Here is a 72089-nt window from a genome sequence, read left to right as displayed (position 1 = left end):
GGGGATGACAGAGGATGAGATGGCTGGATGGCATCACTGACTTGATGCACATGAGTTTGGGTGAACACCGGGAACTGGTTTTGGACAGGGAGGCCTGGTGTGCTGCGATTCATGGGGTCACAAAGAGTTGGACACGAATGAGAGACTGAACTGAACTGAACTGAACCTAAAAAGTGGGCTTCCCTGGTTCAGTGGTAAAGAATCTGCCTGCAAAGAGGGAGACGCAAGTTTGACCCCTGTGTCAGGAAGATACCCTGCAGAAAAAAATGGCAACCCACTCCAGTGATCTTGCTTGGTAAATCCCATGGACAGAGGCTCCTGGCAGGCTGCAGTCCACAGAGTCACAAAAGAACTGGACATAACTCAGGGGCTAAACAACAACAGCAAGCTGGAAAGCCTGTCACCTGAAACAGCTATACACAACTTGATTGCCAACTTCAGCTCTTACATTCTGACAGTTACCTCAGCATAAAAAAAAATAAAATCAGTAACTATTTGGTATTTTTAAAGCCTTTCTACATTTTAAGCTAGCATAGAATAATGTTATTAATGGACTATATAAATATTTAAAGTTAAAATTGTAAGCATATCCTATTTTCTCCCTTGGATACCAAAAAAAAAAAAAGTAAAGAAAAGGAATAGTTTTGAGAAAGTCATGCTTGACTCTTACCCAGAAAATGCTGAATAGTACCTGCTTTTTATGTTCTAAAACTTATTTTCTTAGTATTCAGGATAGCAGAAATAAATGAAGGGTGAAAATTCAGAAATGGACAGTCGGTATTATATGACTATTCAAATTGGGTACAGAATTGGTTCCCCTTCTCAACGTAGGTTTCTCACAAACTAAAAGTGAATATTAGGATGGACTGATGAACAAAACACGATATCAAAGTTATTAACACATCATATAACACATTATAGTACAGCTCAAAGTACAAGAGTTGCCCATTATATGAAAATTGGGGAATGCAATTTGGATTCCACAGAAAAATGAAACTTTCTTCTCTTTTACCCTCTAACTCACATCCACTAAATCCAATGGAGTCTAAATTATAGAATTCTCTTTTACAAAAACTGAATCTGAGTTGCAGACATTTACCTGAATAGCTGCATGGGGGATTGTAACAGCTAACAATTCTTTCTGTAACAGGGCAGAAAGTATAAAAGAGGAAAAAAGGCCTGGCTGGGCCTGTCAGAATCCTGGCAGTTTGCATAGACTTAAATGCAGAGGATTTCTGGTAGACTGGAAGGTAAGAAACAGTCTGCTGTTTCTTTCTGCTTTTTAGATAGATTACAAATTCATTTGCAACAACATAGAACTAGAGAGGATTATGCTTAGTGTAATCAGTCAGAGAGAGATATATACTCTATGTTATAATGCATATGTGGAACCTAAAGAAAAAAACAAAGGAGAAACAAGACTCACAGATACAGAGAACAAACTAGAGGTTACCAGCAGGAAGAAGAAAGCAGGGCCGGTAGTGGGAGGGGTGGGAGGTGAGAGCCCATCAAGATCCTGGTATGGGATTAAGAGATACTAACTACTACAGATAAGATGGCCAAATTCAGACTTAAATTGAAGACAGTGGGGAAAACGACTAGATCATTCAATATGACCTAAATCAAATCCCTTATGATTGTACAGTGGAAGTGAGAAATAGATTTAAGGGACTAGATCTGATAGACAGAGTGCCCGATGAACTATGGGACAGAGGTTCCTGACACTGTACAGGAGACAGGGATCAAGACCATCCCCATGGAAAAGAAATGCAAAAAAGCAAAATGGCTATCTGGGGAGGCCTTACATATAGCTGTGAAAAGAAGAGAAGTGAAAAGCAAAGGAGAAAAGGAAAGATATAAGCATCTGAATGCAGAGTTCCAAAGAATAGCAAGAAGAGATAAGAAAGCCTTCCTCAGGGATCAATGCAAGGATATAGAGAAAAACAACAGAATGGGAAAGACTAGAGATCTCTTCAAGAAAATTAGATACCAAGGGAATATTTCATGCAAAGATGGGTTCAATAAAGGACAGAAATGGTATGGACCTAACAGAAGCAGAAGATACTAAGAAGAGGTGGCAAGAATACACAGAAGAACTGTACAAAAAATATCTTCACGACCCAGATAATCATTATGGTGTGATCACTGACCTAGAGCCAGACATCCTGGAATGTGAAGTAAAGTGGGCCTTAGAAAGCATCACTACGAATAAAGCTAGTGGAGGTGATGGAATTCCGGTTGAGCTATTTCAAATCCTGAAAGATGATGCTGTCAAAGTGCTGCACTCAATATGCCAGCAAATTTGGAAAATTCAGCAGTGGCCACAGGACTGGAACAGGTCAGTTTTCCTCCAATCCCAAAGAAAAGCAATGCCAAAGAATGCTCAAAATACCACAAAATTGCACTCATCTCACATGCTAGTAAAGTAATATTCAAAATTCTCCAAGCCAGGCTTCAGCAATACGTGAACCATGAACTTCCAGATGTTCAAGCTGGTTTTAGAAAAGGCAGAGGAACTAGAAATCAAATTGCCGACATCTGCTGGATCATCAAAAAAGCAAAAGAGTTCCAGAAAAACATCTATTTCTGCTTTATCGACTATGCCAAAGCCTTTGACTGTGTGGAACACAATAAACTAGAAAATTCTGAAAGAGATGGGAATACCAGACCACCTGATCTGCCTCTTGAGAAATCTCTATGCAGGTCAGGAAGCAACAGTTAGAACTGGACATGGAACAACAGACTGGTGCCAAATAGGAAAAGGAGTACGTCAAGGCTGTATATTGTCACCCTGCTTATTTAACTTCTATGCAGAGTACATCATGAGAAACACTGGGCTGGAAGAAGCACAAGCTGGAATCAAAATTGCCGGGAGAAATATCAATAACCTCAGATATGCAGATGACACCACCCTTATGGCAGAAAGTGAAGAAGAATATGCAGATGATACCGCACTAACGGCAGAAAGTGAAGAACTAAAGAGCCTCTTGATGAAAGTGAAAGAGGAGAGTGAAAAAGTTGGCTTAAAGCTCAACATTCAGAAAACGAAGATCATGGCATCTTGTCCCATCATTTCATGGCAAATAGATGCGGAAACATGGAAACAGTGGCTGACTTTATTTTGGGGGGCTCCAGAATCACTGTAGATGGTGATTTTGGCCATGAAATTAAAAGACTCTTACTCCTTGGAAGGAAAGTTATGACCAACCTAGATAGCATATTCAAAAGCAGAGACATTACTTTGCCAACAAACATCCGTTTAGTCAAGGCTATGTTTTTTCCAGTAGTCATTTTTGGATGTGAGAGTTGGACTATAAAGAAAGCTGATTGCCAAAGAATTGGTGCTTTTGAACTGTGGTGTTGAGTAAGATGTTTAAGAGTCCCTTGGTCTGCAAAGAGATCCAACCAGTCCATCCTAAAGGAGATCAGTCCTGGATGTTCATTGGAAGGACTGATGCTGAAGCTGAAATTCCAATAACTCTGGCCACCTGATGTGAAGAACTGACTGATTTGAAAAGACCCTGATGCTGGGAAAGATTAAAGGCAGGAAGAGAATGGGATGACAAAGGATGAGATGGCTGTATGGCATCGCTGACTCAACAGACATGAGTTTGGGTGGACTTCAGGAGTTGGTGATGGACAGGGAGGCCTAGCATAATGCAGTCCATGGAGTTGCAAAGAGTTGGACACGACTGAGCGACTGAACTGAATTAATATTAATTAAAATTCCTGTTTTTTGGAAAACCATAGAAAAAGAAACTGATATGAATCTGACCCCTATTGTCACATCAGGAGAAAAGACGATTGAGTTAACTGAACTGTTAGTGACATAGTGTGACCATCGTGGATGGTGTAAGGCATTTTGTTTTCAGAGATTCTTGGAAATTTAACCCCATTTTTTTCTGATGTTAGATTAGGTCCTGGAGAGTTAGAGGTGATCAATCATAGCCAAATTACTCTGTGCATGAATGCCACCATAAGCAACTTTTCCAAGGCAAATCCACCCTGAGGGTGAATGCCTAAACTCTGGTAATATTCTTCCCTGGAAGCAAGAGAATGGAATGGACTTCACGTTATAATTTGACCTTCTTTCTTTCCCCCAAAGTTCCCAGAAAGAGGGAACTATCTTAATATCCTGGTTTGAGTCACAGGTATATTAATGTATTTGTCTTTCTTTGTGTTTGTATTTGGTGGGTTTACCCATAATACTAATTTCTCTACTCAGAGTAAAAATGGTTCTCTTTTTACTGGCTGTATTATTCTAATATACAATATTATGCTCTGCAACTTAAGTTTTCCAAGTATCCTCTGGCCTTTTTCTGGGATTATTAGAACAATCAGTGTTAGATGAACATAGACACAACCTAGTGTCTGTATTTTCTTAACCATTTTCATTGGGGAAGAAGAAAGACTTCTTTCTGTGAGATAGGTATAGAAAAAAAAATTTAGGAATAAAAGGATGAATAATGGTACTTCATTCCTTCCCAACCATCTCAGTCTTTCTCACTCACTTTTACAATCTCCTTGGTCTCTTGACTATATCCCGATAGTTGTAGCTTCTGTGAGGCTCCATTGATCACCCTGGTCCCTCAAGTTCTTTCCAACTTCAAAGTGTCATTGTTTCTTCACTTTTCTCCCTCTCCTTTCCCCATGAAATCCAAGTCCTCACTCACCAATTAGGATGAACAGTTTTATGTTGATGAAGTTAGCTCAGTGTTAATTCAATAAAGAACCCCTAGTTTCTCTGCTATGCTTACATGGCTAAATGTTCTTTAGGAACATGTTCTTACCCACAGATTTGTGATACATTAACCAATCAAAACTATATCCATATTTATTTTTATTGACTATTGCTGTTTCTCAGACTTGATGAATACAAAGATATAACATTTATAATTTAAGTGTTCATTTAATCAATAATATTTTTTAGACATTTACTTTGTTGAGGTCATTCAGCTAAGTATTGGGTGTGACAATAGATGAAAACAAATGAAAGTATTTACTACCCTTCGGGAATGAATGATTAGTACTAATAATGAAGAAATACATGTTAATGTTATATTGTAATCATTTATTTAGATATTTATATATCTGTTTCCCTCCTTCCTTCCACTAAACTCTATGCACCTCTATCTAGCGTCATTTCTACCCAAGAATTTAATACAATACTTGGCAAATACCAAGCAAATGTTTGTTGAAAATATGTCTGAGTTGATTACTACCACTTTACATATGTATTAAAAATCACCTGAAATAGCACATCCTCAAATAAAGTAGTATTTGACATTCAGATACACTTGTGCACTTCCTTTTTTTACTCTCTTCAGTATAAAAAATGTATACACAAATATATAGCTAAATATAACACATAAATACGTGTGCATAAAAATATATGCATATACATTTGTAAAGTGATTTACTATTCTAAACCCAGAATCTATACTTGACAGAAGAATTATACTAATTGCCCTTGCAAAAATCAAGAATATTTACTCAAGTAATCTAAAGATATTTAAATACAGATTCTGAGAATTATAAAATTGGTATTCCTCTTGGGTATGCCTGAAAGTGGAGTGGAAATAAATTTTTGCTGCCACATTTAAGCTTAGTGATAGTTATTAATGCTGTTGCTCTTATCAATCTTTGAAAGAAAATATTCCCATAAATATGTATCTATATAGTTCATCTTTACTGAAAAGACTATAAACATAGAAAAAAATCATAGAATTAACAAGCAACATACACTGATTATCTAACATCTTTGAAAAATAGTTTCTACTATAACTATTCAAAATATCCAGTAGAAATGAAACATTCTTATATAGAGTTTAAAGTTTTACTTATTTTGAACATTGATGCTAACTTTTCATTTTATGTCCCATAAAATTATAAAATACACTATAAATAATATAGTTGGAGCAAATATAAAATTGTTTATTCCAGTCTGCCAAAAATGAATCCTCCTTATCATACTCCTGCTGTGTTTTATACAGCTTCTGCTTTAATAGTTAAGGTTGTTACCACCAAAAAAAAACAAACCACTTTTATTTTTAAATTCCTCTAATTTATGTAATTTTTCAAATTAAGCTAAAATATTCCTCATATAATTGTCACCAGTCCTTCCTATTCACACAGAGATTAAGTTGAAACTCACTTTCTCAAAACAATTAAAAGATTCTGCATGAATCTCCTATTTTCCAAACTGAGATTTTTTTTTGTTTTTCCAAATATATCTTATGATGTAAGAGCTTATATATCTTATGATTAGCACTACTATTTTTAGTTGCTCTAGTCTCAATAATAAATGTCATGAAAATTATTTAATATTTCTAAGAAGAAAAATAAAAGCAATTCCAACACTATTTACTGCTAAAGAAAGGGCAAATATCAACTACAATAATTAGACTGTTATTTCCAAGATGGTGCTTTTTGTAGTACTTATGAGTTTTGTCGGAGAAGGCAACGGCACCCCACTCCAGTACTCTTGCCTGGAAAATCCCATGGATGGAGGAACCTGGTGGGCTGCAGTCCATGGGGTCACTAAGAGTCGGACACAACTGAGCGACTTCCCTTTCACTTTTCACTTTCATGCATTGGAGAAGGAAATGGCAACCCAGTCCAGTGTTCTTGCCTGGAGAATCCCAAGGACAGGGGAGCTTAGTGGGCTTCCGTCTATGGGGTCGCACAGAGTTGGACACGATTGAATCGACTTAGCAGCAGCAGCAGCATGAGTTTTGTAAGAGCTTATAAAATATTATTACATAAAAAAACTAATATCACTTAGATAAGACATATTAATAAAATGTGGTTCACAGAGGAGGAAGGTAATTTAAGATTGTTAGCAAAGAGAAATATGTTAGGAACCACTAGAGAATATTTTTTGGGGGGAGTTAAATTACTGAAACAGTTTTACATCTTCACCACAAGTGGGGCTGCAACATACAGGATGAGACAAGTCTATAATCAAGAAATGCATTTGTGTGTGTGTGTGTGTGTGTGAAATAGAGAAGGCAATGGGACCTCACTCCAATACTCTTGCCTCGAAAATCCCATGCTCGGAGGAGCCTGGTAGGCTGCAGTCCATGGGGTCACTAGGAGTCGGACACGATTGAGTGACTTCCCTTTCACTTTTCACTTTCATGCATTGGAGAAGGAAATGGCAACCCACTCCAGTGTTCTTGCCTGGAGAATCCCAGGGACGGGGGAGCCTGGTGGGCTGCCGTGTCTGGGGTCGTGCAGAGTCGGACATGACTGAAGCGACTTAGCAGCAGCGGTGTGTGTGAAGTAGAAATAAACACCACTCACAATAAACACTCTTAATGACTTTAAAAGAATTAAAGTATCAAAACAACAAAATAAATACAAATAATCCATAAAGGAAGAGAAAATAAATTTTGGTTTACTAGGAGAAAACTAAGAGATTATAATGATTTCATAGACAAATTATATCATTGAAAGAATAGATGGAGAGTTGCTGACCAGATTTAAAAATGCATGTGACATGAAAAATTCAATAAAAAAACTCTAGTTCAGTAAAAGGTTGTCACAGCTTAGAATGACTGTCAACAGAAATTGCGTATCTAAGTCTTTGAACTACCCAGTCCCCTGTGGTGTAAGAAAGGCTGAATATTCACCCTGGCCTAATTTTCATTTTATATCTGGAGTGGGGATGTAGATAATATTGGCAAGATTGAAACTAAGAAAATAGTGAGCAAAACACACTAGGCTAGAAGAGAATGAGGTAGAGAGAGTGGAGCTGTTGGAGACTACTGCTATCTTCAGGGCATGGGTCAGCCTTCACTGGCTCAGCAGCGTGGAGGAAGACTTGAGTCAAGTAGACTGAGGGCAGAGGATTAAAGGCTACTGAGAGAAGAGTAGGCGAAGAGGTGGGTAAATTAAGTGGGTGTCTGTGTCAAAGCCCATTGACTAATGCTGGCTAAAATCTGAAGGAGAGCTGCCAGAGAGAACCAGGAACAGAGTGGAAACTATCACCCCACAACCTGTGCAGAAACAGCCTTCAGAAGGACATTTTGGCAGCAGCTGAGTAAAATGTTGACTCACCAATGAAGCCAAGAATAAAACTGACTAGAGTCAGGCTGTCAAGATTTGTAACCCCATGACCCTAGGCAATTATAATTTAAACTCTCTGTTCCTCATCATTGTTATCTTTAAATGGAGCTAACAATGGTTATCTACCACATGCTGTTTTGTAAAAACTAAATGGGATAATTCATATAACAGGCATGGTAAAACATGACTCATGGTAAGCACCTAGTAGGGGCTTCCCTGGTATATCACATGGTAAAGAATCTGCCTGCAATGTAGGACACCTGGATTTGATCCCAGAATTGGGAAGATCCCCTGAAGAAGGGAATGGCGACCCACTCCAGTATTCTTGCCAAGAAAATCCCATGACCAGAGGAGCTTTGGGGCTACAGTTCAAGGGATCACAGAGAGTCAGACAGGATTGAGCGACTAACACACATGCTAGCATTCAATAATTGTTGACTTCCATTATTATATCAGATAACTTTGCTTTCATAGTCTGATGATTTTCTTTTCACAAATGGAAAAAGTAAGTCCCAGAAAATTTATAAAGATGATTAGCATTAGCCTTACATGACCAGAGAAACAACCTGTTTTCTCAGATTGACCTAATAGTATTCCAGGTATGATTTTTGTATTTCCGGAATTTAGCCATTCTTCTTCAAAATCATTCTTTCCTTTCATCCTTTTTTCCTTTTGAATCATCTCTGAAATTTTTCTCAGCAGTAGCCTTCTTATGGTTATCTAAAATTAGCCTGCCTCCAAAAATTTCTCATTGCAAAGAAAAAATATAGTAACCATGTATGGTGATGGATGGTAACTAGATTTATTCTGGTGCTCACTCCTCAGTGAATATATACAGATTTCTAATCATTGTATTGTACACTTGAAACTAATACATGTCAATTATATCTCAATAAAAATAAATATAAATAAACAAGCAAACAAATAAGTAAAACCAGCTTGGACTCCAGGTAAAAACAAACTTGTATCTGTTCTGGGAACAGAACAGCTTAAGAGAATTTCAGCTATGTCAGTATGAAAATTCCAGAGGGTCAAGGAGATCCCTGAGGGCTTTATTAGCTCAAAGTCCCTGTCCATCAAAGTGGCACATCTTCCCAGAATCCCTACACACCTCACTCATGGCCTGGTGATGCATTTGTCTCCAGTGTCTCTTTGACATCCCATTAGGAACTTACACAATATAGTCTGGAAGATTGTTTAATTAGTTAGCTGACGAGAAAAGATGTATTAGCAAAATATAAGGAGAAGGTAAATTAAGAAATAGCAGGAATAAGGACACAGAGAATGCTGACAGGATGTTCTAAATGGCTACAAAAAGTACAAATTATTGTGATGAGGGAATACAGTACATGATAAGGGAAACTGAATATTGCTTGACGCTTTGTTTTTATTGTCTTTGAAATCCTTTTAATGCCTTTTAAGTTAGATTGATTGTTGTTTTAAAAAATTAGAGATGCACAGCATAGAGATTATTTTTAACGATAGTGTTTCACAAATTTCAAAGTTGCTAAGAGAATAGATCTTAACTGCTCTCATCACAAAAAGAAAAGGTAATCATGTGATGTGATAGAGGTATTAGCTACACTAAGGTGGTGATCATAATGAAGTATACAAATATATCAAATCAACATATTGTATATTGTAAATTCACACAATGTTATGTATCAGTTAGATCTTGTTACCAAATCCAGGGTTGGTCACTTGCTGCACGACAGGTCAGTAAGTCAAGTGACAAGGTGTTGAGGCAAGGAAAATGACTTTATTAAAGAAAGCCAAGCCAGCTAAATGAGAAGATGGTAGACTAGTGTCTTTAAGAATCACCTTAACATCTTGTTGCAGATAAAGTTTGGCTTTTGAGGGCTGGGGTTTGTTTTAAGGGTATGTGATCAGTGTGTGCATGCACAGTTCTCAGATTAGTTAACATCAAGGTGAAATTTCTAGAATCACAAATCTTATGGTTTCAACTGGTCTGGTGTCTGGGTACTTGAGGTCAGTAGTTTTCACCTGGAGGAGGGTCTGCTTCCTGCAAAAATAACTTAGGAATGTATGTCAGACTTTGATTTATATCTTTCAGGGAACTGGGAGTTTGGTGACTGCTCTGTGGCTGGTTTAGTCTAAACTGTTGCTAACAGCTATTGTATGTTTCTACATCTTCACATTTCTAATTATTAACTCTAGAGTCAGCCTTTTAAGACTCAAGGGAGACCTGGGAGACTATTAAAAAATAAAAGCCTTTGACTTCAAAGGACAGGGACTCAGGGGCTTGTATAACGTTTCAATCTCAATTAAAAGAAAAAAAAAAGACACAAGTATGTTTACAGAAACATCAAAAACTACATTTAAAGTTAATATAATTTATACAATGGAAAGAAATGAGTTTGGAAATCAAGAGACATAGATTAAAATCCTCACTTTCTTATATTTCAATTACTTGGACAACTTACTTATAGTTTCTGTATCTGATGTCCAGATCTAAAACAATGGTAAATGTAGCTCCCTTTTAGGACTGTTGTCAGAAATGAATAGGCAAAATATGTAAAACTGATAATAATACAATATTTTTAAAAAATAGGAATTGGTTGACCACTTATTCTATACTCATTTTATGTAGCAATATATAATGTCTAGAATATAGATGATGTACAAGAGACAGTTGCTCTTATTAGTTAAATACTAAACATTTTTATGAGTAATTTTAGGGAAAATCATAATTCAGATTATATACCAGTTCCACCTCTTGCATATGTAACAACTCTAAACTACTTAGTGTCTTAATTCAGGCCCTCATCAGTAATCATTCAGTTGACTATGTGACTGGCTCAGGTCTCTGTCCCTTTAGACTCTTGCTCTTCTCGTTCTTTACTTCTGGTGGAGCTGGGCCTTTAAGAATGAAAATATCTTATGTTACTTTAAAAATATTATGATATCAAGACTCAAACATCAGCATGAAGAAAAAAGTGTGGTTTGTAGTATATGCCCTCTTCTTGAAGAATATCAGGATCTAGGGTCAATAGTTTTTCCTGCCCTACACCACAAGAAATGATGCGGTATAAACCAGGGAATCTGAGGAAATAGAAAGGATGAGATATGGAATGAGAAGGAAATATAAATGAAAAAGGACTTCTGATTTGCCATCTGAGACTGACTCTATGTGTCTGAAGGTGATTATGATTAGCTGTAAACAAGGCTGAGTCCTTCCTAGTTAACGTCCTGGACTAGCACACAGTGGAAGACTGTGTAAGATACAATGGCCAATTTGCAAATGTGGTGTCTCTCCCTTGGGATTGGTGAACCCTGGTATGGTAACTGACTACCCTGAATCAAATTACAGTTGTTAGAAAGTGTTAGAAAAAATGGTGCATAGGATTAGTTGTAGACATAACCTGAGAAGACGTGATTCTATGACCCTCTTTAGGAGAGAGGATTCAAAGGAGACAGATATCTTAGTACTGAGACAGCTGTAGGATGAGTTAGACAGTGATCTTAGCACTAGGACAGCTGTCAAAGTGTAGGTTTTAGAAAGAGATTTTCTATCTAAAAAGTCAGCCAAGACTATGACTTTTTATAAAAGTTTATTAGGATGATGCATGCAGAGAATTTTCTGCATAAAATATTAGGAAAGGAAGCCAATGTGAAGAATGCCAAGATTCCACTAAAGATATTTCAGCATCTCATTCCTATAGAAAGAAACGGCACGTAGACCAAGGTAGACTTAATGAAAGGATCCTAGTCAATTGTGGATTGTGTGCTGCTCAGCAAGGAACCATTCAGTCTTAGAAAGGAAATAGAATAAGTAACCCAGACTCTCCTCAATGTTCTCAGATTGTAGAAGTCCAGGGCACACAGTAGCAGGTGCTTGACTTCAGAGACCAAAATGAAATGTTCCAGAGACTGAATTACAAGAAGATTATGGAGACTTTAAAGACTTTCTTTCAGATTGTCGTATTCAAGTTAAAGTACACACACATATACTTGTACTTAAAGTACAAGTATATGTGTGTGTGTGTGTGTGTGTGTATATATATATATTTAAATATATTTTTGATGGAGTCAAAAATGCCCCAAATATATTCTAAACCCAAGTTGTTTTCAATATTTTTGTGTCTAAAGCTAATTTGATAAGGACATTGGAAACAAAGGGGGCTAAGGTAACCCACTGAAACTTGCAAGACAGAGAATGGGCAAAAGAAAGAGGGACTAATGGCTGCATACCAGATAGCTTCCAGTCTTACTGATTGCACTTAGGTGCATCACCACTTGGCCAGTGGAGATGGAGAGGTGATACTGAGTGCAGTATGAGGATGCAGAAATATACCAGTGATCTTCCTCCAAAGTCGTGAGAATTGTGCTTCATACATGACAGAAACTATGCATAACTCATTCAATTACTTGCTTAATGTCAAGATCTGTGAAGACTTTGATATCTCCCCTGCTTTTTACTGCTAGATTAGTATTCTGTTTTCATGGATGCTGAAACAAGATATGAATCAGGCACAAAGAACTTAATCTCTGAGAGCAACAGCAGCAGCCAGCATATAATCATTTCTCCTATCAGTTCCCTAAGAACAATTCCCAAAGAGTCCTATGAAGAGAGTAAGGTGACCCCTTAATATTAAGTAGGTTGCATTAAAGGAACTTGGACTTAGGGAACAGAGATATTTTATAAGCTGTACCAAGAACGCCTGGTGTTTGCTTGGAGAGACACCAACTCTATCTTCCAAGGCAGTTAGTTCGCTATATAAACATCCTAGAAAGGACAGTCTGGAGAAATGGCAGTAGTGCCTCTTCTTGCAGTTTATGCAGAAACACAAAAGATGTGTGAAGAGTTGCTTCCCATCAAACAGAGTTTGAGTCCCTTGAGTCCCTTTTGGCCATGCTACTTCTTAGAGGATGCATTAACCAATCCAGCCTGGTGATGACATTAGGGGAAAGAAAAGACCATATGGTCAAGCATGGACAGGGTAGAATGCAGCTACTCATAATAAGTCTATGTAACCTAGCTTGGTCCTGATCATTACCTAGGAAGTTAACAAATGAGATCAGCACTTGCTGGGGACGGCCACATGCATTCAGTGATTAAACTCTCTGACTACAAGGTGTGAACCAACAGTGGCAGAGGAAGGTACAGTCAGAATCATTTTGAGTTGATTTTTGAGGATGTTCTAATCCTCCATGATGTCTGTAGATAGTGCAGAGTATGGAACATCAATTGAGTAACTTGATTATCAGTTTCTTGTTGAGTGGATTTTGTAATAAAGGTTTTCCATTATCAGACTGTTTAAGTATTCCTGGTTCAAGAAGCCCAAAATACAGTAGTTTAGCCTCAAAGATCACAGTGGTACAGACTGAACTTGAACAGCAGAACTCTAACCTGAATATGTGTCAGCGGTGGTGAGCCTGTACTGATTGATCCAAGAGGGTAACACGAGTGGAGGCTGGGAGTGGGCAGGACTCAATGTAATGCGACCTTTCTCCACTGCAGAAACACAGTCATGAAACATGGGACACAATGATGGACTCAGGGAGCAGTGACAGTTAAGTGCTGAACATTGATTTATCAGCTTGATTACTGTCAAACTCACAAGTGAATGACCTTTAACATGGGCATTTATATTAGGGACCCAGATGTTTTGATAAGGAGCAGCTATTTATATCCATAATTGTTGTATAGTCTCTAAGTGGTTTCTGACTCTTTGTGACCCCATGTTTTTAGCATGCCAGGTTCCTCAGCTCATGGGATTTCCCAGGCAAGAATACTGGAGTGGGTTGTCATTTCCTTCTCAAGGAGATCTCCCTGACCCAAGGATCAAATCACATCTCCTGCATTGGCAGGTGGATTTTTTGCCACTGAGCCACCATGCCCATAATACAGTACCCGAAAGAGGGTTGTTTGTAATTTACCAATTTGTAAGAATGTATGAACACCTAACACATAAATTCCTAGTATAAACTCAGTTGTAAAATCAATGAACAGTGCTTTGCTTTGTCCCAAAGGACTCACCCACCCACAAGGACCATTTATCTTCTCTTGCCCGCTGTGAACTGTGCCCAACCCCATTAGTTGGATTTGAGCACCCTCTTCCTTCCAAGAGTCTAGGTAGGATTGTGACTTGAACATCAGTGTCCAAAAAAGCCATTGAATTTTGATTCTTTCCCTTCCCTGAAATAACCCAGCAAGCTTGACACTGGTTTCCCTTCAGGCACCAGGAAACTTTGGCCAATCAATAATTATCTTTCTCATTGAAATGCCTGAGGTGGAAGTAAATATGGAGCAAAGGATTAGGCAATGAACACAAGGAAAACTGCTCCTTACCTTTAAAATTAGACTCACCTTTACCATCAGGTTTAAGTGGTACGATTTTAGCTTTGGATTTAAATAAATTAATTCCAATATTTTCAGTCTGCTCAAAAGTCTTTACCTATCAAGTGTTCTATTCCTAATAACTAGCACAATCTTGTTTAGCCTTGGAGAATACATTCAGTGGCCACAGCCAACGAACTTGCCTTTGGGGCTGTTGGGTTAGTGCACTTTAGCCAAGTTGGGCTTGACTTATAGGGCAGCAACTTTTTAAAAGCAGTTCACCTTAATATGAGGCATTTCCTGCTCCATTGTCATAAGATGAAAGTTAGTTTCATCTTGTTTTAATATAGGGGCTGGGGAATTTTTCCCTAATGGTAGGGGTTAGTTATTTTGGGAATTACAAAACTTTCTTTGGATTGGTAATTTATTTCCCCCGTGGGTCACTTTGCTCAAATCCAATCAGGACAGTAAAAGCATAAATACTAGTCACTTACTCATCTGTACATTTCCACAATAGTACTTCTATCTCAGGAAAATCTCCCTAAGTGGACCAAAGCTGTTTACTATCAATAATAGTTAGCACCCACTGAAAAACAAATCAATGAATAACTGGAGATCTTTTGCTTTTGTCTTCAAATGATTCTAAAGTTGACATGATAGACCATAGAAGCCCATAAAAACAGCTAAGCCAGGAGATGACACAGCTACTGCTGGTTTTTTGTTTTTTTTGTTTTTTTTTCCCCACAAGTCTTACATACTCTACCCCAGCATCATCTACCATAAGAAGTAACCAAAGTTGTATTGACTTGTCTTGTTAATGCTTATAGTGGTCATAAATTTCCTGCTTTTCACATTCAGTGAATGTACAAGTGTCTGCAATGATTGTCTGAAAGTGTTAAACCGTCTGCCTGTCCCGGATTAATCTTAGTTGTTTCAATGGGATGGACCTGAGACCAGAATAGTGAGAAAATTGCCTTCCCCTAAGCAGAGTTAAGGGCCATGATGCTGGGAAAGATTGAGAGCAGGAGGCCACAGAGGATGAGATGGTTGGATGGCATCACTGACTCAATGGACATGAGTTTGAGCAAACTCTGGGTGATAGTGAAGGACACGGAAGTTTGGCATGTGGCAGTTCATGGGATCTCAAAGAGTCAGACATAAACCTAATGACTGAACAACAACAACCAGGCTGCCATTTGGGCAGCTGACTTTGTATCTATTCCCCTAGCCTTAGCCTGAGACCACCTGATCCATTTCTCCTGATTAACAGGCAATAAACTGAGGAGCAATTTTTTGGCCACATAGATGATATTAATATTATTTGGTTTATATTTTTGCTACAGATAAATCCCATTTAGCTACCTGTGTGGCCATTAGCCTTCCTTTCCAGAGATCTATGTCTTTGTTAAGATCCCATTATTGCTATCGAAACTGTCAAGATCTATGAAGGTCTGAGATTTTACCCTACTTGTAGTCAAAGAAATTAGCTTACGACAGTTTTATGGATGCTCTGGATTAGAGACAAAGACTTCATTCCTCACAGTGACAGCAGTAGCCAATATTAACATATGCTTGTTAGTTTCCCCAAGCCCAAATTCCCACAGTTTGGTGTGTGAACATCCAGGTGACTCCTGCACCCACAGTGGGTTGTATAACAGGAGAGTAACCCAGTACTTACAAAATCTGAATCATTTGTAATGGGCAGAAAGTATGCCTGCTCTGTGCTCCAAAGAAAGTATCTATATCTTCTAAGTCTTTGCATAAACCTGCACTTTGCTTCAGAGAGAAACACAATATTTTCCAAGGCCATTTGCTATTTAAACATTGTTTAAACCTTAGTTCAAGACAAAGGCACTCAGTGCCTCCACTTATGGCCTTCCCAGGTGTTGCAGTAGAAAGACCCCACCTGGCAATGCAGGAGACGCAAGAGACACAGGTTTGAGCCCTGGGTGGGGAAGATCCCTTGACAAGGAAATGAAAACCACTCTAGTGTTCTTGCCTGGTAAATTCCATGAACAGAGGAGCCTGGCAAGCTATGGTCTATGGCGTCATAAAGAGTTGGACATGACTGAGTGACTGAGCATGCAGGCATACCTCTATAAGCTGTGTAGAAATGTAAATGATTTATAAAGAATTGTCTGTCAACATTCAAAATAGAAGTGTTGAGAACCCCATTGCATGGGAGCCCTTATTTAAGGCATTGAGAATATGGTGGTGACTCATTTAGACACAATTTTTGCTTTTGTGGAATTTTCACTTTAAAGATGTCGGTAGTGGTGGTGGCATAGCTTGTGTGTGAGTGTTGAGGATAGTGACCAATAATAAAAAATAACAAATGAGTCTGTATTTATATATGTGGCAATGGGATAAAGAGGTTTTCACATAGCAAGTAGTTCCTAAGCCTGTAATTGACTAGCACCTCCTGCAGTTGGACATAACAGCAAACATCAGAAGATGCAGTTACACACCAAGATAAGATATCAGGAACTGCTACCAGAAGAAAAGATTTTTTTCTTTAAAGACAGAATTATCAAACTATAGGAAAAAGACTTTATATCTAGAACAACTTTTCAGGTATTTGGAATTTGTCATTTGTAGCCAGAACATGGGACCATGCAGAAAATTTGTTGCTTCATAAAACTTTTCTAACTAATTACAGAAATGGTCCTGGCAGGAGAACAGCAGAGATAATTACACACCCTGAACTGGTATCAACCTGTTCACATTCTTTCATAAGGTTCGCCTTCAGAGAAAAGCATGAATGAGGAGAAATCATTAACACCTAAAGGATCAATTCCCAGTGACCCAGTCTTGAACCACTTTCTCTTCTGCATTGACTCCTGTGGATTGTAATGCAGAAACTTTGGAGGGTTAAGCCTGTGGAACCTGGGACACCATTTTCTAGATAGGAATTTGGCTGACTAATGCTAACGGCAGCAGTGTAGACAAGTAGAGACTAAAATGATGAGATGAGCAGAACATATTTCTATCCAAAGTAGACAAGAGATCCCCAGCTGGGTGTCAGGAAATCATCTCTGTATGAATGACCAGTAATGAGATGACATCTTCATGAAAGACATTAGATCTTCCCTGATTACAAGAATAAGGCAGTAGTCCCCATCCTTCTCTATTCATCAAGGTTAGAGCCAATAAGATTCGCTTACAGTAGTACATAGGTTCACCAAGAAAAGGATAGCTGGCCAAGAAGGGCATCTCAGACTTCTTCACTCCCTTAGTTCTTCCTTGCCTACCCGTGGTAGGGCTGAAGAGATTTGGGCATAATAGTACAACGGATTTGTGTTATGAAAGGTGATAATACGTGGTGATAGATGTGTCTGATTGCTAACAGAAAAACTGAAAATACAAGGTGAGCAGCTTTCTTAGCTTTGGCAACAGGATTAAACAGTAAGATGAAGTTGGAGCTCTGGAGCAAGGAGAAAGGGTACAAGTAAAGTAAGTATGACAAAGTGACAAAATGCAGAACCTTTGGGCAGCCATCTGAGGGCAGTCAGATTGGAACTTTAAAACAAATGCTTTTCAACATTGGTTGTATCTTAATCGCCATACCATCAATGCCTAAAACTATGTTACTAACAGTTGACTACACTACTGAGCAACTTTTAATTCACTTGACTACATCAAAGCAACCATTTCAGCAGACTTCAGGAACACTTTGGTCTCATTAGTATGAGAGATTTTATTTTATTCCATTCTATTCTATTTTTATTTTTTTGGCCATACAGCTTGCACGATCCCTCATGAAGGGCTGAACTTGGGCCACAGCAGTGAAAGTGCCAAGTCCTAATCACTGGACCACCAGGGAATTCCCCAAGAGATTTTTATTTTAAAGTCCATTTTAATACTCAGAATGGTTTGTGATTATGCATCTTTACATTATCCCTGCTTCATGTTTCCAGGACTCCATGTCTTTCACATTATCTTCACATTACAATTCTGAGAGGTAATATAAACACGTCATTTCTTAGATCAATTATTCCAATAGCTTTCCTTTAGAACAAATTCTGTAATACAGACTAGCATGTGAGGCAATCTGGTCTATCGCTCTTACTTTGTTCTCATCTCAATTCCTGCCACTTCCTTCTTCACACTTTGTATTCCAGCAATATCAAGTGGATACTGGTTGATGCCAGCATTTTAGTTGTGGTGGTTCTTGTTTAGTCGCTAAGTCATTTCCAACTCTTTGTGACTCTGTGGACTGTATCCTTTCAGGCTCCTCTGTCCTTGCCATTTTCCAGGCAAGAATACTGGAGTCAGTTGTCGTTCCCTTCTCCAGGTCTTCCCAACTCAGGGATCAAACCCATGCCTCCTGCATTGGTGGGCAGATTCTTTACTGCTGAGCCACCGGGAAGCCTGACACCAACATTATTTATACCTAAACTTCCCCATAGTTCACAAAAAGAGAGCTTGGTTTTCTTTAGTACCATCTTCTCTGCAAAATCTTTTTTTGGTTCTTATAGATAGACTTACTCATATATCTCCTTTGCTAAATTTCTATCTTATACATTCTTAGCTACTGAATTTACATTGTTTTAAAGTTGTTGCTTTAGTCTTTTTTTTTTTTTCTTTTTTCTAATAAGAGCCTTGAAACTTTCAGGTAAAGATGTTGTCTCTTATTCAGTTTAATTTCTATAATGCCTGTATTTTTACTGGAAAATATATTTTGGATTGATTTGAACTTTTGATCAAGAACTACTAGTAATCAAATATTATTTTTGTGACATTTCTATATGCCCTGAAAGAAGAAGTATCACTTTGATACATAAACCATATACCTCATTCTAAGGAAATTAACACTATCTTGGTAAAGAAAAAAATGAGAAAACAGTTACAACTGAAGAGAGACCATAATTGTCAAATAAAATTGAAACAATCTAAAACACACTATATTACACTTTGGAGTAAATACTGAACAAAATACTATCTAAATATATGAAAAACAAGCTTCATTTATGTTCTTGCTTTCTATTAAGATTATATGGAACATTTTGAACAAAAATAAGGAAAATTTTATCAATAGTTTGACTACATCAGAGCAATGATTCAAGTAGATGTCAGAAACTGATCTAATTAGTACAAGATATTTCTATTTTAAAATGCATTTTCATACTTAAAATAGCTGCTTACTCATTTCTTCATAATATGTACTGAGTTAAGCACTGACCTCCGTTAACATCAATATCAGTGAATTGAAACACTGACAAACATTTTTTCCTTCCATTTAAGCAAAACAGCATCTTATGTCCTCTAATTTGAATGCTGTAAGTCACCCACACAAAATATACTGGTACTCTGAATGGTGATTGAGCTAAATAACATAAGATGGGCAAACTTACAACGTATTTCAAAATGAGGCAAAACAGAGATTTCTGTGGTGGTCCAGTGATTAAGACTCCATGCTTCCACTGCAGAGGGTTCAGGTTCAGTTCCTGGTCTGGTAACTGAGATACTGTATGCCACACTGTGCAGTCAAAAAAAAAAAAAAAAAGAAGCAAATTATTGGCACTTAATGGAGATATTTTCAGAATATTTGAGGAATTAGGAAGACATGCAAGTTAGCAATATGCAAACCTGCAACAACTGGGTAAGGAAAGTATAAGGCAATTAACATTGGCAGTATCAATTGTAAGTCAAAGTCTATCAAAACCAATAAATTCATGCCAAAATTAAGTACAAATACATGATGCATATGTTAAATAAATTGTTTCCATAAAGGAAAAGTAATCAGTGTCAGCTGGACTACTGAGAGAAAAAAGTATTGATGAAAACAGGGCTCAAGGATAATAGAATTTAGATAATCATAGGGGAAGTATGTATTTAGAAGAATTAACTGTATGTACATATAAAAAATGATGAATTAGCCTGACAGAAGATGTATGTAGCTAGGATAGAATTGATACTGCACAGTTTTGGTAGTCATTTGTTATTTTTTACTGAAATCTTATGAAAGAATTGTTAGTAAGATTATGCTAGCAGCACAATGCACACTGCACTGCCATATAAATAGGCTGGCATATAAACAAAAGAAGATGAACGGATAAAACTTGTGCAATAATGCACAAGGAGATGAGGCAAGAGCAGTGGTAATGGGAATAGAAACAAAGGGCAAAGGGTAAAAGACATCCCAAATTAAGAAATTATTGAATCAACACAACTGACAAAATGATGAGATTTAGAGAATTAAAGAGAAGAAAGAATCATAGATGCTTAAAAAATGCTTACTTTGTTAAAACATAAAAAATGAAAGCAGTGTAATGAGTACTATAAATAAGAAGCATGATTGGTGGTCATTTAACAAATTGAAGTTTGTACCTTTCGCTTGTATGTTGATTAGAGACAAGAAATTGAAGACTAAATTTTAAGACTAAACCGGAAACTCTTCTTCACTTTTCACAAAATGTTTATGAAGATTACACTAAAGTAAAATGGAAAATAAATGAATTTTTGAAATATTCTGATATCTGCTATAGCTAAATTATTTAACGAAGAACTAATGTGATCTTAGGCACTTTTCCTAGAAATAAAAAGTCTTAGCAAATTCTCAGGAAATGTACACTTAGAAACTTTCTTTTTTTAACAGACCTGATAATACTGAATATGGTGACAACTTTTATTTACTTTGAACAATGCCAAATAGTGTCTGAATTTTTTAAGTATGTGCTGGTATCCACTGTTGGTATCTACCACCTATGTCAGTGGTCTTTTTTTTCCTTTTTAATTGCACCTAGAAGATATATGGTTGAAGAAAAGATTACTTTATTTGAACAATGATCCTACAAGAGCACACATATCAGAATAAATTTCACAAACAAAAAGCAGTAATCAGGGTTAATTTGGGAGTTATCATAGAATCATTATTCAACATTAGATAAGTTAAAAGCAATTTGGATTTTATAGTGAAAATCACCTTCCAATTTAGTTGTGTGTGTGTTTAATATATCACTGAGAATTTTGTCAGTATCATTATCTCTTGAAAGAAAAAAAATTTTTTTTCTAGCCCTTAGAGAAGACACCAGCATGCGGACTCATTCATTTAGCCTTAAAGTCTTGTTATTAAGAGTGTAGCTCAAAGACCAACAGAATCTGCATCACTCAGGGGCTTTTTGGAAGTGTAGAGTTTCTAGTTCATTCCAAATTACTGAATCAGAATCTGCTTTCATTCTTCTGCATTTCTATGTCCATTAAAGTTTGAAAACCATAGATTATATAAACCAATCCACACAATTCAGTTTTGCAGGTAACATTCTTTAAAATGAATGATGATTCTAATTTAATGTTTTACAGAAATGATGTTAAGGAATTTTTTAACTAGAGGAAATAAAACCGATGTTACCCAAAGCCTATTCTCTGCAAGATATTGTGTTAGACATTTCCAAATCTACTAATTCATTTAATCTTTACATTTAATCTGAGGTAAGGAACACTATTTCCATGTTTCCAGGCATGAAAACCAACGTCAGATTAAATATCTCATCTATTCCACGCAATGGATTCTTTCAGTAAACGCTGAGCACCTCATTTCTCCAAGTTAAGCCAGGAAATAAAACGAGTTTATGGTCCCTACTGCCATGGAATGTACAATATATTTAAATTAGACAAACTCCAGGAAAATACAAGGTAGTGTAACTTTCTAAGAGTGAAAACTGAAGTTTTTCAAAAGTTGTACAGGGGAAACTTTTGTTTGGAAAGAGCATCTACACAGCTTTGTCAAGCTGCCCCTGAACAAAAGAAGGCATGTAGTTTAGTAAGGGATCCAGGGGGCAGTTGAGGCTGAACGTGGAAGGAATCCCGCAGAACTTTGTAGAACAAGGTACGGATGTTGGATCTCATCCAAGAGTCAAAGGAAGCCACTGGACAGTTTGAAGTTAGGAAGTGACAAGCCCAGATCCACACTTGGCAAAGCTCCCGCAGTCAGACTTAACGCCAGGGCCAGCGGGCGGGTGGGTTTATTAGGGCCACTCCCCTAGGCTGTCTTTTCTCCACCCTGGTCACCGCCTCCTGCTCCTCAGCCAAGCCTTCGGAGGCGGGTGGGAAGTGAGCGAGAGGGGCGGGTGGGAAGAAAAACATTCTCCAAAAATATTAAAAAGAAAACATCCCCCTTGGCAGCGAGTGCGCGGGAAGTTGAGCGCGCGAGTTCCGGGCTTCCCGTCCGCCCCGCGCCGTCCGCATCCCGGGTGAGCCCCCAGCCCCTGCTCGGCCTCTGCAGCCCACCGGGCCGCGGCCGTCAGTCCTTCCGTCCATCCACCCCGTCGATCTGTCCGCCTCCCCATCCCCCACCCGTCCTTCCCAGGGCTCCGCGCGGGGTCTTCAGGGAGGAAAACGGCCGGGATCGGTCAGGGCGCGCGGAGCCCGCGGAGCCCCCGGCCGCGCCCGGGCGGCGCCGCCAGCACGACCCGGTCCCGGGCGGTTCGGGGCTCCGGGGCCCCGCTTTCGCCGCCGCGCGCCGGGTCCCGGGTCGTTGCCTCAGCGGCCACTTGTGGAATTCTTCCCCGGAGGCTGTAACTTTAAACTGGCTTGAGCAAGGCCTATTTTTATTTGGAAACCAGCGACCAGAGGGCTGAACCTGAGTGGAGAACACTCAGATGGAAGGCCAGCCCCGCCACCTGAAGATTGCTCACAAACTGGCCGGGAAGGACAGGCTTGTCCTGGGAGCCTTTCTTTGACATTTCAAAGTTCTGTCACTCCTGTACCAGGATGGGCCGGACTGGCTCCTGAGGGGTTTTGGAATGAGGATGATGCCTGAGCTTGGGGAGCCGTACGTGCACCCCAACACTGAGCCTCAAAGCCGTGACTCAGAGGCCACCACGCATGAGCCCGGGCCACACTCCTGCAGAAATCACTCCAGGAGCTCTTTAGGGGCCGGCTTCTGGTGGTGAGGAGCAAGATGAACATAGCAGCCAAGTACCGCCAGGCCTCCCTGTACGTAGGTGACCTCCATGCGGATGTCACCGAGGACCTGCTGTTCAAGAAGTTCAGCGCCGTGGGCCCCGTGTTGTCCATCCGCATCTGCAGGGACCTGGTCACCCGCCGCTCCCTGGGCTACGCCTATGTGAACTTTCTGCAGCTGGCGGATGCCCAAAAGGCCCTGGACACCATGAACTTTGACCTGATAAAGGGCAAATCCATCCGTCTCATGTGGTCTCAACGTGACGCCTACTTAAGGAAATCTGGAATTGGGAACGTGTTCATCAAGAATCTGGACAGATCCATTGATAACAAAACCCTTTATGAACACTTTTCAGCGTTTGGGAAGATCCTGTCCTCCAAGGTGATGAGTGATGATCACGGCTCCCGGGGCTATGCATTCGTGCACTTTCAAAACCAGATTGCTGCAGACAGGGCCATCGAGGAGATGAATGGGGCACTGCTTAAGGACTGCAGGCTGTTTGTTGGCAGATTCAAAAGCCGCAAAGATCGAGAAGCCGAGTTTCAAAACAAAGCCCATGAATTCACCAATGTTTACATCAAAAATTTCGGAGATGAGATGGATGATGAGAGACTAAAGGAAGTTTTCAGCAAGTACGGCAAAACCCTGAGTGTTAAGGTTATGACAGATTCCAGTGGAAAATCCAAAGGCTTTGGCTTTGTGAGTTTTGATAGCCACGAGGCTGCCAAAAGGGCTGTTGAAGAAATGAATGGAAAGGACATAAACGGACAGCTGCTTTTTGTAGGCCGGGCACAGAAGAAAGCAGAGCGACAGGCTGAGTTAAAGCAAATGTTTGAGCAGCTGAAACATGAAAGATTTCGGCGGTGCCAGGGTGCGAAGCTCTATATTAAGAACCTGGATGAGACCATTGATGATGAAAAACTGCGGAGGGAATTTTCTTCATTTGGATCAATTAGCAGGGTTAAGGTAATGCAGGAAGAAGGGCGAAGCAAAGGGTTTGGCTTGATCTGCTTCTCCTCTGCGGAGGAGGCCACTAAAGCAATGACGGAGATGAATGGCCGCATCTTAGGCTCCAAGCCACTCAACATCGCCCTGGCCCAGAAACCCTAGGAGAGGAAAACTTTCTGCATCAGCCAGTGTGTGCTGCAGACTAAGAAATGTTAGTGATCTCTGCCTGAATTCTCCTCAGTCAATTTTAAATTCCAGCTGATGGCTGGTTAGTTAGTAAACGTTGTGGTGGAAAGTTTTGTATACAAAGCTATTTATTTTCCTTTGGAGAAAAAATAAGTGAATCTTAGAACCTTGGTTCTTTTTACAGAGGAACACCATGTAATTATAATATGGTATATGTTTCCAATTTTGATACAGTGTTCATAGTAATAAGTATAATTAGATATATTTTTACTACATTTTGAACCAACTGAAGTGTGGTAATTACTTGCGTTTTTTGCATACTTTTTCTTATTTTTATAGTATTGCTAGCTTTAATTTCTTCCATGAAAATATGCTCAAAGTAGTTCTTATACCTAAGCATTGCAAAGTAATTTATTTTTATAAAAAGAAACTTTCTAATCTCTCATCTAATGTTTTTAAAAGAAACCAAAGTTTAAAAATTCCTACTACAAACTCAGTATCTAATTTCATTTTGAATTAATGTTTAAAATAGTAGAAAATCATTGAATTTTCTTTCGGTTTTTATCCTGAAATGATTGTTTTTCTGACGGCTAAAATTAATGATGGAATTACTTTAGTGTTGACTACAAATCTGCTTTATAGGATATTTTACTGTTCTTTCCATTGATTGATATAATTCAGGTGCTTGCTGGTTATCAGATTTGTGACTTGAGTAGTAAAACCTTAACTTTTACATTCCTTAAGTTATAACCCTGTATCAATTCAGGTCAAAAATTGGCCTTTGTATACAGCATAAAATTATGCCTTAAGTTTTGATTCAGGAACCAATATTATGTAAGTCATATATAGGGAACATAGAAATTTTGTTTAACAACTGTGTTTTCTAATCTCTGTTATATGTTGTTCCATGTAGTAATACTATCTCAGGGTTCAGAAAAGTAAAACTTTCCTATTTTTATGACCTCCATGTCCCTTTTATTGGACTTTAAGAGCTTTGTAACCCATTACAGCTCACTTTTAGCTTTGATTAATCAGAAGCTCACTAACTAATTTTTTGATAAATTGAAGTTACATCACTTAGCTTGTTGTCCAGAATAATTTTGATTTCAGTCCCATTTCCAGACTTTTCTTCTCTCCTGCCTTTCCTTTATATGATGTGGTTCCTCTATACTTTTTAAAAAGGGTTTTATTATACTGACTTTTACTGTGTGCTATTTGAAATCCAGTTTGGAAATAGATGCAAGAGTTATTTACATTTAACTAATTACTTTTAAAATTCTGATTCTCTCATACCAAAGGTGTCTTAGAAAATAGTTTTGCTGTTTTGTTTTTTTTTCCCTCTGCTTAGTTGCTCCCTGAAACCATATATCCAAGTCTTGTGTTTCATATATTACCAGTACAGTATTACAGAAATATTAAAATGTTTTACTTTGGCAATACTTTAGCTGTGAAAGAATGAGAAAACCTGTTTCTGTTTATTTTTCTATCAAATATATGAACATTCATTGCACATTTTCTAAATTAAAAGTATCTTTTAGACAATGAAAAAATTATAGCAACATGTAATGCTACTGTGGAGACAGATCTTCTGTTAAAATATGTTGCATCTCCTCCCCAATTTTTTTCTATACTTATACACATAATTTAACAAAAATAGAATCATACTTATAAACCTTCTTAAAACTGCTTACCTAATTTGACAGTATGACACAGTCAGCTTCCATTTGTAGTTGGAAGTAAGTATTTGCACTATAATTTTAACAATTTTTTTATCTTCCTTTTAATGTTTGTACCATAATGTGACAATTTTCTCTTGATAAACATATAGGTTCCTAGATTATGTCTTCCATTTTCCTTTTTTTGTTCTATCATAAACAACTTGGAGATAAACACCCTTGCAAACTCATATATGCTGATATATATAATTAATTTATTAAGAAAATATGTGATTCATTGGAATTAATATTTAAAATGACAACAATTTAAAAAGTAATTTTGATAAATATTACCCAAATGCTGTTCAGAAACTTGTGCCACTTAACATTTCCACTGTGAAAAAAAAAAAAAAAAACCACATTTCCATTGTGAGTAGGACTGCTCATTTCCATATGCTAAGAGGGATTTTGCTTACATTGTTGTCTGATTCAACATGATATGTAAAAACAAAATATTTCATGATTATTTATTTTACTACTATATTACCTCAAAATTTAAACAGCATTTCTTGTAATTACTGAACATTTGTATTTTCATATGTTTGTAAATGATGTTAGTTTATTTTCATGATCTTAATGTGTTTTCCTGTGGGGGTGTTTTTTATTTATATGGAGTTGTTACACTTCTTTGCCCTGATACTTTCATCTTGTTTATAGATTTGAGGGTCATTCCAAAATTAAATTTTTAACCTCAAATTTTTCAAACTCTTACTTTGGTGGCTTTAATGTTATATTTCAAAACACTTTAAACACCTCAAATATACAAACCCCCCATACACACATACAATTCATATGTATTGTCTTCTATGACTTTCAGAGTTTCATATTTTCAATACTTTCTAAGCAAAGCTTTTGTGTATACAGTATCTTATTCACAGCTTATACTCAATATTTTTTAAAGTATGTTGCTTTTCAACTCTATTAACATATTTTGGTAAATCCTGATTTACTATACAAGTGTATGTGAAATCCATATGCCAATTATAATTATTTAGCTCTTTGGATTACTGTGTTGAGAAGTATTTACCTGCAAAGCAGAGAGCTTTTAAGAAAGGGTACCAGGCAACAGGACTGGAAACTGTAGTACACATATCAAGCCTTGACATCTTTTTCTGGAAAATCCATTTTATAAAAATGTTCACATATTTGAACAATAGTTCACAGTACTTGTAAATGGATTATCAAGATAATATCAGGGAACTGCATTCTCTTCTCACATGTGTGAGGATTTAATAGGGCATAATGTGAGTTGTTTAGGTGAATTGTGGCTATAGTTTCATGACACAGTAATATGCCATTTTAGTAAAAATTTCTTATTTTTAATATTTACCTTAAGAAATGACTGTCAGTTTACAAAAAATCCTTTAGATTTTTATTATTTAAATTTTTATTTTTCTAAATTTTGTGTGTGTATGATGCTATCAAGTTCTTGTGACACCAGAGATTCAGGCATTAAAGAAACTTTACTCTTTTTAAGTCCAAGTGCCTTGATAAATGAGAAGAATCTTCACTTTCTCATAAGTATTCCTGTAAAAGCTAATTTCCATAGAGATGCCTTAAGCCACTGCTTCTGCTCTCCCTTCTCTGTCCTCACACACGTTGCCAAGTTTGTTATACAGATGTCTGCTTGTACAGCCAATTGAATAAATATGTGCCTTTTGAAATTTTATTTTTTAAAATTTTAAGTTGATTTATAGTTGGTAAAAATAAGCTTTTTAAAGTGGTTTAGAATTGATATTTTCATGTTCTTAACATTTGTATAAATCCATTGAAAAGAGATCAAATAAAGTCTGGATCTTTCAATGGTGTCCAAAATTCTCATGTCCAAAAATTAGTTTTACTCTTTTATTTTTAAGTATTTCTGATTTTCTAGCAATCAGTTTCTCATAAGAGTAAATTGAAAACAACTTTCATTTTTAAATGAAGATACTCATTCATATTTTATGTTTTAAAAGACCAATTCTCATATGAACTAGTATTTGTTTTTAATTTATTCATAATTATGGGACCATGGTTGAAAGAAACCTCTAAGTTTTCATGAGGGACTATTTTAAAGACACTTTTGAATTTAATTGTTAAAGCAAAATTTAGCTAATATTTTGAGAATTTTGAATTAGCTTACTTGTATTATATTTGGGAAATGTACATCATAATGTAATTTTTTAAAGTAAATAATAAAATAATACATCAAAAAGATAATTTTTAAAATATAAAGGGTCAAACAAATTAAATAACCTCAGAATATCTTTGGCTTCAAGTAAGAGAAAATCCAACTCATATTAGAAAAGGAAATTTTATTAAAATATTCAGACTTAAGGTATTTTCATGCAAGGTATAAGAAAACATCTATATTGGTTCTAGAGTCTTTTAGCTCTTCACCCTGTGTCTCAGCGTCATCATCAGGGAGAGAGTCAGGATGTTTACAAGAATTCCTGTCATCACACTGAGACACAGTAACATTCATAGTATAATACCTTTCCTAGAAACCTTTTAACAACTTTCTCTCTCAGTTCTCATTGTCCATTATTGATATGCATATTCTATAAGATCTGCCATTAGGATTAAGAAATAAGTCAACTTTCTGTGCAGAATGGGCTTATGAATGAAAGAAATTCCAGTAGGAATGGAGATATTAATAGGCATATGCGTCCACTAAACCCTGTATTTTTTTTATCATTTATATCTAATTTTTAATTTCAGTACTTACTGGATATTTTCTCCTGCTAACATTAACTTACAGTTAGTTCTTAAAATTTCTCCCTGCAAATCATTTTCAACACTTGAGTCAAACTCACCAGTTTCTTCTCCCTCAGATTGTATAATCATAGGGACTAAATTGTGCAATATATTCGGTATAAAATTGAATTCATTTTTGTTTAATAATGGGAATTGTGTTTTCACATGTCATGCTTTATTAGATCTAAATTAGGCATCTATTGAAAATTTTACTGAAAAGTTCAAATTCAATTTAATCACCCCAGTGGGTTTTCAACCTTCCCAGGTGGCACAGTGATAAAGAATCCACCTACTGATGCAGGAGACGTGAGAGACATGGGTTCAATCCCTGGGTCGGTAAGATCCCCTGGAGTAAGACATGGCACCTCACTCTAGTATTGTAGCCTGAAAATTTTATGAACAGAGGAGAATGGTGGGCTATAGTCCATGAGGTCGCAAAGTCAGAGATGACTGGGCATACTACATACAATGGGTTTCCACCAAAAATAATTATCAACAGATTACAAATGATCAAGAATATTTCAAATATAACTGCATTTAATAAGGTATTAGTTTCTTGAGCTCTAATTTAGTCTAAGTCAAGTATATCTTCATGTATGTTAGTTAAAATTTTAGAATCATACCACCAGAGGGAAAGAATTTACTTTGTATCACCAACTAATATGATATTCTGTATAAAGAATGTTTAAAAAAAATTCCCACTGACAATGTAATAGAAAAATCTTGAAAAATCATCTACAAAGTTGCTGCTAAGTCGCTTCAGTCGTGTCCAACTCTGTGGGACCCCATAGACAGCAGCCCACCAGGCTCTGCCGTCCCTGGGATTCTCCAGGCAAGAACACTGGAGTGGGTTGCCATTTCCTTCTCCATTGCGTGAAAGTGAAAAGTGAAAGTGAATTCGCTCCGTCGCGTCCGACTCATAGCGACCCCATGGACTGCAGCCTACGAGGCTCCTCCATCCATGGGATTTTCTAGGCAAAAGTACTAGAGTGGGGTGCAATTGCCTTCTCCGATCTACAAAGTTAGGTGCCTACAAAATGGCCCCAATATATAAAATAAATCTAAGTAATACAAACCTAAATGGATGGGCACTCATTTTCTTTACTAAAGAATTTATATTAGATCCTTTAATACATTAAAATTGTCAGAATGAACAAAACTGGACTTATCCAAACTTTGCAGTTTAATTTTTCCTGTATTACACAAATTTGGTATAACCTCTCATTTTAACTATGCACTGTAAGAAAACAAAAAACAGAGGTACTAAATTCCGAATTACACATTTACTTGTATTTGAATCTTTTAAGATCAGATTATTTTGTAAGTTTATTCAGAGGAAGTATTTATAGCTCCTTTTTGTTTTTGTCTAATGGTCAGGTCTAAGAGTTTATAAAATATTTTTAACTATATTGAAGTTCCCCTGAATGACACAATTGAACCCATCCATTAAGAAAAGAAAAATGATCCTCTTAGTAGCATTCTTTGTCATAGAAGAGGCTTAGCTTCTGAGAGATATTGGCAGTTGAGACAACAATGTCACATCAGAAGTTGTTAACCTGTTCATATTTACATCACCTTAGATGTTAAAATTATCCCTGGTTAAGTTCTGCCAAATGCTAACAGCACATTTGAGTTCAAATGTAGTGTCACTAATATGGAGGATGTTATTAATTTTTTTTGCATACAGTGAATATTGGTTATGATTCACTGTGTTGTATGTGTGTGAATTTTTTTAATTGATGTTTCCAATGGAATATTCTTATCTCAGAAAACCATATCTGACAGTGTGTTTTGAATCACAATTTTGATTTACATTCCATTTCATTTTGTATGTGTGCCAGTGGCATACCAATACACCACAATTATGACATATTGCTAAATCTAGTTCCTTGAAGTTAAAATAAGCCTTTACAATAGTAATTCCAGCAAATCTTTGTTAAGCAAAAAAGTGCCTCAATTTGAATGCAAGTCAGATGTTAGAATTATTTTGACACATCATTATTTTACTGAATTACCAAGGGAATTGTTAGTAATAATAATCTAGTATTATCCACTACTCTATTCACTTATATTTTATGCATAGTACTGAGGTTGCATGGTTATTTCATTTTCATTTTAATTTACTATTTAATTTTTTTAACCAAAATATATTGCAACTCTCATAGCCATGTCACATGTAAATCTTTACCATGCCTAATACATGCAATTTTTTTGGGGGTCCTGGTGTCTCTTTTTGTCCTATCCTTATGCTATGATTTCTCTTGGTCAGTTTGCTAGAAAGAAACCATTCTTATTTCAGTTTTTTTAAAATGTCATCCTAAACCCTGACTCAAAGCTTTAACTTTTTCTCAGATAGTATGCTGTCTGTTACATGGAGTAAAAGAGATCTTCTAACTGGTTAATTTAAAAAAAAGAGAGAGAGCAGGATTTATTGCCAGATCAAAATAAGTAAGAGCTCTTCATTTGAAAATGAAGTATTCTTTGCTTTGCTTTTCTTTTTTTTTCTTACAATGGTTAAGAAAGGCTTTCTATAGGCTGTTACACTATAGAGGCAGCAATACCTGTTTTGAAATTAGGCCATATGGCATATTGTTGTAGGAAGAAAAAAAGCATTTACAAAAGGTCAGGGAGGCTCATCTTCAAACATTTAGAATGTTATTTTAAAATATTTTATTATTATTATTTTAATTAACTCATTCTCCTCCCTACCTATTTTTTTTCCCCCCCACATTTTAGGGCATAGATTGGATATATTTCTTAGTGGGATATCTATTATTTTAGCAGAAACATGTGATGGAAACTGTCCTGCCTTTGTAAGAGAAAAAGTAAAGCAAATCATCAGTTCTTAAAAAGAAAATATTGGGTAGAGAAATAACATTTGGTAGCAAATCATTACATCTAAATGAAGTCTATTATTAGGGATGAACTTGGGAAGTTGAATGAATGACGGATGCAGTTTTGAAAATTATCATGTCCTCTTAGACTGAGTTATAAATCACATATCATAAAAGTATCCATTTGCAAATGTATGACTCATTGGTTTGTAGTATATTCAAAGGGTTGTGTGAAATCACCTTTATCCAATTCCAGAATATGTTTTATCATATCAGAAGAAACTTCATATATCCACGAGCAGTTAATCCCATTTTCTCCTCCTCCTAGAACCTAACACAAATTGATATCTCTAGAGTTTGCCTGTTGTGGACATTTGATGTAAACACTATCATATGTTACCTTTTGTGTTTAGGTTCCTTTGCCTAGCTTAATGTTTTAAGATGTTCATATTGCAGCTTATCAGTAGTCAGTTCCTTTTTATGCATGAATATTATCTATTTATATGGATATACCACATTCTTCTGGGCTTCCCTCATAGCTCAGCAGTAAAGACTCCACCTGCAATGCAGGAGACATTGGTTCAATCCCCTGAAGAAAGACATGGCAACCTATTTCATTATTCTTGTCTGGGAAATCCCATGGACAGAGGAATAGGCTACAGTCTATGGAATCACAAGACTTGGAAATGGCTTAGTGACTAAATCACTACCACCACCACGTTCTTTTTATCCATTCATCTTTTATTGTATAGTTAGGCTGAAATATAAACAGATCATGGGTTGGATGGGTGAGAGCCCAGATTACGGCTTTCTTGTTGTTGTTGATATCTAAAAGCTTAATATTTTCCATTTAGATCTACAATCTACCTGCCAGTGTCATGTAGTCTTTATTACATTGTAATCTTTATATCAGAACAAATCCTTTCATCTTGTTATTCTTACTAAAGATTTACTTGGTTATTCTTAGTTATCTGATTATTCACAGAAAAGAAAAAACACAACTTGTGAAGTTTCATACATCTGTTTGTGCACATGTATGTACCTGCATATAAACACGTATTCCTTTTGGGAATTCATTGTGATCATATTGATTCTGAGTTGAAAGCCTACTGTATTGTCTTCTATCTCATGAAAATGGATATCACTTTAATTGTACTCCTTAATTTTTTCAACAATACTATGTAGTTCTTGTTTAGAAGTCTTGCATATTTTTAGTCTTATTCCTCGCTGTATGATATTTTTGTTATTATAAAATGTTTTGATGTCATTTCTTATTTTTACTATGTTATAGTAAAATATTTTAATTATTCTAAAAAATAGAAATATATTTGCTTATAACATAATGCCTAGCTACCCAACCTCCTTGCCATACATTAATAATTATTTATTTTTTTATATGAACCACAATATGTTAATTGATTGTAATCAATTATCTATGGGATATTGAGTGTTCTCTCTACTTGGTTTTGTCAATTGAAAAAAATACAAGTTAATGCATTTGCAGTTTCTAATGTTCTAACATTTAACATGTAATATATTTAAGTATACAAAATTTAAAGTTAGTAGTGAAGCATAGTTTAAACAAGCTATATTCTTTTTCTGATTTCCCTCATCAAGTTGTGGCCATGAGATTAACTGAGGATTCTAGGTCACTGTTCATCATGTGTTTCTTTCCAAACTACACAAGAAACAGAAATTTCCCCTTTACTTAAGCAGCTTTGCAAACAGCTTTGTATTCTTTAGGAATCTGAGTTAATTTGGAAAGAGATTGCTGTTAAGACTATTTTACATTTGTAGTTTTCTACTCGATTCTTTTTCTTTTATTTGATGTATGTTCTTAAGTTATTTTCTTTGCATATTACTCTACAGCCTAGAATTACCATCATCTTCTTCCAAATTGCTCAAAGGAATCCCATTTTGTTAATTCTTTCTCAGAAAACTGTATAGATCATTTGGGTGACATCACAACCAAAAAATCAAAGCAATAACAGCTTGAGTGCCAAGACTGGCATTACACAAACTTAATTAACTTTTTACTTATTGAACCTTATTTCTTTAGTAGGGCCACAAACTCACAAGTACTTGTATCTTATCCTAGAAAGGACATGGAAATGCAGGGATCACTCTAACTTTTAATATGTTCTGAGGATCAGAGAACATCAACATTGTTGGAAATAAGTATTTTATGCTCTCTTAACTCTTCTGAACAAAGCAATGGGCAGGTTCCTGTAGGTGGGACCTACAGGAAAAATAATGATGGGAAACAGATCAAAGACAGCTCTCTGTATGCTGACTGTTGAAAATCAGCAACAGGCAAACAAAAGAGATCTATCCAACTATAACTTTAATTCAGTTGGTAACTGGTTGAACCAATCAAATCTTGGTGCATCAAGTTATGCATACAGAAGGTACAGGTGGTAATGACATACAAATCCTGGGAGGCAAAAAAAAAAAAAAAATCAAAGAGGTGAAGAATTTAAAAATGAATTAAACCAAAAGTAAGCATATTGGTATTTTCACTGAAAAAGAAGTTCACATCACTGAAATACAATGGAGTAATAATCTGATCTTGGGATTCACTGTTTCTAATGTATGTTCCATAATCAGTTAGCCTTTAGTCTTATAGTACCTACTAGGGGTGCAGTCTCAAAAATGGCAGGATGATCTTGGTTCTTTTCCAAGGCAAACTGTTCAACATCACAGTAATCCAAGTCTGCAACCACTGATGCCAAAAAAGCTGAGGTTGACCAGTTCTATGAAGACCTTCTAGAACTAACACCAAAAAAGATGTCCTTTTCATCATAGGGGATTGGACCAGATGGTCAATATTGAACTCAGAATGATTTTATTTTTTGCAGCCAAAGATGGAGAAGCTCTACACAGTCAACAAAAATAAGACCTGGAGCTGACTGTGGCTCAGATCATGAGCTCCTTATGGCAAAATTCAGGCTGAAATTGAAGAAAGTAGGAAAAAGCACTAGGCCATTCAGGTATGACCTAAGTCAAATCCCTTATATTATATGGTGGAGGTGAGGAATAGATTCAAGGGACTAGATCTGGTAGATAGAGTACCTGAAGAACTATGGATGGAGATTTGTAACATTGTTCAGGAGGTGCTGATCAAAACCATCCCCAACGAAAAGAAATGCAAGAAAGCAAAATGGTTGTCTGAGGAGGCCTTACAAATAGCTAAGGAAAGAAGAGAAGTAACATGCAGGGAGAAAGGAAAAGATATACCCAACAGAAAGCAGAGTTCCAGAGAATGGTAAGGAGAGATAGTTCAGTACAGTTCAGTTCAGTCGCTCACTCGTGTCCGACTCTTTGCGACCCCATGAATCACAGCACGCCAGGCCTCCCTGTCCATCACCAACTCCCGGAGTTCACTCAGACTCATGTCCATCGAGTCAGTGATGCCATCCAGCCATCTCATCCTCTGTTGTCCCCTTCTCCTCCTGCCCTCAATCCCTCCCAGCATCAGAGTCTTTTCCAATGAGTCAACTCTTCACATGAGGTGGCCAAAGTACTGGAGTTTCAGCTTCAGCATCATTGGAGAGATAAGACCTTCTTAAATGAACAATGCAAAGAAATAGAGGAGAACAATAGAATGGGTAAGGCTAGAGATCTCTTCAAGAAAACTGGAGATAGCAAAGGGAATATTTCATGCAAGGATGGGCAAGATTAAGGACAGAAGCAGTAAAGACCTAACAGAAGCAAAAGAGATTAAGAAGAGGTAGCAAGAATACACAGAAAAGCTATGCAAAAAAGGTCTTAATGACCTGAATAACTATGATGGTGTGGCCATTCACCTAGAGCCTGACATCCTGGAGTGTGAAGTCAAGTGGGCTTTAGGAAGCATTACTACAAACGAAGCTGTGTAGATGTAGGTGATGGAATTTTAAATGTAGCTATTTCAAATCCTAAAAGATGATGCTGCACTCAATATGCCAGCAAATCTAGAAAACTCAGCAGTGGTCACAGGACTGGAAAAGTTCAGTTTTCATTCCAATCTCAAAGAAATGCAATGCCAAAGAATGTTCAAACTACCATACAATTGTGTTTACTTCATATGCTATCAAGGTTATGCTGAAAAGGTTCTTCAAGCTAGGCTTCAGCAAAACCTAAACCATGAACTCCCACTTGTACAAACTAGGTTTCAAAGAGGCAGAGGTACCAGACTTCAAATTGCCAACATTGGATGGATTATGGGGAAAACAAGGCAGTTGCCAGGAAAACATCTACTTCTGCTCCATTGACTTTGCTAAAGCCTTTGACCATGTGGATCATAACAAACTGGAAAATTCTTAAAGAGATGGGAATACCAGCCTACCTTACCTGTCTCCTGAGAAACCTGTACGTGGGTCAAGAAGTTACCGTTAGAACCTTACATGGAATATGTGACCAGTTCAAAATTGGGAAAGAAGTACATCAAGGCTGTATATTGTCATCCTGTTTATTTAACTTATATGTAGAATACATCATGCAAAATACTGAGCTGGGTGAATCACAAGCTGGAGTCAAGATTGTTGAGAGAAATATCAACAACCTCAGATATGCATATGATACCACTGTGATGGTAGAAAGTGAAGAACTAAAGAGCTTCTTTATGAAAGTGAAAGTGGAGAGTGAAAAGCTGGCTTAAAAGTCAATATTAAAAAAAAAAAAACTGAGATCAATGCATTCAGTTCTATATTTCATGGCAAATAGATGGGGAAAAAGCAGGAGCAGTGACAGATTTTATTTTCTTGGGCTCCAGAATCACTGTGGACAGTAACTGCAGCCATGAAATTTAAAAGCACTTGCTCCTTAGAAGGACAGCTATGAGAAACCTAGAAATCATATTTAAAAACAGACATCACTTTGCCAAAAAAGGTCCATATATTCAAAGTTATCGTTTACCCAGTAGTCACATGTGAATGTGAGAGCTGGACCATAAAGAAGGCTGAGCACTGAAGAATTGATGCTTTCAAACTGTGGTACTGGAGAAGATTCTTGAGAGTCCCCTGGACAGCAAGGAGATCAAACCTGCTAATCCTAAGGGAAATCAACCCTGAATATAAATTGGAATATCTGCTGCCGAAGCTCCAATACTTTGGCCACCTTCTGTGAAGAGCTGACTCACTGGGAATGATCCCACTGCTGGGAAAGATGGAAGTCAAAAGCAGAAGGGGGCAGCAGAGGATGAGATGGGTAGATAGCATCACTAACTCAATGGACATGAACTTGAGAAAACTCTAGAAGATAGTGGAGGAGCCTGGTGTGCTACAGTCCATGGCATTGCAAAGAGTCAAACATGACTTAGCAACTGAACAGCAGTAACCTGCTAGGGATGTTCAATTGTGCTAAAAGATGGAATAAGAACAAAAGTGGACCTATAGGGAGATGCATCAATTATGTTTGAATGCAGTAAACTGAAAGAATAGGAAGTAGGAAGTTAGATTATGTCGAAAATTTCTTGTTGTTTCTAAGTTTTGTCCAACTCTTTTGTGACCCCATAGACTACTCACCTGGCTTTACGCACCATGGAATTTCCCAGGCAAGAATATTAGAATGGGATGCCATTTCTTTCTCCAGGGTATCTTCCTGATCCAGTTATCATACCCACGTCTTCTGCATTGTAGGCTATTTCTTTATTGCTGATGCACCAGGATATGCTGCTGCTGCTGCTAAGTCGCTTCAGTCATGTCCGACTCTGTGCGACCCCATAGACAGCAGCCCACCAGGCTCCCCCGTCCCTGGGACTCTCCAGGCAAGAACACTGCAGTGGGTTGCCATTTCCTTCTCCAGTGCAGGAAAGTGAAAAGTGTAAGTGAAGTCGCTCAGTCTTGTCCGACCCTCAGTGACCCCATGGACTATAGCCTACCAGGCTCTTCCGTCCGTGGGATTTTCCAGGCAAGAGTACTGGAGTGGGGTGCCATTGCCTTCTCCGACCAGGATATGAGGCAAGCAAATTTATTTTCAAGGTATTGATAAGTATAGCCCCTTCCATGATAAACTTACAGATATAATAGAGATCCACTAATGAATCCTTATTCTTCACTGAGTTTGGGAACATTAATTAAAGTAATCAAACAGACATACTTCAGTCTGACAGCAAGATGGTAGTTGCAACATAGTTTTTCAATCTCCTTTAATATCCAGTAGAAATGTAGTTATTAGGCACTTCCGGTTAACTGTTACGCAGGAAAATTTAAAAGACCATAAAGGACATTCTGATACCCTTCAAGTAGGGGAAAATTAAAATATTTATGTCTGCATTTTACATGACATTTTTTCAAGTGAAAAAGATAATTGAGTCTTTTGGACTTCGGGATGGGGAGGTGTTAGCATAGATTTTGATTTATAGTTGAATGGAGAGGACTACTAAAGGAGGCAGTTCTGAGGCAATCTAGACCCTATGACTCCTGAAAGTCAACAATAAAATCTTTTCTGACCAAAGTCATGCACTGAGGAGTAAATCTTGTGAGTAGAATCTAAATATAGAGTAGGATATAGACTCTAGAGCAAAGGAAAGAAAAGCAGAAGAAAAACCCATCTCCCATGAAAAATTAATGAAGGCAAAATTTAGTCCCATGCAATGACTTTCTTGGGGAAAAATAGAGAGAGCAGTTGTATTATTTTTGTTATGGCTGCTATAACAAAGTACCACAGACTGGGTAGCTTAAATAGAATTTTATTTCCTCATAATTTTCAGGGCTAGAAGATTGAGATCAACTTGATAGCTGGGTTGACTTTGTCTGAGACCTCTTATCTTTGGTGTGTACATGACCATCTTCTTTCTGTGCTTTTATAACAGTGGCCCTCAACCATTTTGGCACCAGTGACTGGTTCCATGGAGGACAGTTTTTCCACAGACTGAGGTGGGAGGGATGGTTTCAAAATGAATCAAGCACATTATTTATTGTACACTTTATTTCTATTGTTATTACATCATGATATATAATGAAATTATATAACACACCATGATATAGAATCAGTGGGCGCCCTGAGCTTGTTTCCTTGTAACTAAGGACACACCCTAAATCCCTTGCATGCACAGTTTACATAAGTGTTTGCACTCTTATGAGATTCTGTTGCCACCACTGATCTGACAGGAGGCAGAGCTCAGGGAATGATGTGAACAGTGGGGAGCAGCTGTGAGTACAGATGTAGCTTTGCTCACTGACCTGCCGCTCACCTGCTACTGTGTGGCCTGGCTTTTAACACACTATGGATGAGTATGGAGCCATAGTCCAGGTGTTGCAGACCTCTGTTTTATAGGATCTTTCCTCTGTGTCTCGGAGAAGGCACCCCACTCCAGCACTCTTGCCTGGAAAATCCCATGGACGGAGGAGCCTGGTGGGCTGCAGTCCATGGGGTCGCTAAGAGTCGGACAAGACTCAGCAACTTCACTTTCACTTTTCACTTTCATGCGTTGGAGAAGTAAGTGCCAACCCACTCCAGTGTTCTTGCCTGGAGAATCCCAGGGACCGAGGAGCCTCATGGGCTGCCGTCTATGGGGTCTCACAGAGTCGGACACTACTGAAGCGGCTTAGCAGCAGCAGCAGCAGCCTCTGTGTCTATGTCCTAATCTCTTCTTTTTATAAGAATAGGAGTCGTATTGGATAAGGGCCAACCCTGTGCTGTGTTGTGCTGTGCTCAGTGTCTCAGTCCTATCCCACTCTGCGACCCCACCCTAATGTCCTCATTGAACTTTAAAGATCTATCTCCAAGCTTAGTCACATTCTGAAATACTGGAGGTTAGGACTTGAACATATAAATGGAAATGTAGGGGTGGGGATTGAGCCCTTAATGCTAATAAACAGGATAACATTCCTGCAATGAAAGCATGCCCAAGAGACATGCACAAAAAAACATAAAAATTTTACCTTAATCTTGCAAAATTTTTTAAAGTTTCAAAGAAACTATTAGGAATTATGAAAAACAGCATCAATTAACGTTAAAAAAATCGAGACATGATATTGGACACGATGATATAAAAAGACATCTGATCATGTTAGAAATATGGAAATAAAATTTAAAGTGAAAGGGAAACAAATAAGTATTTAGATAATATCAAAAGAGGAAAATACATTCAACACTCTATATATAAATATATATCTGGCAAAATCAAACTAGAGTGAATAAAACATAACACTTTGAAATTTTCTAGCAAAATTGTTAGGCTGCTAAGTCACTTCAGTCGTGTCCGACTCTGTGCGACCCCATAGACGGCAGCCCACCAGGCTCCCCCGTCCCTGGGATTCTCCAGGCAAGAACACTGGAGTGGGTTGCCATTTCCTTCTCCAACGCATGAAAGTGAAAAGTGAAAGGGAAGTCGCTCAGTCGTGTCCGACTCCTAGCGACCCCATGGACTGCAGCCTTCCAGGCTCCTCCATCCATGGGATTTTCCAAGCAAGAGTACTGGAGTGGGGTGCCATTGCCAAATTGTTATACTTAAGAGCAAAAGGGAAAACATCCTTGAGCTTTCAGACAAAATGTTCATATATGAAGAAAATAAAATTATACTGATATTAGACTTTTGAACAGTAATGTTTTGTACCAGAAAACTGTGTAAGAGTCTAAGGAAAGAAAGTATGATTAAAAGATACCATATCTATCCATGTAAAGGCCATGAACAGATTTTAAGAATATGAAAGAACACAGGAATATTGTTTCCAAAAGTTCTTCCTTAAGAAATCTAGAAAATTATCTTTAGAAAATGAAAGTAACTGAGGATATCAACTTGAAACTGGTGAAAAACCTTGAAAAAATTTATTTCTATAAGAAAAAGGCTAACTGATAAACACAAGGGAGATGATGAAGTATGTGTAACTTAAATGCCCTGCCATTTTAGTTAAAGCAGAAGTGGTTTAGAAAATTGAGAGAAACATGAAAGCAGAGTCAATTCACTGATTTCCTTTAAGTATTAACTGGGAGTAAAAGATTACTTTAAATTGAATTTGGAGGAATGAGCGAGAAGGAAGAAAAAGTTGCTAGTTAAACTTAATATTCTTTGTAAAGGGAAACAATAGACAATATTTTTTAAGTGAGAAGACTAAGAATGTTCTAAAAATTATTAGTATAAAGTAACCATTAATCTAGAATTATAAGCCTTTCTAAATATTAAAATATATGATGCAAGAATAAATGACCACATATTGATACATCTATATGTGAATAAGAATTTAAAATATGAGATTAGATGATACATATATTAATTATAGCAATAAATAAATCAGCTTAAATTATCAAAAGAAAGAAAATATTTTTTTTTTTAAATTATGCTCTATGCAAGGGACAGACCTAAAGGAAAAAAAAAAAAAAAGCCATCAAAAGTGATAAAAATAAGCCCAAATGAAAAGTAAATAGAGGTTAAAATCTTGATATCTTATAAAGTAAAATTTAGACTAATAGAACAGTATAAAATAATGAAATTACAATTTTTTAAAAGTTAAAAGCAATATTTATTAGTTAAATTATGTCACTAATTTTATGCAAACAACGGAACAGTTCTAATCAGCAACTATAGCCATGACAAGAAGAAATGTTTAAAAAGTACAATTGAATACATCTCTTCTTATCTAAAGCAGATCAAATGAGCAAATTTTATAAAGGCATTGAAGTACTGAACACTTATCATTAATAACTTAGACCTTATATATTGAAATCTTAACCAAGAGATATTGCACTTCTTTAACTGCAAAGAAAATGTTAATGAAAATTGATCATTTTTATGCCACAGAGGAAATCTTAATACATTCCCCAAAACAGAAATAAAATATATAACATTCTCTGAACAATTTTCAATAAAACTAGGAATACATAACAAAATTGAAAAACATAAATTTTTTCTACCCATAAATTAACATACAGCATTAACTCTTTGATGAAACTGAAAATAGACATCAAACTGCAATATGTCTCAAAATTTTAGCAAGCCATATCATAATCTGAGATACAATTGAAGTAATTATCAGAGGAAATTTAATAGAATTAAATTACATCAATGACAACTAGAAAAATAAGACAAATACTATTTTTAAAAAAAATTATTTAAAAGCCTGTAGTAAATTAATGGACTTCCCTGGTGGCTCAGATGGTAAAGAATCTGCCTGAAATGCAGTAGTGAATAAAACCAAAAGAAAACAGAAAGAACTTGAGGGAATTGTCACTTAAATTAAAGTATGCCTTAGATTATTGGTACTAAATCTGTGAAGAAACAGAATTCCTACCCTCATGAAGTTTTTAGACAACTTGAATAAAACAATCAGTTTAGGAAGGTAGATTTTTTTTTTCCTTCCAAAGTTGCAGTGTTCAGATAACAATTATTAACACAATATGGACATAAGTTAACCATACATGCAAACCTTTAATATTTTATTATTTGAGATTTATAACAGAGACAGTGCTTATCAATAGAAACAAAGTGAATCCCCAATTTCAACACAGTTTCCTCATATAAATAATTTGCAGTATATTTACTCTTTATTTCAGGAGAGTAAGTGTTTTTCTTTCTAGAATCTATTAAAATATTATTTTCCTATACATTCAGTGTTTGTAAGAACAGTTTGATGGATATAATGATTTCTGTTTGATCAATATTAATTTAAAGCTGCTGGATATCCTTGGAGAGCTAATCAAGAAGGTGAAAAATTTTCTATGTTAATGTTGTCAAGTGACAGTAGATTTAAGAGGTAATGAACATTATTTACTTAAAAAGAAAATGTTTTCCCTTATGCAATTACTGTTAGAGGAATCATTAGCTACAACAAAAGCTCTATGAGTCAGTTAAACATATGTCTCATTCCATAATTTATACTTCTTCTTAACAGTCTGTGATCCCTTGGGTCACGATTACTTTAGAAATACAAAGAGAACCCTAAACTAAATAATTTCTGTTATAAAATGAACATGTAAATTATCTGCTAAATTACTTGTACTTAATTAGTAATTTTGCATAATGATATACATTCTCTTTGGGTCTCTTCAGACTCTGACAGATAATACTTAACAAATGTTACTTAAGTTCCAATTATAGCACAAACCTTGTAGAAGTGCACTATTAATCTAAATATGCAAACATGACCAATCCTGGTATTCCTCAGGCAAGCTATCATTCAACATTCCTAGGAAAGGGTACCTTGGCTCCTTCTGAATGCAGTGTTTCCGTTTTGTGTTTCTTACATAAGAGGCCAGACATGTCAATTTTTTTTTTGAAAGTTTGTAAGTGAATAGCATTTTGTACAACTATTAGAATCAGTTCATTTCAGTTTTATTTTGGGAAGTAAAATTTAAAAACTGTTTATCTTCTGATGTAAAAGCTTCTTTGGTAGTTAACATTAAAACAACCATGTAAGACGTGGCTGCTTCATCACAACCGGACAGTGTTCCCCTTGATTTGTTCTAACCTTGTTCAAACTAACCAAACCGTTACTTTGTTCCTTAAGCTGTGTCATGGAATTCACTTAGAAGAGCAATGCTTTTAACTCAAATAAAAGGATCAAAATATAAAATATGTGTTTAACTAAGAGATATTAATTGAATGCCTACAATGTGTCAAGCTAAGTTTTGGGGATGGAGCAGTGAAGATGGTAGACAAGTTTTCCCCTCTTTAAGGAAGGGCACATTTAGATTATGTATGTATTTATAGGTGCATGTTATGTGTGTCAAACTGTGTGTGTGTGTGCGGATGAGAGAGAAAAATAGATAATGGATGACTAGAGGAACAAAATAATATATGATGAGAGTTTATAAAGTGAAAATAGAAAGGGTTATTTAATAGAAACTTACTGAAATAAAATATCAGTCAGGGTTAAATAGGGCCTAGAACTGCATTCCCTTTTATACATATATACAAAATAGATTTTATACAGCTCTCATGTACATCAAAGTTAAGTACTGAGGAAATTTAGCAGAGATTGAACTTTGCTTTGTTTGGAGGTTAACCAGGAATTGTTTAGCATTTTGAAAAATCATCTCATCTTTGGTAATATAATTTGTGATATATGAGTCATCAATACACTTCTGCACTGTATTGACACATATCATATATATCACACACACACACATATATATATATATATATATATCACATAGACATATATCAGTCTATGAGTGCATCAGTACAATAATGGTAATTTTAGATCTTATTTTTAAATGTTGGGCTTCCCTGTTGGCTCAGCTGGTAAAGAATACTAAATATAAAGAAAAATATCAACATTATTTGGTTGAATTTTGTTGTTGGCTTTTATCCAACTTCATTCTAAAATGATAATATATTGACATTTTTTTCTAGTTAAGCAACAAAAATATCAAGAGTGAATGCAAATTTTAAAAAGAGACACTGACCACACAATTCTGATATTTAAAGACATTTTTGAAAAGTATTGTACTGTCACTGGGATGTTCAAAAAGTCTTAATCCAGAATGATCAAGGCTTCTTTTCTTTCTTATATGGAGTACAAATAATATGAAACAGGATAACTATGCAATATTAAGGCTTCTCAGGTGGCTCAGTGAGTAAAGAATCTGCCTACAATGCAGGAGACTCAGGAGATATGGGTTCAATCTCTGGGTCAGGAAGATCCTCCAAAAGGAGTGCATGGCAACCCACTCTAATATTCTTGTATGGAGAATCCCATGGAAGGGATCCTGGGGGCTATAGTCCATAGGACTGCAAAGGGTCAGATGTGACTGAAATGACTGAGCATGCATGCAATACAATATTAGAGAAAAATTTATCTTGCCAACTGTATATTAAGTAATTTGTATTGTGGTAGTAGTCCAAATGTAATACTTTATTTCTTTTCATTGAACAAAATTACTGTTTTTGTATAAATCAATGAGAAAGCAAAAGTAAATGAAGTATATAACAAGCTGAGGTTACCATATACACACTTCAAAAAGAATGAAAAAATGATAGAGGAGATGTCATTTAGAATAACAGACTGTGGTACACAGAGTTTGTCAATATTTGAAACCTTTAAAATCAGTTCACAGAAAAAAAAAAATTCCCACTTCCAATGACACTGCTTGTACAACAGATGGAACAGTAACTCGGGTTAGTGGGTAACACAGCTCTACAGCCAACTTAAAAAAGAAACACCAGGTGTTTTAGCAGTTTATTGCATTATTCATCAACAGCACTTAGTTGCCAAGAACTTTGAAAAAGACTTCAAAAATCAATGAAGTTACTGAGCTATTAATGCATAATGTATCATAATAATCAATGTAAAATGTATAGTAATCTCTAGAATGATAGATTATTTAGTAACCTTTTATTACCATTTGATCTACAGTGATCTTTCAAAGAAACTTTAAAAAATATTTTCCCCATTTTATTGTTGATTTTTTCAGTGAAAAAAAAATTGAAACTAAAATACAGCAAATTGTAAATAAATTTTTTAGATATATTTACAGAGTTAAAATAAAGCTGTCTTGGGCTACATGGAAATAAGGTATGTCTCACTAAAGTGTGGGGAAAAATCAGGGAATTACTAAAACCTGTATGTAATAAAATAGTCTTACTCATGAGAATTTTTAGTTTCCCATACTGGTTGAAATTTGATGGGGATGTACTTAAACAAAATGATTTGGAAGCATTTGCTATTATTTTTTTGGTTGCTATCAAAAATTATGATTCTAAGTCAGCATAACCTTAAATATTGAATTTATTTGAAGTGAATGAGGAATGTGTTAGCCAAACATTTGGAGGAAGAATTAATTGATGTAGAAAATGACTTTATGGCATAAGAATGACAAAAGGAGTTGAGTTATAAAATCTTTTGGGTCCAGTTAAGATTTTCATGCTCATTTCTTTGGGAAAAAATGCATATACCTATAAATTACATGTACATTTGCAGCTACATGTTTATTTGAAAATAATTTTACATTGATAGTGTTTAAAAAGAAACTGCAAATGTTTAACAGGGTATTTGAGAGAGTTATCAACAAAATTATTTCCTAAATAAATTTAAATAATACTAAATTAGCAGTGACTCAAGAAAAGTTGTGGTTATATTGAAATTCATTAATAGAATATGTTTTTATATATTTAATATCACTTTTGTCTATGTGTTTTTTGTTTTTGTCCAAAAATGATAAATCTATATTATGTAAGTTTATACTAAAATTATTATTTTTATTTTCATTGCTTTCCAAATATAATCTGATACTGACACCAGTGCTTGCCTCACAACTTTCACAGTCTTTGTTTTATTGTTTTTAATTTAATTTTTTGTTCACCTCTCCCTCACTCTGTCCCTCCCTCCCTCCTTTCCTTCCTTCCTCCATCCTTTCTTCTTTCCTACTTTCCTTTCTCTGCTTCTTACATGGAGCAGCACTAATAGTCTTAAATTATTTTATGTATACCCAAGCATTGAACTACTGCATTTTTTTTCTAATGTAGCCTTGCTCAAATTTTATACTTTGAAATACATTTTTAATAACTAAATCACCTTTATTGCTATTATCCTTACATTACAATCTGATTAATAAAATATATTTTTAAATTAAGTGTTCATAAAATTATTATCAATGAACTTAGTTTCAGAATAAGTGTAAATTATGAAATTTTATTATAAATATGCTCAAGAGTCAGACACGACTGAGCGACTGACCTGAACTGAACTGAATAAAATTAAGAATTATTGACTTGTCTCTACATGTGTTAAAATAAAAATCAGTTTTTCACAAGTCTCAAATATTGCAAGGGATGAAATTTAATAAAATTTTATTTCCTTTCATGTAGAATTTGGGGCCAATATAGCCACGTTACTGGTGTGGCATCTGAACTCCTTTTATATTGTTTGGTTGCCCTTTACAACACGGCTTCCAATGCCATGTTAATTCCAGCTGTTATCATCCCATCTCCTTACTAGCTAGAAAGGAGGGGGGAAAAGAAAGAGGACAGAAGGTCAATCTACTTATCTCTTTCTAAAGCACCAGCATGTTTCTTAACATAGGCATGCATGTTCTAAATTAAAATTATTTTTATTAGTAAAAAAAAAAAGGAATATAACTGCTGCTGACTATTTACAATGGCCAAGACATAGAAGCAGCCTCGATATCCATTGGCAGATGAATATAAACAAGTTGTGATACCTATATTCAATGGAACATTACTCGGCCATAAAAAGGAATGAAGTTGAGTTAGTTGTAGTAAAGTGGATGAACCTAGAGCCTGTTATACAGAGCGAAGTTGGTCAGAAAAACAAATATCATATATTAGTACATGTATATGGAATTTAGAAAAATGGCACATATAAAGCTATCTTCAGGGAAGGAATGAAGATGCAGACATAGAGAATGGACTTGTGTATACAGCGAGGGAAGGAGAGAGTAGGATGAACTGAGAAAGTAGCATTGACATGCATACACCGTGATGTGTAAAATGGATAGCTAGTGGAAAGCAGTTATATAACACAGGCAACCCAGCCTGGCACTCTGTGATGACCTGGTAGGGGAGGGAGGAGGGGAGGAAGTGGGGGTGGGATGGAGGCTCACAAGGAAGGGGATAAATATATATAGATATGACTGATTCACAGTGTTGTATGGCAGAAACCAACACAACATTGTAAAGCAATTATCCTTCAATTAAAAATTCTTAAAAGATTTCTTCAAAAAGTGAAAAAAAATAATACTGCAAGACAATATACTTATTGGGGGACACTTAACCGACACTGAAGCACACTAATAAGATAATAAGCAATTTTCAAGTAGGTTTGTGTCTTATTTTTTTAAATGTATCACCTAGGACAATACTTATGCATATATAAGAAATAAATAAACGTGTGAAAAATGAGTGGTGTGAAAAAATAAATGATATAAAGGAAAGGTCACACGGAGTTAATAAGAGGTTAACAAGATAAACACTTGATAAACTTTTATTTTCTTAATATGGAGTAATTCCACTCTTTTTATTTATCAGTGTTGGTTGGTTTTAAATACCACAAATGTGCTTAATTTGAGGACCATCTGTGGGGTTATTAAACTTCCATGTTTCTTACAATTGCATTCAAATGAAGACATCTGAATTTTTATGAACCATCATTTTTTTTTCTGTTGACTTTTTAGTTATCTGCTCTTTCAACAAGGAAGTGAACTGGTTAAAAGTAAGTTACATAGAAAGTTTTCTAGTTATTTTTCACTTATTCCTGTCTTTTACAAAGGTCTCTATTTGAAATGATTAAAAGGAAGAAGAAGAAATCTCATATTTAAATAAAAAGTCCAGTGTGTTTGCCAAACCAATGTAAAGTAGATATTGAATGCACAACTTATGTTTTTCTAGAATGTCCAAGTTCGGCTGTTAAAAGTATATGGTCACAATCGGCATTAACAAAAGAATTTGGTGCACTTCAACTTAATCCACACAACTGCATTAACTCTTGCCCCCAACAAATTCAATGCCCTGATGCCGGAAATTCTCAGTATATGTTTATAGACATGATCTTCTTAAGACTGTCACATGCAACCTGAGTGTTCACATATTAAAAGTTTTATCACAACTGTCTTACCAAAACTGAGGCAAATGTTGCCTTATTTTTGCTCTGGCTGCAAAATATTGCCTCCTATTCTGCTTAACAAGTGGTGAGCCTGGATTCTATATTCTTGAAACAAGATGACACAACTTGACTATCCATCCTTTTATTACCAAGTCTTATTTTTACAGATAATCACCCCATGATTTTGGGTTTCTCAAGTGACTGCCCTACAGAAAACAATCAGTTTATTTCTGTTCAGTCACTCAGTCATGTCCAATTCTTAGCATTCCCATGGACGGCAGCACACCAAGCTTCTCTGTCCATCACCAACTCCCAGAACTTATCCAAACTGATGTCCATCAAGTCAGTGATTCCATCCAACCATCTCATTCTCTGTCATTCATTCTCTTCCCGCCTTAAATCTTTCCCAGCATCACGGCCTTTTCCAATGAGTCAGGTCTTCGCATAAGGTGGCTAAAGTATTGGATCTTCAGCATCAGTTGTTATAATGACTATTCAGGACTGATTTCCTCTAGGAATGTTTGGTTGGATCTCCTTGAAGGCCAAAGGACTCGTAAGAGTCTATTCCAACATGACTGTTCAAAACCATCAGTTCTTCAGCACTCAACTTTCTTTATAGTCCAACTCTCACATTCATACATGACTACTGGAAAAACCAGTTTAGTCTATCTGACTAGACAGACCTTGGTTGGCAAAGTAATGTCTCTGCTTTTTAATATGCTGTCTAGGTTGGTCATAGCTTTTCTTCCAAGGAGCAAGTGTCTATTAATTTCAAGGCTTCAGTCAACATCTCTAGTGATTTGGGGCCTCCCCAAAATATAGTCATCACTGTTTCCATTGTTTCCCCATCTATTTCCCATGAAGTGATGGGACCGGATGCCATGATCTTAGTTTTCTGAATGTTTAGTTTTAAGCCAACATTTTCACTCTCCTCTTTCACTTTCATCAAGAGGTTCTTTAGTTCTTCACTTTCTGCCATAAGGGTGGTGTCATCTGCATATCTGAGATTATTGATATTTTTCCCAGCGATCTTGATTCTAGCTTGGGCCATCCAGCCTGGCATTTTGCATGATGTACTCTGCATATAAATTAAATAATCAGGGTGATAACATACAGCTTTGAGGTACTCCTTTACTGATTTGGAACCAGTCTGTTGTTCCATGCCCAGTTCTAACTGCTGCTTCCTGAACTGCATACAGATTCTCAGAAGGCAGGTCAGGTGGACTGGTATTCCCATCTTTTTCAGAATTTTCCACAGTTTGTTGTGATCCACACAGTCAAAGGCTTTGGCATAGTCAATAAAGCAGAGTAGATGTTTTTCTGGAACTCTCTTGCTTTTTCCATGATCCAACAGATGTTGGCAATTTGATCTCTGATTCCTCTGCCTTTTCTAAATCCAGCTTGAACATCTGAAAGTTCACGGTTCACCTACTGTTGAAGCCTGGCTTGGAGAATTTTGAGCATTATTTGCTAGCGTGTGAAATGAGTGCAATTGTGTGATAGTTAGAACAGTCTTTGGTGTTGCCTTTCTTTGGGATTGGAATGAAAACGGACCTTTTCCATCATTGTGGCCACTGCTGAGTTTTCCAAATTTGCTGCCTTATTAAGTGCAGCACTTTCACAGCATCATCTTTTAGGGTTTGAAATTACTCAACTGGAATTTCATCACCTCCCCTAGGTTTGTTTGTAGTGATGCTTCCTAAGTCCCACTTGACTTCACATTCCAAGATGTCTGACTCTAGGTGAGTGATCACACCATCGTGATTATCTAGGTCATGAAGATATTTTTTGTATAGTTCTTCTGTGTATTCTTGCCACCACTTCTTAATATCTTCTGCTTCTGTTAGGTCCATACCATTTCTGTCTTTTATTGTGCCCATCTTTGCATGAAATGTTCCCTTGGAATCTCTAATTTTTTAGAGATCTCTAGTCTTTCCCATTCTATCGTTTTCCTCTATTTTTTTGCATCAATCACTAAGGAAGGCTTTTTTTATCTCTCCTTGCTATTCTGTGGAACTCTGCATTCAAATGGGTATATCTTTCCTTTTCTCCTTTGCCTTTCACATCTTTTCTTTTCTCAACTATTTGTAAGGCCTCCTCAGACATCCATTTTACCTTTTTGAATTTCTTTTTCTTGGGGATGATATTGATCACCGCCTCCTGAACAATGTCATGAACCTCCATTCATGGTTTATCACGCACTCTGTCTATCAGATCTAATCCCTTGAATCTGTTTGTCACTTCCACTATACAATAGTCATAAGAGATTTGATTTAGGTCATACCTGTATGATCTAGTGGCTTTCCCTACTTTATTCAATTTAAGCCTGAATTTGACAATAAGTAGTTCATGGTCTGAGCCACAGTCATCTCCTGATCTTGTTTTTGCTGACTGTACAGAGCTTCTCCATCTTCAGCTGCAAAGAATATAATCAATCTGATTTCAGTATTGACCATCTGGTGATGTCCATGCGTAGAGTCTTCTCTTGTGTTGTTGGAATGGGTGTTTGCTATGACCAGTGCGTTCTCTTGGCAAAATTCTGTTAGCCTTTGTCCTGCTTCATTCTGTACTCCAAGGCTAAATATGCCTGTTACTCCAGGTGTCTCTTGACTTCCTACTTTTGCATTACAGATGCCTATAATGAAAAAAACATCTTTTTAGGGTATTAGTTCTAGAAGGTCTTATATGTCTTCATCAGATCAGATCAGATCAGTCACTCAGTCGTGTCTGACTCTTTGTGACCCCATGAATCACAGCACGCCAGGCCTCCCTGTCCATCACCAACTCCCGGAGTTCACTCAGACTCACATCCATCGAGTCAGTGATACCATCCAGCCATCTCATCCTCTGTTGTCCCTTTCTCCTCTTGCCCCCAATCCCTCCCAGCATCAGAGTCTTTTCCAATGAGTCAACTCTTCACATGAGGTGGCCAAAGTACTGGAGTTTCAGCTTTAGCATCATTCCTTCCAAGGAAATCCCAGGGCTGATCTCCTTCAGGATGGACTGGTCGGATCTCCTTGCAGTCCAAGGGACTCTCAAGAGTCTTCTCCAACACCACAGTTCAAAAGCATCAATTCTTCGGCTCTCAGCCTTCTTCACAGTCCAACTCTCACATCCATACATGACCACAGGAAAAACCATAGCCTTGACTAGACGAACCTTTGTTGGCAAAGTAACGTCTCTGCTTTTGAATATGCTATCTAGGTTGGTCATAACTTTCCTTCCAAGGAGTAAGTGTCTTTTAATTTCATGGCTGCAGTCACCATCTGTAGTGATTTTGGAGCCCATAAAAATAAAGTCTGATACTATTTCCACTGTTTCCCCATCTATTTCCCATGAAGTGGTGGGACCGGATGCCATGATGTTCGTTTTCTGAATGTTGAGCTTTAAGCCAACTTTTTCACTCTCCACTTTCACTTTCATCAAGAGGTTTTTTAGTTCCTCTTCACTTTCTGCCATAAGGGTGGTGTCATCTGCATATTTGAGGTTATTGATATTTCTCCCAGCAATCTTGATTCCAGCTTGTGTTTCTTCCAGTCCAGCGTTTCTCATGATGTACTCTACATATTATAAGTTAAATAAACAGGGTGACAATATACAGCCTTGACGAATTCCTTTTCCTATTTGGAACCAGTCTGTTGTTCCATGTCCACTTCTAACTGTTGCTTCCTGACCTGCATACAAATTTCTTGAGAGGCAGTTCAGGTGGTCTGGTTGTCCCATCTCTTTCAGAATTTTCTACAGTTTATTGTGATCCACGCAGTCAAAGGCTTTGGCATAGTCAATAAAGCAGAAATAGATGTTTTTCTGGAACTCTCTTGCTTTTTCGATGATCCAGCGGATTTTGGCAATTTGATCTCTGGTTCCTCTGCCTTTTCTAAAACCAGCTTGAACATCAGGAAGTTCACGGTTCACGTATTGCTGAAGCCTGGCTTGGAGAATTTTGAGCATTACTTTACTAGCATGTGAGATGAGTGCAATTGTGCGGTAGTTTGAGCATTCTTTGGCATTGCCTTTCTTTGGGATTGGAATGAAAACTGACCTTTTCCAGTCCTGTGGCCACTGCTGAGTTTTCCAAATTTGCTGGCATATTGAGTGCAGCACTTTCACAGCATCATCTTTCAGGATTTGGAATAGCTCAACTGGAATCCCATCACCTCCACTAGCTTTGTTCATAGTGATGCTTTCTAAGGCCCACTTGACTTCACATTCCAGGCTGTCTGGCTCTAGGTCAGTGATCACACCATCGTGATTATCTTGGTCGTGAAGATCTTTTTTGTACAGTTCTTCTGTGTATTCTTGCCATCTCTTCTTAATATCTTCTGCTTCTGTTAGGTCCATACCATTTCTGTCCTTTATCGAGCCCATCTTTGCATGAAATGTTCCTTTGGTATCTCTGATTTTCTTGAAGAGATCTCTAGTCTTTCCCATTCTGTTGTTTTCCTCTATTTCTTTGCATTGATCGCTGAAGAAGGCTTTCTTATCTCTTTGCTATTCTTCAGAATTCTGCATTCAGATATTTATATTTTCCTTTTCTCCTTTGTTTTTCGCTTCTCTTCTTTTCATAGCTATTTGTAAGGCCTCCCCAAACAGCTATTTTGCTTTTTTGCATAGAACTGTTTAACTCAGCTTCTTCAGCTTACTGGTTGGGGCATAGACTTGGATTACTGTGATATTGAATGGTTTTCCTTGGAAATGAACCAAGATCATTCTGTCATTTTTGAGATTACACCCATGAACTGCATTTCACACTCTGTTGTTGACTATGAGGGCTACTCCTTTCTTCTAAGAGTTTCTTGCCAATGGTAATAGGTGTAATGGTCATTTGAGTTAAATTCACCCATTCCAGTCCATTTTAGTTCACTGATTCCTAAACTGTTGACATTCACTCTTGCCATCTCCTGCTTGACCACTTCCAATTTGCCTTGATTCATGGACCTAACATTCCAGGTTCCTATACAATATCACTCTTTACAGCAGCAGACTTTACTTCCATCTCCAGTCACATACACAACTGGGTGTTGTTTTTGCTTTGGCTCTGTCTCTTCATTCTTTCTGGACTTAGTTCTCCACTGTTCTCCAGTACCATTTTGGGCTCCTACTGGCCTGGGGAATTCATCTTTCAGTTTTCTATTTTTTTGCCTTTTCATACTGTTCATGGGGTTCTCAAGGCAAGAATACTAAAGTGGTTTGTCACTTGAGAGAAGTGAAAACAGAGATGGATACATTTTGAGAACAGAGATGGATACATTTTATTAATCTCACTCAAGCAGTTGCTTGCGCTTGTGTCAGAAGAGTAATTGAGACACTGCTTGCCAATGTCATCCAGATAATTCAGTGAAACATCTATATATATATATATTTTTTTTTTTTTTTTCTTCTTGTTCTTTTCATTTATCATATTATTTTCCTAGATTTCTTACACAAGACCTTTTGGGGAAATGTATAATAGGCAATAAACATACACATTTCAAAATCATGTTTCTTACCTAATGCTATTTTCTTAAGCAATACTTATTTGCCTTGATTCTCATCTTTCTTTGAATAAGCACACTCAAAGGAGACTTCTAGATTCCTTGTGTAAGCATACCCTTGGTAATCAGTTCCAGTGGCTCATATAACATGGCAAAATGTATCTGATCATGGCTGAATCCCTCTTAGTTTATCCAGCTGAAACACTGGCCTTATGAATAATCAATATATCATCAATATATGCTCATGCCTAATTAAAAGTCTAATTGAACAATCAATAAAATATTAAATACCCTAGATAGATTAGCATGGTTATTATGAAAGATGTACATTCTTAATTTTTTGTGGGTTCATGCTAAGAATTTCCTCCTAAATTAGACCTTTTTCATGACAGCAATATGGTTTCTTAATTTAAAAAGGTCTCTTAGTAATCTCATTATGACTTTGTGTTTGAGTTTTGGGGGGATTGTGTGTGGTATCATGGATATTGGAATCTAGATTCCAGTCATAGTTCTGCCATTTTCTGTCTGGGTTTACCATATGAAAGTTTTGTTTAGTTTCAATGCTTTTTATTTTTTCTTTATAATGTGAGACTAATGGTGCCTAGATCTGAGAGCTACTATGGGAAGTAAACAAGGGAAGGTGCAGAAAAAAATACTTGGGACATAAGGATTCCATAAACTGTAGTTATAGTTATTATTTTTAATTTAAGGGGATGTCAGTATTAGTTTATTGGTGAATATATATTATTTTGCTTAGAAAATCTGTTCCAGAACACTGTTATTACTATTATTACCTTAAAACAACAACAGCAAAAAAAAAAAAAACATGATTATTTTACCAACAAAATGGATTATTTTCAAGAATAGCAGATGAATGAATGGCAGTTTAGGACAAGCAATCCATAGCAAAAGCCAGTGGCAAGTCTATTAAGCAAAGAACAGAAATGCTACTTCATAAAGGAAAAAGGAAATTTGGAGAGGTTGTTTTGAACCAAGGTTCATTTAATAAGAGTTCAGGATGGTGTGGTGTTTCCCATTGGCTGGGCTGGATGCTGAGCAAGGAGAATTCTTTCTACGAGGGCCTATAATTAAGGCTTCCTCTTGAGGTCTGTCACTGACTTGGGATGGTAGTGCCTGAGGGCTTCCCCTTCTGACGTCCTGACTCCATTTTAAGTGAAATTCCCTTTATTCTGTTTTACACATATCTATAGTAAAACATAGTTAACGTAAAATTCTAATGAGGAAATTATTTTTTTCATATAATTATATGAGTGAAATTGTAAATATTTGGGATATTAATTTATAATCATGCCTATTAGAATTACACTATACAATATAAAATGGTAATTATGTAAGGGAATGAATGTGTTAAAAGTTTATCGTGGTGATCATTTTGCACTATGTAAGTGAATCATATGCTCACATCATATACCTCAAACTTACATAAGTTATGTGTCAATGATATATCTAATAATGTTGGGGGGAAAATTAGGGAACAGCCCTATGTAATGTTTGTCTCTATAATAATTTCTAGAAACGTTTTTTTAAAAGAAAGACACAGAGGCAGAGATTTGTGTGATGTGTTTACCCGAGTGCTTGGGGCCATCAGAACAAAGAAGGATCCTCCTTTGGAGACTTCATGGGAAGTATAGTCCTTCTGATACCTGATTTTGGACCTCTGGCCTCTAGCAACAAGAATAATTTTTTTATGTTTTAAGCCAAAAAAAAAATAACACTAACATTTCTAAATAGTTAACATTCTGCATTTCTGGAGACACATTTGTCTCTAGAATGTGAGCATATGACTGACGTTTTTACTGATTAGATGCTTCCTTATTGAACTTGGATACAGAAATGAGCAACACATGGTGGCTGGTATACACTTGTTTTAAGAAGCACACAGCTTTCTCATCCATTCATCTGCGGATGGACATCTAGGTTGCTTCCATGTCCTGGCTATTATAAACAGTGCTGCGATGAACATTGGGGTACACGTGTCTCTTTCAATTCTGGTTTCCATGATGTGTATGCCCAGCAGTGGGATTGCTGGGTCATACGGCAGTTCTATCTCCAGTTTTTTAAGGAATCTCCACACTCTTCTCCATAGTGGCTGTACTAGTTTGCATTCCCACCAACAGTGTAAGAGGTTCCCTTTTCTCCACACCCTCTCCAGCATTTATTACTTGTAGACTTTTGGATAGCCGCCATTCTGACTGGCGTGGAATGGTACCTCATTGTGGCCATCAGCAGACAAATGGATAAGAAAGCTGTGGTACATATACACAATGGAGTATTACTCAGCCATTAAAAGAATACATTTGAATCAGTTCTAATGAGGTGGATGAAACTGGAGCCTATTATACAGAGTGAAGTAAGCCAGAAAGAAAAACACCAATGCAGTATACTAATGCATATATATGGAATTTAGAAAGATGGTAACGGTAACCCTGTATGCGAGACAGCAAAAGAGACACTGATGTATATAACAGTCTTTTGGACTCTGTGGGAGAGGGAGAGGGTGGGATGATTTGGGAGCATGGCATTGAAATATGTATAATATCATATGTGAAACGAATCACCAGTCCAGGTTTGATGCATGATACAGGATGCATGGGGCTGGTGCACAGGGATGACCCAGAGGGATGGTATGGGGAGGGAGGTAGGAGGAGGGTTCAGGATGGTGTATACCCGTGGCAGATTCATGTTGATGTATGGCAAAACCAATACAATATTGTAAAGTAATTAGCTTCCCATTAAATAAATTTATATTAAAGAACAAAATAAAGCAAACAAAAAAGAACTGAAACAGAAATCTAGGGATTTTCAGGCAAAGACAAACAAGAAAACTTTATATATGAAATACAAAAAAACCTTTAAAAAATAAAAATTAATTGCAACAGGAAAAAAAAAAAAAGAAGCACACAGGGTTTTCTGTTATTCAAGGGCAGCTGTGTGACATTTCCAAGGGGCACAAGCCCTGAGAGTCATGTGTGTAGAGCAATGGATGATACAGACATTACTGTCTAAGCTGGAGGAGTCCTATACCGTGGTTAGTTTTCTGGATTCCATGCATCTGATTGCTTTGTGCCAAGCTGTGAAGTATCCAGGATTGACTCTCAAGCACTCTTGAAAATGCTCTGAGATGTCTAAAATTCTTTAGGAAATCCCCCTCTGCTTAAATAAACTGGAATGGAATCTGTAAGAATATTTGTAGATATATAGACTTGTTCCTCCTTTCTTGATTTATCTAATTAGATAGTGACCATTGACACCCTGCTCTGAAAAATGGGGTTTTTAGCACAGTTATAGAAGCTCCCAACTTATTTCCACTTTCAAAACTTTTCAGAAACGCATGGTTCTTTTTTGGTTAATCTTATATTTTTAAACTGTAGAACTTTCCCCTTAACTCATTACTCAGGAGTGGTACATACTTATTCAGTTTCTTTCAATATAACCTTTTACTCTACAAATATCTCATTCACTGACAGTCATATTTTTTCAGTTGTCAAGACTTAAAACATTATATTCTGCTCTAGCCTTAATGTAAGAACAGTGCTATTATTCTGTAAAGATTACAGATTCTAAAAATTAAAATCCAAACAGTCAGCTTTTTAATTTATGATCTGTTGATTATTGGATGTTTTGGAAACAGGTATTGTGAATGGACTTGCAGAAAGAAGAAAACATCTGTATCTCAGACGAAAAGAACAGAGTTTTAGACTCAGTGGGAGAAGGAGAGGGTGGGATGATTTGAGAGAATAATATTGAAACATGTATATTACCATATTTAAAATAGATGACCAGTGTAAGTTTGATGTGTGACGCAGCGCACCCAAAGCCAGTGCTCTGTGACAGCCTAGAGGGATAGGGTGAGGAGGGAGGTGTGTAGGGGTTTCAGGATGGGGGTGACCCATGTATACCTATGGCCAATTCATGTTGATGTATGGCAAAAACAATCGTAACACTGGAAAGTAATTATCCCCCAATTAAAACAAATTTTCAAAAAGATATTAAAAAGAGGAGAAAACGTTATTTTATGAAATCAAATTTATAGCATTTAGTAGTAGTCCAAGAAAACAAACAATAGATTTCATTTTCTTTTATCATATCACTTGCTCAAAATATTTCTTTTTCTCAATTTGATTCATATTTAAATTGTACCTTTTCAGTAATGTTTTGTTTTTCACAGAGTCTATGTCATCCCTATTTCTTGGATTAAAAAAATATAATTATTTTCCTTGGAAAGATGCAGAGGAAATAAATACTCTCAAAATGTCATGTCTCAAATCATTTCTCTGCCTCATCTTGTTAATATTTATTTACTTTAAAAATGTGTATACAGATGCATTCCTTAATAATTGTATATGATTTAATCAGAGTTCCTGTGGAGATTCTATACAAAGTCTGTTCTTATTCATTTTAAATAATCAGTCTTCCTTGGTTACTATTTTAGTGAGCTTTTTTTTGATCTTTGGCTTTCTCAAAGCCTATTTATACATAACAACGTATCGTAACCCCTTTCACTCTTCTACTCACTTGTGTCTTTCAATTTGAAGACCACCGATTATTCCTGCCTTTGATAGCCCTTTTCTGAGGCATTTATTTCCCTCTCCCATTATTGCTCTGATAAACTCCTTTCCCATGAAAATTGGAACCCCTATATTCATTGGCCCTGTCACAACTTTTTTTTCTATTTACATATATGTGTATATTTGAACAGTGTTAGTAGCAGTTAGTAACTGTTAGTAACTTTTTCTTCCAGTTTTTTTTCTCTCTAAAAAATGCTTTAATACATCTAAGCATTCCATTTTATTGGCTCACTTTAAAATTATTAACCTGTTTTTGACTAAAAGTTAATTTTTTCAAAAGCTAGCTCCTTAATATGTCAAGGCTATTGATTTAGTTTTTAAAATTCTCTTCTTAAAATATATTCTCTCTCACTAAATTACCTACTTCTTTTTAACAATTTTCTAAATTATTTTTCTTGAAATTTCACTTTAGATAATATTGATTTTCCTTTGAAATCTGTTAATTTCTGGATGACAGTCCTTGTTTATAGATAACTGAAGTGAATTTTGTTTGCCATTAGGCGGTCATGTTTCCCTAGAAGGAGGCTTACCATAGGTTTTTTTTTGTTTGTGTCTGGTGACTGTTGGTTATAATTACAGGTAGTGGGTTGGATGATGGGGTAGCTAGACAGCACATGGTCAAGTTCTACCTCTGATAGCCAACATATCCAATCCAACCTCAAAAACTGTTCTTTCTTCACAACATCCTTTACCATAAACATGCACTGGATAATTATACTTTAAGTAGATAGGTATAATTATTTTTCAAAGCCAAGCTAACTAGGAGATAGCACACAAAAACAAAACACACACACACACATATGTAATGTAATGTGATAGGGAATATGTAATGTGACAGGGAAGCCTGGTGTGGTGCAGTCCATGGGGTCAGAAGGAGTCGGGCACAACTTAGGGACTCAACAACAACATGTAATGTGATAGCACATTTATATTTACTTCTGAAGCATTTTATTTCATACACCACTAACTTTAGAAATTTCTTTCCTAAAAATCTCCAATAAATTCAAAACAAAGTAAATGAAGCTCACAATTGTTGAAATTTTAATTACATACAGGCAGTTTTATACTAACAACCACTTCTTGATATTGATTTATTCATTCATTCATTTACTTTTTCATTTCTTCTACTAAATCAATATTCCTTTTCTGTACTTGCTACTGAAATGAGTTATAAGGGGTTGAGGATTGATATTCCTTTAAGTGAGGGAGATTCTGTGTAAACATTTTGAAAACACATGGACTAATATAAAATATTACAGATTTTTTTAAAGTGATTCTAATGTGAATGATATAGTGAGGGTCGTTCCTGATTATCAGAAGACACTGGGAAATATTGCTCCAGTGGGATTCTTATAAGCATTTTGTAACATTGACGTTATAATATTAGACATCTTGTCTGATTTATGTTGTGCTTTGTGTGTACTGAGTCGTGTCCAACTTATTGAGACCCATAGACTGTAGCCCACCAGGCTCCTCTCTAAGATCCATGGGATTTTATAGGCAAGAATGTTGTAGTGGGTTATTATTCCCTTCTCCAGGGGACCTTCCTGACCCAGAGATCGAACCCACATCACCTGTGTCTCCAGTGTTGCAGACAGATTCTTCACCCTTTGAGCCACAGGGGAAGCCCAATAGCAGATTCTATTTTAAGCTTTGAATAGCTATTAACATTTAGAATTTACAGATAGATAATAGATAAAATAATCTAGTCTGATTATCCTTGACCCTCATACACAGATCACTTCATATGCAAAGCCTGTGCTTCTTCAGCATTATGGTTATCTGTTGTAAGAGTCATTTTCTTGATCACTGTCCTATAAGATTTAAAGGTAATTAGTGGGGGAACCTGATTTCTTTTATCAAAATTGTTTCTTAGTAAGTTGCTTCTCAATTAGAGATTTGTTTCATTTAGGTGAATGTGTGGCAATTAAGAAACACAAACCAATATTTAGGCTCATATTTCCCTATCAGAAACTATAAAAAATTCAAAGTATATTTCAATAACTCAATTGTATACAAGTCCAGAATATAATTAAGTTACTGTATGTTCTACCACAGAAAGATTTTTTTAAATTGAAGTATAGCTGATTTTTGACATTGCCTTAGTTTCAAGTGTACATCAAAGTGATTCAGTTATTTTCTTCAGATTATATTCCATTATAGGTTATTTTTCAAGATATTGAATATAGTTTACTGTGCCATATTGTAAATTCTTATTGCTTATCTATATATAGTAGTTTATATCTATTAACATCATACTCCTAATTCATTCCTCCCTTCTCCTCTCTCCTCTTTGCTAACCATAAGTTTGTTTTCTATGTCTATGAGTCTGTTTCTGTTTTGTCTATAGTCATTTGTGTTATTTCTTAGATTCTACATATAAGTAATATCATGGAGTATTTGTCTTTATCTGACTTATTTCACTAAGCATTATAGTCCAAGTCCATCCATTTTGCTGCAGATAATAATATTTCATTCTTTTTTATGGCTGAGTAATATTCCATTCCACACTTTTAAACCATTTATTTATTGATGGCTACTTGATTATTCCCATTTCTTGGCTATTGTAAATAGTGCTGCACTAAACTCAGGGTGCAAGTATCCTTTTGAATTGGGCTTTTTTTTTTTTTTTTTTTCTGGATATATAACCAGGAATAAGATTGCTGGATCATATGGTGGCTCCATTTTTAGCTTTTTAAGGAACTTCCAAACTGTTTTCCACACACTCCTGCCAACAGTGTAGAACAGTTCTCTTTTCTCAAGACACTCCCTAGTATTTGTTATTTGTAGACTTTTTGATGATAGCCACTCTGAATGGTGTGAAATGATACCTCATTATAGTTTAGATATGCATTTCTGTAATAATTAATGATATTGAGCATCTCATCCTTGTTAGCCATCTACATGTCCTTTTTGGAAAAATGTCTATTTATGTCTTCTGTCCATTTTTGATTAGTTTGGGGGTTTTTTTGATATTTAATTGAATTAGCTGTTTGTATATTATGGATATTAACCTCTTGTCTGTCACATCATTTGCAAATATTTTCTCTTGTGATTTAGTTTGTCAAAAACTATAGATTTTAAGTGTTCTTTATGTAGCTATGTGTTCTTAATCCTTAACCTTTTGAAGTCTGTGGTTGGTACTGATTATCTCATCTATCTTGTAACAAAGATTATATAAGGAAACTTTGTAAATTATAATATTTGCATCATTGATAGTGTTCAGAAACTGTTTTTTTCCCTCATGTTCAATAGCTAAAGAAATTATCTCAATATTATCCAGTTGATGTCAAACATATAAACAAGGAATATGTTTTTGACAAAGTAAATAAAGCTTTCAAAAATAATATACACCTTCCAATGAAGTTTATCTTATAAGATATCTGGTATTTAAAAAAAAATCTGTGATATTTATGCTGTTTGATTAGCATTGTAGTTCATGTATAAGATGGGAGAATATAATCAATGATTTAATTCAGAACTTTGGGTCAAAATGAGTGGGATTTCTTGAATAGAGTTAGCAATCTGGAGTTCCGTTTCTTTATATTACCTTATTTTGTCTAGCACACTTTTTATTTTATAGTAAAATGAGAAGCCAAGCAAGAATAATAGGGACATTATGTTGAATATAAATAAAGGCAAGGTAAAGTGTAAAATAAAGTAAATATGGATATGGGTGATATTGAAATAGAGTTCACCATAAAGTTTATGTCATAGTATGTTATGCAATTTATGAGTTTGCTGTTCCTATACAAATAATTTTTACTTTCACATAGATAATTAAAATGGATTCTCTTTGTTGTGTGAGTTTCTTTTTCCTTGATTCCAAATTAGTTCCCTTAGAGGGATGGTTCGTTTTTCTGAAACAAAACAGAATTCACCATCTTTCTTTTTCCCCTTGGAGTAGGCTGAAAATTTTAAATTCCCTTTTAGTTTAGCCACTACTAATTTCACCTATGATAACTTTAACATATGCAAAACATTGGAAAGACTCATTAAGAATAAAGAAGTTTGTATTTAGATAAACTAGAATATTGACTCTGGAAATTATATATAAATACATATAATCTTTAATTAAGGTGATTTTTATTCACCTTTAATAAATATTATCATGTGAGCAATTAAGTTTGAACATAAAATCTTCAAATACTTGTTGTACTCGAAATTGTGACTTGTGTTTTACTTATTGGGCTAAATACTATTTGTTCTATTCACTTTATAAAATTCCTTTAGATAATACTCTTGGCCTATACTATTGAGGAAATTATCTGTGCTAACTTAATTTGGGGAAGGACACTGGCCATCTGTAAGGCTAAGATTTTAAGAAGGGGTGTCCTGTACCTCCACATTGCTGACATGTTGACAATTTGAAAGTCATTCTGTCAGTTCAAGCTTTCAGTGTGATCAGTGGTAGTTCTCATACTGGAAACAAGTTGGCCACGCAGGAGTTTCTGATCCTCTTCTTTGGTGGAACAAACTTCAGGGAAGCCATGCACATTGGAGCAGAGGTTTACAACAACCTGAAGAATATCATCAAAAAGAAATATGGGAAAGATGCCACCAAGTGGGGGTGAAGGGAAATTTTCTCCTGGGGAATAAAGAAGCCCTAGAATTGCTGAAGAATGAGGTCAAGACAGCTGGTATACCCATAAGGTTGTCATTGGCATGGACTTGACCACCTCTCAGTTCTTCAGGTCAGGGAAATATGACCTGGATGTCAAGTCTCCCAGTGGTCTCAGCAGGTACACCCACCTGAACAAACGTCAGACCCTTATAAGTCCTTCATCAAGAACTACCCAGTGGTGTCTATCAAAGACCTTTTTAACCCAAATGATTGGGAAAACTGGCAGAAGTTCACTGCTAGGACAGGAATCCAGGTGGTGGGGAATGATCTCTCAGTGACTACCCTAAAGCAGATTTCCAAGGCTGTGGTTGAAAACTCATGCAACTACCTCCTGCTCACAGTGTACCAGATCAGCTCATAGCCAGTTCTCTTTGGGTGTGCAAGCCGGACCAGTCCAATAGGTGGGGTGTCATGGTATCTTATAACTCTGGGGAAACTGAAGGTATACGCATTGCCAACCTCATGGTAGAGACCTGCACTGGGCAGCTCAAGACTGATATACCTTGCCTGTCCCAGTGCTTGACCAAGTACAACCAGATCCTCATAACTGCTGAAGAAGTGGGCAGCAAGGTTAAATTTGCTAGCAAGAGCTTCAGATAAGCCAAATTAGCTTGGGACCTAAGTCTTTGAGTCACTAGTTGGCTGGTTAGAATGTTGTTCTTGATGTTTGCATAGATAGTTCAAGGTCTCCCTTGATACTTGCAGGGGCTCCTGATAGTTAACTCCTTCTATTATTCCTCTATTGTTCTCTCACTGCATCCTTAGAACTGCTTCAGAAGCCAAGTTGACCATCTGAAACCCTGTTGGAAACTTTAGTTCTATAATCATGTCATTGACCCAGGTCATTGTTTTTCTCATCTCTCTTCCCACCAACTATTTGGAGTCATGAGTATCTATAGTATAATTTCTGAGGTGTCCACAGGCAATACCATACTTAGTGGTTTTATGTGTAAAATAAAAAGGCCTCAGTTCAGTTCAGTTCAGTCACTCAGTCATGTCCGACTCTTTGCGACCGCATGAATCACAGCACGCCAGGCCTCCCTGTCCATCACCAGCTCCTGGAGTTCACTCAAACTCATGTCCATCGAGTCAGTGATGCCATCCAGCCATTTCATCCTCTGTCGTCCCCTTCTCCTCCTGCCCCCAATCCCTCCCAGCATCAGAGTCTTTTCCAATGAGTCAACTCTTCGCATGAGGTGGCCAAAGCACTGGAGTTTCAGCTTTAGCATCATTCCTTCCAAAGAAATCCCAGGGCCGACATCCTTCAGAATGGACTGGTTGCCTCAGTGACCAGTAAAAAGAAATTAATGTATCAGAAAGAACAATTAATTAATAAAGTTAACATATGAGGAAAAATTTATATCCCTTTATTTTACTCTTATAACATTATAATATATTCTTTTTGGTGAGCAAAGAAACATTCAAATTAAGCAATTTTTACAAAGTACTTAGAAAAGTTTAATTATGTTTTGAGATATTTTTATTTGCATGCACCACTGTGAGATCTTAATTTTTGTTCTTTTTATTTTTTTATTGTGAGTCATAGCATACAGTAATGTATATCAAACAGAAAAAAGTACGACTTAAGGATTTTCTCACAAATGCATCTGTAATCACAAATAGATCAAGAACAGGACTTTTCCAGCTATCAAGAAGTCCCTTGCATGCCTCTTCCAATCCCAACTCCCTATTTCTTTCCCTAAAATAAACATTATCCTGAACTCTAACACAATGCAATAGTTTTGGCCGCTTTGTACTTTATCTTCCTAGAGTTATATAGCATGGACTCATTTGGATCTGAATTCAGTTACTTGACATAATGTTTGTGTGACCCATCCCCACTTTTGAGTGGTTTTATTTACTTTATTTACTTTAGTTCATTTATTTTCATGTTTATATAATGTCGCATTTATTATATTCCCAAATTTACATATCCCCTGCTTATGGACTTTTAGGTTATTCTGAGTTTAGGCTATTATGAAGAAAGTTGTAAAATGTTAAAAAAAAAAATCTTTACTGTAAAGCAATGATGGATGTGCATATATTTCTCTTGTGTTAGGATTTAATTAGTTAATTAAGCTCTATTGCTAACTCAGATACAAATCTTAGGATTCCAGGAATGTCAAGAGTAGGGAGGTTCTGTCCATGGAGTTAGAACTTGGAAAATATACTCCCCAGGAATCAAAATGAACAGAGTAAAAACATAACCCTTAAAGGGATTGCCATCCAGCTTTGAAACACCTCCATCCCTATAATTAGCTTAATAATATTAATTGATCAAAATCAATTACAAAATTATTAGCACAAGCATAGCTGACCAAACAACTCGGAAAACAACAAAAATGTTCTGCCCTTAGTTTTTCTTGTGCTTAAAGCTTTGTTATAATGAAAGGAATAACCATAGTAGCAGGCTTGGTAAATATGCCTGGGCCCAACAAGAACTCCCTCTCATTGAATCTATAACAGACACTGTGACTGCTGAATGCTCAACAGAGTAGCAGTAGAGACTTAAGTGAAGCCTTTGGTAAGGCACCATCCTTTGAGCAGCTCATTTAGCCGCCCAGGGCTAGATTGATTACACTGGATCCTTTCCATCCTCAAAGAGTAAATAATTTATTGTCATGCTGGATTGATACATATTCTGGGTGACCAAGGAGACTTTAAATTTCCTCTCAGCTTAACAGATTTAGACAAGTTTCTTCTAATGACAGACCCCTGACCTGCCTTTTCTTAGAGCATTTACTTCAGAAAACTTTCTGGACTGTAAATTCTTGTTCTGTTCCTTTGAAATGTATGTAAATCTGCTTCTAACTTCTTGTCAGTTTTATAGCTCAGGAAATGTCTTTCTCAAGGACCTGGGAACCATCTCTTTGAAATGTAAACATCAAAGGAGATAACACCCCAATTTCCTAGTCTCTGAGGGAGGGTGGGAGTCTAACTTCATGAGGCAACACTTAACAAACACAAACAGCCTAATTAAAGAGAAAAAGATTTGCAACTCAGGAAAAATTCAATATGCTGGACACATACCTTAGATCAACCCTACGTGCAAAATCTTCCAATACTTTTCCACTAGCTCATCCCAATACTTATAATCTTTCCCATCTTTTATATCAGTGGAGATGAATTCAGTCTTTCTCTTTATTGAAATAGTCTTGAAACAGGTCTTTGGGGGCCTGTTTAACTTTGTCTGGTGCAAGTTTTGCTTTGACAAGGGTGTGGCTTTTCCTTGTTTGTCTGCACTGTCTTGGCCAGGAAATCTACTCCTGGGCTAACAAATTGATTTATTATAATGGGATTATGAAAATACCTTAGAAAGGCCATCAAAACTATGGAGAAGATGGTGCAATAATTAGCAAAATGTCCATGAAAGTCTTTGACCCTAATACTCTCAATATTTGCTATAGATGGAATACCTTTGTCTGAGTACCCTCTCGCTATTGCTCCTAGTGATGCAATTGATTTATTTTTGCCTCATTGAGCAACTTCTGGCCTCTGCATTAGAGGTCCTGATTCTGACGGGAGGGGTATGTTTACACTAGAACATATGAAGGATGTCACTAAACTTAAATTTATTCACTCAGTTAAGTTACATTGGGGCTTCCCCGGTGGCTCAGTGGTAAAGAACTTAGCTGCCAATGCAGGAGACCTGGGTTTGATCCTTGGGTTGAGAAGATCCTCTGGAAATGGATTGGCAACCCACTCCAGCATTCTTGCCTGGGAAATCCCATGGACAGGGGAGCCTGAGGTGTATAGTCCATGGGGTCACAAAAGAGTTGGATACAACTTAGTGACTAAGTGACAGCAACAAGAAGTTTTACATTGAGTCCCTCAGGCCAGCAAAACAAGGAAAAGAAATGGAGTTACTCTGTTGGCAGGGATAACTGATTATAGTTTTCATGAGATCAGGTGGCTGCTCTGTGTTCGGACAGGGAGACGTATGTCTGGAGCTAAGGAGATTTCCTACGGTACCTCTTAATGCTTTTATTGAGTTAAAACCTTACATGCCAATTGCAGGAAGTGCAATCTGACAAAGACGTGGTAATCAAAGGATCAAAATGCTCAGGCATGAAGGTATGATTTATTTCATGGGAAAAGCATTCTTGGCCAGCTGAAGTGCTAACTCAGTTGAGGGAAATCTAGTATGCGAAGTAGAAGAGGAATAAAGGGTATGAGCTGTGGTAGCCTCAGGACCAATTACAGAGGTAGGGCTCCTTATTCACCACTGTCTTGTAATTTGTTTGTTTTTTTTTTTTTTTTAATTGTGACCAACCTTTAAGAAGCAGTGACATTAATACAACTGTGCATTTAATGTAGGGCCTGAGGAAGACCTGAACAATATAAAGTGAAGACATTTATTGCCATGCCCTTCCCAATACTGCAAGTAGCTCCCTATATCATGGCTAGCCTCCAAAGTCTCCAAGTGTGAATCTCTGCCTCCTGGGTCGATAGAACATTTTCTAGAAGCACAGAAGGCTGTTCTCTGAGCTCTCCTAGTGCTGGGAATGATCAGGGGATTCAGATCACTCTGGGAGTTGATGGCTAAATATATAACTCCCTTCCTCTCAAGTGAGAGAATTTGAAGTTGTGATCTTATACCACTTTTTAGAATTTCCCTAGAGGATTAAATTCCATTAGCCCAGCATGATAGCTGATAGAAATGCACATTTGATGGCTGCCTTTTCTTCCCTATGGTTTTCTCACATTTCCACCAGTGACATTTGTACTCCAAAATAATTATTTGCAGGCAAGTTTTTTAATTTGACTATCTGCTTCTAGGAGAGGAACAAAATCATACATACACAATAAGATTTCTGACCATTGACTATGTAAGAAGGGGTTAATTTCTAAATCTCCATGTTAAACACAATGGTAGTCATTGGTATAATTTTTTAAAAATCCTGATAGAATGATATTTCTGGATCAAATTGAATTTTCTTATCTATTTTAATTCATGAATATATATATGTGTATGTGTATATATATATAATGAATGAGTTTAAATTGTACAGATATTATTTCATATATAATAAGCAAAATTTTTAATAGCATACGGTTATCTTGATTACTTCCTGTACTTTAGTTGCTGAGAAATTTCTCAAATTTCATTCCTTAAAAATAAGTATTCACAAAGTAGTTAAGTCTTTGGTCAATTGTATAGCATCAAAAGTATTTCTTTGGATTAAGTTAAAAGAAATTTAAAAATTTAGAATTATAGCTTGTTTTCTAGATGATGCAAGCTAGAATTTGTAGTTCAAATATGAATAAAATAAATAGCACAATTGGTTATGCAATCCACTTTAATGATTAAGAAAGTTCAAAAGAATGCATTGACTATTTTTTCTAGTGTTTGTATTTTATGAATGTAAACTTTGGAACCATCATTATAACTGTTGCTATGTTAAAAATGATACAAAGTCAATACATACCCCAAATTAAAACTATTAATATCATAATTTTGATTGACACTGAATAAAATATGTGTGTATCTCTGCACGTACATTCCATTACTTTTACTATCCAGATAAAAAAGCATTTCCCAATAAAAAATTAATTCACAACTATATTATGTCTTGGGAAGGTTTAGATTTTGACTAGCCCTGATGGCTCAGTGGTGAAGAATCCACCTCCCAATGCAGGAGACTTGGGTTTGATCCCTGGGTCAAGAAGATCCCATGGAGAAGGAAATGACAGTGTTCTTGCCTGGGAAATCCCATGGACAGAGGCACCTGACTGTCTAAAGTCCATGGGGTCACAAAAGAGTTGGACACGACTGAGCAACTAAACAACTACAACAATGCCATTACTGGATATATATTTAACACAGTGAACCAGTTTTTCATCACTCTTACACTAAACGTTCCCCAAATTAAATATTTCTAAATGTCTAATAGTGGGGATATGCCTGTTTAATATAATGGATGTAGTGAATATTTATTATAGGTCTAAATAATTATACTATCCATGAAATGCTATCCTAGGAAAAAAAAACATGTTATTCGTTTTATAGAAACAGACATATTAAAAAGTATTAGGAATCTAGGTTTCTTAAATATTAGTATAATCTCTGACAAGTCCAAGAGACAAATGGATAACTCTGTCTTGGCCCATAAGTACTTTTTTCCCCATGACCTTCAGAGACCTATTTGATTATTAGCATAACATTTTCTCACCTTGTAGGACTCTGTGTGCTGCAATAGCCTGATTTACATTTGGCTTACTCACTCAGCAGTACTGCAGAACTTGTTTCAAAGAAGGAAACAAGCTATATATGGACAGGAAAATTAATCAATAGCTTACGATTTACATTTTTTTAACATCTTATTTTTCATTCCTGTCAGCATTCATCTGGAACTTTATTCTTTTATTTATTGTTTATGTTAGCCTACATTTCTCCTCTTATTTTTATTCCTTTTTCTTTTCTAAATAGTGGTAAAACCTGCAATCTCTTTTATCTTGTTTGTGCTGTGCTATGCTCAGTCGCTTCAGTCCCGTTTGACTCTGCAACTCCGTGGACTGTAGCCCGCCAGACTCCTCTGTCCATGGGATTCTCAGGCAGGAACACAGAATTCTCTAGGCAAGAATACAGGAATGGGTTGCCATGCCCTCCTCCAGAGGATCTTCCTGACCCAGAGATGAAACCCACTTCTGCGTCTTCTGCATTGCAGATGGATTCTTTACTGCTGACCCACCAAGGAAGCAGTAAAATAAAATAAATAATAAATAAATAATCATAAAAATATTTATTATTAAAAATAATAAATAAATAATCATAAAAATATTTACCCATCCTAACATCTACCTATAAACAGCCTATTTCATGCAAATTATTTTTGCTAACATTTTATTATTTTTTTTTTTTAATTATAAAATGTCTTTATTTCAATGACATAGTAACACTTCCGTTTGCCTCAAGTTTTGTTGAGGTTTTTGGTCTTTTTTGCACTCAATTATACCTTGTAACAATAATACGAAGTCATGTGATCTCATAAAGTATCAATAGCATTCACACTGTACATCCCCTTGTAATATTTTACAGTGTACAGTGTGTACACAGTGTACAGTGTGAATGCTATTGATACTTTTGCTAACATTTTAGAATGGCAGTATGTCAGACAGGTTCATCAAGTCCCCAGAGTGTGGTGTAATTGAATACTGATTATACTTGGGAAAGATCACGCAGTTTGTTTACTTGGGTCTGCAAACAGTTGAGGGTGTTGTGGAAAGTTAGAGCACTGATGTTCAAATCATTTTGAATAGCTTCAGACTGCCTCCTGGCAGTCATTTTCTGTTTTGTCCTTCACAGAAGTTTTAATTAGGTGGATCAAAGTTGGTTCTCAAATCATAAACAAGGAAAAACTGAAAAAGTCAGCATGAATTTTTACACAAGCAAGGGCAGAATGATTCAGATTAGAAAGGAAAAAAAGAACTAAAAGATGCAGTTTAGGTTTAAAATAATTTTAATGTAATTGAATTAAGATATGCAAATATACTTTGAAAACTGTCTGATGAAACTGCATCTAAAAGCAGATCCTGAATCACAGCAGGGTCGTTAGTACAATAGAAAAGTCAACGAGAAAAATAATTATAACTGTAAATCCATAGTTTATAATGAGTCTAAAGAAGTATTTCTTTCATGTAAACAAGGCTGATGTGCTTTTTAAGCTGCTGGGCAATGGCTTAGAGAAAGCTCATTAAGCTGTTTCATTTTTTTTCTATGTCTCTGCCTCAGTTGGATGACAATTTAATTAAAAATATGATGATTTATGAAATCAATAGATACATATTACAAGTAAATTTGTGTCTTGTAAAGTATAATTTGTATAACCAATTGGATAGATGGTGATAAATACACAGAGAATATTTAATAACCATGTCTACCTATGGAAAATTCAAGTAAAGATTATATTTTGTGTGCTAAAAAACAGGCAAGTATGGGGTGGTAAGACCGTTACTATTCTACCTACTTCAAGTGTTATATGGAACCCCCAACTTTCTGTCACTTTCTTTTGCAAAGTTGTTGCTATATGAAAGGAATTCTGATGATCAAATATTTTTATAAATATTTGCAGAGGAATTTACTGTGATTTTGAATACCACAAAGGAAAAAACTAATATGTTTTAACAGTGTGTTGATTTCTAATACAACTGAGTATTCTAATCTTATATTGTTTTGGCCTTGGATTGGGAGGTTGCCTAAGGGATTATGGCAAATAATCTTTTCAAACAAAATAAATTGTCATCAGAAAATCTAGTTTGCATATTTCCTTTTGAACACTTCAGTTTTCATGAGTAAAACATGAAGGTGCAATGTATAAATAATAAAACTAGAGGCATGAAAACCTCAAGCCTTCCTACTTGCCTAGTGGTAGAAAATGTAAATCACTGCTGAAAATAAATTGTTGTCATGTGTGTAAAATTCCAGAAAAACAACTAAAGGAACTTCTGAGGAAAAAAAATGTATTTGTTTAATTATCATGATCTAAAATGTCAAACATTTGAAGTTTCCCTTATATTTAGTTGATCAATACATCTTTATAATTTATTAATGAACTCTAATTGATTCAAGACTGAATCATGGTGCCACCTTTTTCTTTTTGCAGTTTGTTTTCTTTTACCTCACTTGAAATAATAGAAAAATAATGGAATTAAGCCTGGGGATGTATTTTTTGCAACAAAAACATAATCAGTGCATTTAGATGAGGTAAACTTATTCTCCTGGCTTCAAAATTAAGATCATTTTACAAGTGGACCTAGTCATTACTACCTTAAAAACAATTGGAGCTTAGGCAGGAGAATGAATCACTAAAAAAATTATTTGGTCATTCTTTTAAAAATATTTTTGAAAAATACAACCTAGAGAAATATAGTTGGAAAATAATATATATTTATGTTCTTATGTTTTCTTTTTAAAACAAGAATGCAATAAATAAAAAGATTATAGCCCTGATTACATCTTACCCAAGTAACAAAGGAAAGGGGATTACAGGGATTAAGAAGGGAAGAAAGGAGCACATAGAATGTTTTCCAGTATAAACCATATTAAGCCACAAAATAAATCTTAATAAATTTAAAAAGATTAAGATCACAGCATAATAGAGCTAGAAGATAACATCAGAAGGAAAACTGGGAAATTCACATATACATGGAAAGTAAGCAACACATTCTTAAACAACCAGTGAGTCAAATAAGAAATCACCAGGGAAACTAGAAAATATATTGAAAT

The 72089-nt window shown here is 36.2% G+C and overlaps 1 protein-coding gene and 1 pseudogene across 1 annotated transcript; both read left to right on the top strand.

Moving 5' to 3' along the window:
• The first annotated feature begins 22417 nt into the window (after nucleotides 1-22417).
• On the top strand, nucleotides 22418-27928 carry PABPC4L (poly(A) binding protein cytoplasmic 4 like). Its single transcript, XM_027567364.1, has one exon. It carries the CDS (start codon nucleotides 23274-23276, stop codon nucleotides 24384-24386), a length of 1113 nt encoding a protein of 370 aa, XP_027423165.1. The 5' UTR covers nucleotides 22418-23273; the 3' UTR covers nucleotides 24387-27928.
• Nucleotides 27929-29307: 1379 nt separating this feature from the next.
• LOC113907747 lies at nucleotides 29308-63463 on the top strand (annotated as a pseudogene).
• Nucleotides 63464-72089: the final 8626 nt, after the last annotated feature.

Source organism: Bos indicus x Bos taurus, chromosome 17 (assembly GCF_003369695.1).
Source record: "Bos indicus x Bos taurus breed Angus x Brahman F1 hybrid chromosome 17, Bos_hybrid_MaternalHap_v2.0, whole genome shotgun sequence".
Lineage (NCBI taxonomy): Eukaryota > Metazoa > Chordata > Mammalia > Artiodactyla > Bovidae > Bos > Bos indicus x Bos taurus.
Note: the sequence above shows the minus strand (reverse complement) of the source record. Positions and strands in the feature narration are given on the sequence as shown.

Bases quoted from the DNA above. Each gene is read 5' to 3' on its own strand.
- PABPC4L (XM_027567364.1), top strand. From the start codon at position 23,274: ATGAACATAGCAGCCAAGTACCGCCAGGCCTCCCTGTACGTAGGTGAC.